Raw genomic sequence first — 72089 nt, forward strand, 5'->3', positions numbered from 1 at the left:
CACTGTAAGCGTACAGTGACATCCGCCATCGCGTTTGTGAAAGAAACATAACCAACCACTGCGCAAAATAAACATTTCTCTATAAAGAAAAACAAATTAGAGCAAACCATGCTAAGCCAAGCGAATTCCGTTACTCTTCTTGCAGTTGTTTCCGTAAATATTACGAAGTGATAAGAATTACCGTTGGCCTTCGTTTAATGGGGTTTATTCTTTCAGCTGCCGGCATCTTTTTATTAATCCCAACGAAAAAAATGGCATAGCGCTGGGGAATATAAGAAACTGCACCCCTCTAAGTCTCCTTCCTTGGCTTTTGTATTTTCAACGTTGTGTGTGCAACGTCAAGGTAGTTTGCTGAGAGCGACAAGGTCCTCATTCTCGGGGTGCCAAAAGTCGGTGGCTACTTAAGTGATGACTCACCATTCAGTTTCAGAACGAACCCCATGATAATGACTTAAACATTGCGTGTTTCACTAGAAAAAACGTATACAGGATTTTAGTGAATTCACGCCAGTTTTTGGTTTCGCAATGATGTGCAACACACCCTGCTTTCTTTCTCCTAAGCCTTAACTTGCTTTGCCGCACCAGAAATCGTTCACCTCTTTACTCTACACATTAAGCAATTTTATCGCTCCCGCCTTAGCCTTGCACGCGTTTCTAGCGAAGGAATATTGAATAAATAATGTATGCCACGTAAGATAGATATCCAATGCTTTCTTTTATGAGATAAAAAAAATTTAGGTAAACAAAAAAAGGCATCATGCCTAAATAAAGAAAAAAAAACCAACACGCAGCACCGAGAAAGAAAATAAAGAAATAAAATAGCGGGTGCATGACCTAAAAGAAAAACGGGACACTTTGCGATTCCGTTGCAGCGAATGGTGTGAAAAAACAAAGGGAACGAAGCAAATCATGTCTGCAAATGTGTAAATGTGGCCAGTGTGAAGTTGTTTCCATGTTATCGGGATCGGGTGTTTTTCTGGAGACCGGAGCGCTGGCGCAGCGTGCCGGATATGTTCGAGGGATGAGGCATTTTTAGTGGGTGCAAATAAAACCGTCTTGTTAAGGTCCGTGTTGTATTCCGTGCGCCAAACACACAATGTGCCGACAAACAAATACCTTGACGCGAATACTGTGCGCGGAAAACAGGTCAGTTTGTTTGAATGTACGGTGGTGTCAGCAAACCGCAAAGAAGAGAGGCCAGAGGAAGTGTTGAAACGATACAGAACATCTTTCAAGAAACGGTTAGAAAGGAAACGAAAATAACAATTACGGGACGAAAAAGAAGATAAAAGGTAGACAGTTAGAGGCACTATGGGAAACGTTTGTTCTAGGACGAACAACAAAAGCCAAGAAATGAAAGTTGAACATAAAATTATAAAACCTCCTGTTCTCTTTTTCTGCGGTGATTTGCATTGCGATGTCGTTTGTGAAACAGGCGCACCAAAAATGGCAAAGAAGCAAGCTCGAAAGTGGGCGCTTAAGTTCACCGTTCTCAGTCCCCGCACTTACGTGTGAGCAGTTTGGTACAACTTGCGTGTGTCTTTGAAACGCAGGAATATTTTTTAGCCTGTGGGCGGTAATCTTTTTTACAGCGCGGCTCGCCAGCATAAAGAGCCGAATTTTAGTTCCCTGCTTCTAATGAACGTTGACTTAAAAACACATAAATATGCGGTAAAGCCGACAGCTATATGCCACGGCTCCCTTTGGTATCTTTACCAAAGAGGTCTAATCGGTTGCAAATCACTTTGACATCATTCTGAGCAGTTTTTCTGCACAGAAAGTAATTTGTGCTTTAATCAAATATACAGGTGAAGGAATCGACTGTAAAAAGGGCCAAACACATGTCTAGAACGACCGAACTGTGTGTTCCGCAGCTCCTAAAACCGCTGGGAGAATGAATGCAAAAAACGACGATGAAATAGTGCGAGTTTAACGGCACATCCTTACATCTTGACCATTTTAAACCAAATGTCGCTAGATATCGCACATTAAGCTCGAAACACACCCAGAACGTGTTCTAGGCAAGCGTTTGCCCTCTATACATGACACGGGAAATATCGTGCATTGAAAAAAAATATGCTATAAAATTTCAAACTGGCCTAACGAAAAGTATTTTGCAACCTATTAACGCTAAGTCTGCAGGAGATGTTATCATTTTATTTGGAGATATTGCAGAGTTTAGCAGTTCCGTCAAACGTCAGAATCGTGGCATGGGTTTCAAATTTACTAACTCTACAATAAATAAAATACAGAGCAAAGAATATTGTTATCACCCGTCTGTGACTTACATCTCAAATGACTTTTGAGGGTCTTTTTCCATTTTTTCCGCTCTTGACCGTGGTTCGCGGCGAAGCTGTATAGAGTACATTATTCGAGGTTTAGTCCGAGTGAACGATCTGCGAAAAGAAAACAAAGACTGTAAAGTCGAACAGTCACTAATTAGTCCCGTATCCAGAGCATTGCATCCGGCGTAATTAAGTCGCTGCTATAACGTTGCATTGAGTGGACATCTGCAGCCCTGCGCCTCGGACCACGTCTGACGTGGCATCGCACTCACATGTCACCTCCGTCCTCTGCTTTGCAAGTGCCCGCGGGGTCTCTGCGCTCTCAGCTGAGTCCTATTTCAGTGTCATATTTTCGGGCTGTGCGCACTGAAAAAGGGGCTTCACGTTGCTGTAACATATCCAACTGTATCAACATGAAATGTCTCGTAATAGAATAAATATTGTTTTCTGAAAAAATTCTTGCCGACTTCATCCTCACATGTTATATCTTCCCTGCACACAGCAAGGGGAGCAAACTCTTGCTGCAGGGGCGTAGGTGCTTAGCCTTTTAAGTATTGTTTGGTTACGTCCAGAAAAGCTTTGCAGGAAGGCATGAGAGATGTGACGTCACGAGGGCCAAATAAAGACATAGCTGGGATCTTTGCACCGTCTAAACATCTTCTATGCACGTATGCAAATGTTGCACTGTTACCAACATTCTTTTTCGGCGCAACCATCCTTGCAACGCCAATGATTTGGGATCTTAGTAAAGCACCCATCTGTTTCTGGTTGAAATTCCAGCCGTCCTGTCGTGTAATGATATCAGTACAGACTGCTGGAGGTGAGTAGCAGTGAGAGTAGGCATGAAGCGGTTCAGATGAATATGATGCTACAGCGTGGCGAAAAAATATCTGTATACCACGTAGATAAGTCCATCATATACAAAATTTATATTGATACAGCTTAGAAGTGGACGAAGAAGAAGTGCTCCGCCATCTCGCTGGTGACGAAGAAGAAGAAGTGTTTCGCCTGCTTGCTGGTGACCGCTCGGCAGACTGAACAGTTCTTGTGTATCTAACGGTGTGCCGTGTAATATTCGTGACAAATCTGGTGGAGGTGCGGGGTACGCTTCCAGACCCGCGTAGGCTACCGACCAATACGGATCTCACCCCAGTTCACCAGCGCCGCGGCCACCGCCTCCGTGGAGCGTCCCCTGAATTTGGACTCCTTCCGGCTGCAACCAGGGCGACGCAACCCCGGCCTTCGGAGGCACCAGCTGCCATGGCAACTGAGACCACGGTCCCGGCGCACATCCTCTGTCATCAGCCACGAACACCCCCGTCGTTTCATGGCGACGTGTTCGAGGACGCCGAGGATTGGCTCGATATCTTCGAACGGGTTGCCCGTTACAACGGCTGGAGTGACAACCGTAAGCTCCACAATGTCTATTTTGCACTTGAAGAGTCGGCTCGGACATGGTTCGAAAACCATGAAGCTTCGTTTACGTCCTGGGAAGCTTTCTGCCGCAATCTTAAAGCCACTTTTCCGAATGCAGACCGTCGAGAGCGAGCAGAAGCTGCGTTACACTCGCGCAACCAGCGCCACAACGAGAGTGTACGCATGTACTGCGAGGACATGACTCGCCTTTTTAAGCGCGCGGATCCCAATATGACAGAATACAAGAAGCTTCGCCACCTCATGCGGGGTGTCAAGCAAGAGCTCTTCGCAGGACTCGTGCGCAGCCCACCAAGCACTGTGGCAGAGTTCCTCACCGAGGCGGCAACTATGGAGAAGACGCGGGAACAGCGAGCCCGCCAGTACAATCGCGACGTCAACACCTTCGGGCCTGATCCCATCTCCATGCCTCCCGGAATCGACGCGGCCTTTCTACGCGAGCTGGTCCGATCTGTCGTCAGAGAGGAACTGCAGGCCTTCCGTACGCCGTCCGAGACGCCATCTTTCACGCCACTGAGCGAAGTCATCCGGGACGATGTGCGCCTGGCAGCACAACAGCACCAGATTTCCGAGGTTCCTCGCCAGCCTGATGCAAGGCCCACGTATGCGTCCGTCCTGCGCCAGGCCCCTGGGTACGACGTCACTGCCGCGGCTACAGCAGTGCTCTCGTCGAGCTCCCCTCGTGGTGACGCTCCGCCAGCCTATCAGCGACCGCGAAAGAGTGAAGTGTGGCGTGCACCGGATCGTCGGCCCCTCTGCTATCACTGTGGCGAGGCGGGTCACCTCTACAGGGCGTGCCCGTACCGCCGCGTGGGCCTGCGTGGTTTCGCGCCGGATGACCCGTGCCCTCAGAACGGGGAACGACCGCAGGAGATAGCATTCCATCTGTCGTCGCGCCAGAACCACATCACGTCAGGCCACCAGGAGGCTCGATCACCGTCGCCGAGACGCTACCGTTCTCCAAGCCCCCGTCAAGCCGCAGGCTACTCCGGACGCCGTTCTCCTAGTCCACGCCGGGAAAACTGATTCCAGCGGCCTCTGGAGGCAAGGCCGCTGATGCCGGGACTTGTGAAGATCCTCCTGCGCCACTACCACGCGACGATGTTTCTCCGGGAGCGATTAGCGACAGCATCCGACGCGCTACCTCCGATTTGTGCGTCAAAATTGACGGAATCGACGTGACCGCTTTGCTGGATACTGGTGCCGACTATTCTGTCATGTGCCTGGCCCTTGCCTTACAACTGAAGAAAGTATTGACGGGGTGGTCGGGGCCTAGCATTCGCACTGCTGGGGGTCACCTGATTATCCCCGCCGGCAGGTGCACAGCTCGTGTCGATATCCGTGGTTTTGTGTACGTCGGCGAATTTGTAGTCCTCCGTGAGTGTTCGAGGGACTTGATCCTCGGTCTCGACTTTCTCCACATGAACGGTGCTGTCATTGACCTGCGCGAAGCACGGGTCACGTTCTCGACTAAACGGGCCGTGGCGCGCACTGACACAGACGACTCACGCTTCACTGCTCTGCGACTTGTTGACGACGACGTAATGGTGCCACCTAGGTCCTGTGTGCTAGTTCTCGTAAGGAACGATTTATTCCACGACTACGAAGGTGTCGCTGAAAGCCACGTACCCCTGCTGCTCGAGAAGGGAGTAGCCGTCGCTCGCGGGCTCGTCCAACTACAAGATGGTTGTGCTAGTGTGCTCCTTACAAATTTTGCCAACAAATCGCAGCACCTCGCCAAGGGCACGGCTGTCGCCTTCCTGCATGACTTCGCCGTGGTACCTCAAGTGTGCGCCCTGGAGACAAGCCCTCAAGACCAGGCTCCACCATGTCCTGTCCTTCCGTCCGTCAGAATCAATTCGGATTTGGCGCCTGAGCAGAAGGCTCTCCCTCGGCGCTTATAACCGACTTCGCGGATTGTTTTGCCTCAAGCTCCAGGGTCGGTCGTACGCCTGTCGCAAAGCATCGCATCATCACCGACGAGACTACACCACCCGTATGCCAGCGCCCATACCGCGTTTCTTCGACGGAACGCGAAGCCATTAAAAGGCAAGTGGACGAAATGCTCGCCGACGATGTCATTCAACCGTCGACAAGCCCATGGGCATCACCGCTGGTCCTCGTGAGAAAGAAAGACAACACCTTGAGATTTTGTGTTGATTACCGCAAACTGAACAACGTGACCAAAAAGGACGTTTACCCGCTCCCCAGGATTGATGATGCACTCGACAGACTACGTGATGCCAGGTTCTATTCCTCTTTAGATCTTAAAAGCGGCTACTGGCTGATAGAGGTGGACGAGCGAGACCGCGAGAAAACTGCTTTTGTGACGCCTGATGGTCTATACGAATTTAAGGTGCTCCCGTTTGGACTGTGCTCAGCGCCGGCGACTTTCCAGCGCATGATGGACACTGTCTTATCTGGGCTCAAGTGGCAGACGTGCCTCGTATACCTGGACGATGTCGTCATTTTCTCGCCCACCTTCGAGCAACACTTGGAGCGGCTGCGCACAGTGCTCCGGGCGCTCCAATGTGCGCAACTTACGATCAAGCCTGAGAAATGCTATTTCGGTTTTGAGGAGCTTTGTTTCCTCGGCCATGTTGTCAGCGCGCGCGGTGTTCTCCCAGATCCCGACAAGACCGCTGCTGTCTCCAGTTTCCCGCGTCCCACTGACAAAAAGACTCTTCGACGTTTTTTGGGACTGTGCTCTTACTATCGACGATTCGTCCAAGATTTTTCCAAAATAGGTGAACCCTTAACAGCGCTGACAAGAGACGACACACCCTTCTTGTGGGGAAGCGACCAAGAGGATGCTTTCGTGGAGCTCCGACAACGCCTGCAACGTCCACCGATACTCGCCCATTTCGATGACGCCGCAGCAACCGACATACACACTGATGCTAGCAACGTAGGCCTTGGGGCGGTCCTGGTACAGTGGCAGGATGACGCCGAACGAGTCATCGCTTACGCAAGCCGTACACTTTCGCGCTCGGAATGCAACTATTCAACGACTGAGAAAGAGTGTCTTGCGGTAGTCTGGGCCATCAGTGTGTTCCGCCCATACCTTTACGGAAGACCCTTTCGCGTTGTCAGCGATCACCACTCGTTATGCTGGCTGGCCAGCCTAAAAGATCCATCTGGGCGGTTGGCGAGGTGGAGCCTCCGTTTGCAGGAGTACGACGTAACGGTCGTGTACAAGTCGGGGCGGAAGCACCAAGATGCGGATTGTTTATCACGCGCGCCAGTGGACCTGGCTTCCCCGGAAATCACTGAAGACTTCTCTTTCCTTGGTGCTGTTAGCGCAACCGATATGGCGCAGCTTCAAAGGCAGGACCCAGAGTTAGCGCCGCTCATCGCGTACCTGGAAGGCTGCGATGGTCCCCGCGTTCCTCGTGTTTTTCTTCGTGGGCTCAAATCTTTCACTCTGCAGAACAGCGTCCTCTACAAGCGCAACATTGAGAGCAACACCGCAACATTTCTGCTCGTAGTCCCGTCCCAGTTGCGACCTGATATCTTGAGCGCTTGCCACGACGAACCGTCTGCCGGCCACCTGGGGGTCAGTCGTACCTTAGCGAGGATTCGGCAGAGGCACTACTGGCCCAGATTACTTCCATCAGTGCAGACATACGTGAAAACCTGTCGCGACTGCCAGCGCCGTAAGTCTCCTCCCTTAAAACCCGCAGGATTTCTTCATCCCATAGCGCCTCCGAAGACGCCTTTCCAACAAATGGGAATGGACCTACTCGGCCCTTTCCCGAAGTCATCCACTGGAAAACGTTGGATTGCTGTCGCGACGGATTATTTCACGCGGTACGCTGAGACAACGGCGCTTGCAAACGGAACTGCTGTCGAAGTAGCTACGTTTTTTGTACACAACATCGTGCTGCGTCATGGGGCTCCGCCGGTTATCATTACTGACCGTGGAGCTGCTTTCACGCCCCGCTTGACTCAGGCAGTCCTAGATCTGACCCACACCAGCCATAGGCGTACAACAGCCTACCACCCACAGACAAATGGTTTGGTGGAGCGCCTTAACAGAACCCTGGCCGACATTCTCTCCATGTATGTGGATGTGGAGAATAAAACGTGGGACCAAATTCTCCCATACGTAACGTTCGCTTACAATATGGCCCTGCAGGAGACAACGCGGCTCACGCCCTTCCAGCTTGTCTTTGGTCGTCCAGTTGTTACTTCTTTGGATGCCATGTTGCCCGTCGACCCTCAGTGTGACCTAGAGCCAGATCTTGACGTCGCCACTTTCGTTCAGCGGGCTGAAGAAGCACGTCAACTGGCCAGGCAGCGAATACACCGTGAACAGCACGTCGACGCTGACCGCTACAATCTCGGACGGCGATTTGTTACGTACGAACCAGGTGACCGTGTGTGGGTTTGGACACCAGTTCGTCGCCGTGGGTTGTCCGAAAAATTGCTGCGCCGATACTTCGGACCTTACCGAGTTCTTCGCCGCATTAGCGACGTGACGTAAGAAGTTTCACCGACAACCCCAGGCCGCCCATCGCGCAGACCACCGCATCCGGATGTTGTGCACGTCGTTCGTATGAAGCCGTACTACGACCGTCCTGCTGATTGTACTTTGAGTGCCACCGGTTCTGTGTCGTGATAGCTGTGTTTAACTTTCCGTGTCCAACCCATTTTCCCCTCTATGAAAGCGGCCCGCATCGAGGCGATGCTGGAGAGGAGGGAGCAATGATACAGCTTAGAAGTGGACGAAGAAGTGCTCCGCCATCTCGCTGGTGACGAGGAAGAAGAAGTGTTTCGCCTGCTTGCTGGTGACCGCTCGGCAGACTGGAACAGTTCTTGTGTATCTAACGGTGTGCCGTGTAATATTCGTGACAATATAAACTAGAAGCTCAAGGAATAGTGCAACAGTGAACTAGGATCATCAGAAGTTCTCAATGTAAAACTTAATGGGGTCGTGAAATGTTTTACGAAAATTTTGAACGACGTGTGTATTTGGAATTCTGACCCTTAATTCTATAGTACAACAATGTTGGGGACACTCAGTAGATGTTTGAAAACTGATTTATTAAGGTCGCTTAAAGAAAATTCAGAGGGATGTCCGTCCACGCTTTCAAAGGTGATCGCGCCTGTCCGAACTGAGCTGCACTCGCCGCGTCCACTCTGTGTCGACTCGCCTGCTTCCCTCAGGCGCTTGTCTCTTCGTGTCCCTCGGTCCGTTTATTCCCCCCGGTCGCGTGAGGTTTCTGCAATTCCCTTCGGAGTGCGGGAGGCGTCGCGAGGCCCCCACTTTTCTGTGACGAGCCGATGGCTCTGACATGTTTTCCTTTTATATAACATGCAACACGAACGCTTCTGATCGAGAACAAAGTCAGCAACTGGGTAAGAATGGCATTTTAGAAAAAATTTTCCCCATCAATGTGTACCTGCGCCTGGCCGCAGGGACCCTTTAAAAAGAAAGTACTTTTTATTTCGTAGGTTTTTAGTTCGTAGGTATTTCGTTTTCGTTCGGTAGGTTATGATCATTTGAGGACAGTGCAGTGGATCAAAACGTAGGGTGACGTGAAAATGTATGTTTAATTCGGTGAACTGAGCGTAAAATTAAAAGGAGTGCCATATTTCAAGGGCGACTCTCTTCGGCAATAAGTTCCACTTCCTGATACCTGCTATAGACACGTGATAACGCACAGTCTTTGTCAAACGTTTACAGCCCAGGGGGTTTGCTTTAAAGCCTTTTAGAGGGACTCCTGAATCGCTCGTGGCAGCCCTACGCATTGGAGGAGGCAGGACCAGAAATCATCTTACCTTCAGGAAATTTGGAGCGCTGGAGATGCATTACGAACCACACAGTGTGTCTCAGAAGCAAACCTGCTAGGCTGCATACTTTTGACACAGACTACATCAATCTTTTCAAGAATAAACAGACGCGGTATGTAAACAGCATGGGGGGAAAAAGGCCGATAGGAGGGAGATGTAGCGCTCAAAAAATTTCAGCGGCTGTGCTGACACCGAAGCCCTCCTCCCTGGCTAGGCCCCTGGAATGGACTATATCAGGTCGATTCGTGAGTGGCGGTATTGAAGGCTTTTGTGATGAAGGGCAGTATGGTATCCCAGTTCTTATGGTCAGAATCTACATATATGGCAAGCATGTTGCTGAGGGGTCTGTTTATGCCTGGTGAGACCTGAGGGTTCTGTTTATGCCTAGATGATATGGCGTTGACTGCCTGTAGGTAACCGTGCACAAGCTTAGTAGCTCTTCAGCGATGTCTGCCGTGAATTGGCGGCCCCGGTCACTGAGTACCACTCGCGGTGGTCCATGAATCAAGATAACAGACTTCAGAAGGAATACCGACATTGATTCGCGGCAGCGGATTGTAAAACAGCCGTTTCATAAACACGCGTGAAGTCCGGACATACCACGAAGCAGCGATTTGCTATTTCGAGATTTTGAATTTCGATGGAGGCGAAGTTCTAGACGCCTGTGTACTGTGCGATGTCAGTTCACGTTAAAAGAACCCCAGGTGGGCGAATTTTCTGGAGCCCTTCACTACGGCGTCTCTCACAGCCTTAGTCTCTTTGCGACGTTAAACCTCATAAAAAATGAAACCATAAGCCATTTCTATATTTTGGAACAGGTACGAGCAGGTCAAGTCGAACCAGCTCAAACGGACTGCTGGTAGGCGTCACAGGGTGAAATAGGTCAGGTGGAGCGGAGGTAAGGCGTTTGTGGCGCTGACCCTGCGTTTAACTGGCCACATATCGTTCTGGCATAGAGCGAGTTTTCGGACAGTAAAGCCGCAATTGTGCTCGATGGAGCGTCCGAGCCGCTCCCAGACGTCCGGAGGCGGGGTCGTCGTCCATGACAGGCTAAAGAGAAGAGCACGCAGCCGTTGGAACACACAGACCGTCGCGGACACAAAAACGGCCTGCAACTGCGTCGTTGCTCGTGGTAGCAAATACGAGCTGTAGAGCATTATCTTCATCCTGCTCAGCTTTAAACACCTCAACGACAGAAAACTCTGCAACGATGGCTGAGTTGTAAAAGTCCAAACTTTCATTCTCACACTCGGTTGAGGTGCGCGGTATTCGCAAAACGCAGTGTGCATCGGCCTGTCGCCGCCCGCTCTTGTAGACAACATTGAAGTTGAGACGAAATCAGATTGCTTACAGTGAAGAAATAGGATAAGCAGATTTCTCAGTAATTCTTTCAAGTTTAGACACTGAGGGGGCCTCTGATATGTACTCTTGCATTAGAAATATAACGACAAGAAACACAAGAAATATAACGACGAGAAGGCATGACGCACCCAGCTCACCTTGCGTTTGTCCACACCATCTAGAATCCGTAAGAAAAAAGAGAAGTTTTATAAAAATCAAAGCGACAACCCTTCAATAAGCGACTTTTGAATCTGCACAAGCTTCTTCCTGAATAACAAATCAGGCTCTTAAAACTGCAAAAGAAAGTTCTTTGAAACAAAGCTTACCGAATGCGGTAATAATGCAAAAACAAAATGGGAACTTACTGATCAATTCTTAAACGCGAACACCAGTCAAGAATCTGTTAATAACAAACAATCCTGAAATATGAGTTAGCTCTTCACAAACCCTTTCTTATGTCTACTGCATTTTGTGAATTTTTTTTTCCTTTTATCGAAACACTGGAAATCATTCAATTTCCTATTCTACCACGTTCTGTGCAAAACAAGCGCTCAGGATCATCACCTTCTCTGCTTTTACTGAACCTTCGGGAACCTTCCTTCCAGTCATTGCATATCCTGACCCTTGATCAACTGCATAAGATACAGTCCCTAGTTTTTCTTTTGAAATTCATCAATAAATATTCTTGTGCCAACTTTTTCCATGACAATTTGACACATTTTCTTTGCTAAACAATTTGTTATTTCAAAAAACACGGACTAATTATGACAAGCAAAATACACGTTTGTTTTCCACCTCCCCTTGGAACAACTTGCACCCTACCCTGAAATCGAAGAAGCCATTGGAGAAGTTAAAAAAAAAATGAATGCACCACACGCTCGAATCCTCAGAAATTTAATACGTTTTTGGCTTTACAAATTCTGCATCGCATTCATCTGCTGCATATTTGTTTATCTTTTGTTGTTTCTTTCTTTTTTTCGCCCCTCGGATTGCTGTGCATGCGCTGGTATACCGTACTCTGTTCCTGTTGCCATAGGAATCCCTACTTGCGGTTTCGACATGAGGGCCTCCTTCCTGCTGCATCTATGTCCTACAATGAAGTACTGTACCGCAAATCTGAAATAAAAAAAATGTTCCCATAGACGAAAGCCCAGTGCGCGAGATGACGGCAAGTATCTCGAAGATCGACGACAGATCAGAGGGAGTGATGATCAGTCACAGTGGTGAATGGACGGCCATACAGGCGTGATCTCAGCAGGGCGAAGATCAGAGCGAATCATTCTTGTTCGTTAACAGTGCAGTTGTGCCCTGGCTCGCTGAGGGAGCGTCTCGCCTATTCAATAACGGGCTCGCGATCACCGCAGCTTTGAACGAGATGAGCGCTGATGCAAAGACCTCAAGCATGAGTATGAACTTCTGTTGGTACGGAGGACTCGAAATGCCTCCGCCATTTCGAGCCCTTCAGCATGCGAAATGAGGCATCGCACTTGAGAGTCCATTCGAAGAAAACTCTTTCGTGAAAAAGGTAAAATCTCCGTTTCTTTCTCGTCTCGTTCCGCTCTGATGGTTCTAGAGACCGTTCATACCTTGTACTTGCAGAGAAGCCGGCAGCGGTATTCAACAGAAAATACGAGCTCACAACAAATGATTTGCTGAAGCAAACGCTGGCTTTGAACGCAAGCTGCAGTCCGAGTTGAACCTCCCTTCCGTCGTGAAAAGCGACAAGTTAACAAATTAGGAGTAATTTGCGAACCGTTTGGGTTGAAAAACAAAATTTCCCGTCGAGAACTGCTCTCAGGTAGGTGCATCAAGTTACCAGCAAAAAAGCGATAAAGCAATTGAAGATGTTTTAAATAAAGATAAATCGAAATTTTTGCACAATCCGCTGTCCCTCATATTCAGTATCTGATGAAGAGTAAAAATGACGTTGATATCATTTGGGCTGACTGTGCCCTCTATACGATGATACGTACGACGAGTAATATTATTGGGGGGAAGTTACATTATAGGATAAAATGCACATATCACTGGTATGAAAGCGCGTGTTGTTTCCAGCGTATTAAGGCGAAAGCCAATAATGCCACATACTGTCGTTACCAGACGCGTCGGCAGGCGTGTTGACAGACGCGTCGACAGACGCGTCAGAACCCGTGTCGACAGACGCGTCGGCACCAGTGTCGGCAGATTTGTCTGCGTTTCGGCGTCATTGCTTAAAAAGAAACAACGCCGAGGGTGAGGACCGAACCAGGGCCTTTGGCATTTGCAGCGGAGACGCTACCACTCCGCCACGAAGGCTCAAGGTTCGAGCAAGAATAAAGGCGCATCAAGTGAATGCATGGGTTTCATAAATAAAATAAAATGACAAAAGTCAAGAAAAGGAAAAGTAAGAAATAAAAATAAGAATATAAATAAAAATAAAAACAAAATAAAAACAAGGTATGAAAATAAAAACAATAAAGATAAGAAAAGGAGCAAAAATAAAAAATTAAAAAACCGAAATATGAAAAATAAAAAGTTAAATAGAAATAAAGAGTGCTCCAGGAAGCGCTTTCGCCTTGCAGCACTTTAGAGAGCCAAAGTGCCCCCTGAACTTTTAGGTTTCTTTTTTTTTTGAAAAGATACTTTTTTATTTATTTATTAGTACCTCAAAGGCCCACTAGGGGCATTACATGAGGGGTGGGCATACATATCATTGAAAAAAAAAAGAGTGATGAATGATTTGAAGTATTCCAGGCCAGGAAGGATGAAAGCTTCAGCGGGGAGGTTGTTCCAGTCTCTTGCGGTCTGGGCGAAGAATGATTTTAGGTGCGCAGAAGTAGATGCTCGAGGTGTATGAACGGCTTTCGGATGATTGATGCGAAGTGAAAGGCGGTATGCAGGGGTGATAACGGATTGGCTGAAATGCGAATGATAAAACTTGTGGAAAAGGCAGAGTCTGGCTATTTTTCGACGGGATTCAAGGCTGGGGAGGTTAGCTTTTGTTTTCAATGCTGTTACGCTCGTATGATATGAGTAATCAGAATATACGAATCTTATCGCGCGGCTCTGGACGCACTCAAGACGCACTCTGGACGTTTCGTTCCATGTCTAGAGATAAAATGTCCACTGCGTTAGAAGGGACAGCACACTGCATGCAAGTGGTGGGAGAGAGAATTCCAGTCTCTGCATGCCGACCGAATGCGAAACCTACCACTCGAAATGTAGTCTTCTCCTAACCAGCAATAGCTCACATGAACCTCCATATTCTGTCATGTTGCCTTGCAGACAAATTACAATCCCCTCATTAGTTCCAGTATTAGCAAAGCTACATTGAATAAAAGACAGAGCGAAACAATATTGTTATGACCTCTCCTTGATAAACCTTTGAATTCACTTTCGCTTCGATTTTTCCTTTTGGCTGCTGACCGTCGATCACGGCGAACTCTATCCGAAGTTTATTCTGGTTGAAAGCTCAGCGAACAAAAAAAAAAAACGAAGCTGACAAGTCGAACAGCCACTGTGCAGTCCAGCGTCGGGTCCTTTCGATTCGAAGTAATTAAGTCGCCGTTTTAGCGCTGCATCGTGTCTGCAGCGCTGCGCCTTAGCGCACGTCTGACGCGGCGTCGGAATCTCATGTCGCCTCCATCGTCTGCTTTCAAAGCGCCCACTGTGTATTGTCGCGCATCCTCGAGTCCTATCCTAGCGCCGCATGTTGAGGCGGAAGCCTTTAATGCCTCATCGTTGTAAGCAGGAGCTGTCGACAGAAATGTCACACTTTTCAATTGGTCGAAACGGTCGTGACGTCACCGTGCGCGAATTTCAAACGAGGCCAATTGTACTTTGCTAGTAACCATGCAGGCAATTAAAGGGATCGTATAGTGATGCTCCAAGTGGGACTGAATATAGTTAATTGCTAATTACCCAATTAGCCTAATTAACCCTTCTAGTCAGGCGAGATAAATAAATAAAACCGAGTAGGAAATTGGTCGAGATCGGGAATCGAACGCCGGTCTCTGGAGTGCGAGACGAGCGTGCTAACCACTCCTCCATGCCAGTTCGATGGTTTGGAATGAACAGAGGCGCGTCTAGTGAATACGGTGTCTTCGTTCACCCCCATCTTCCTCCTTTCCCGTTTCGGCGAGGTTTAGGTGTCCACCCAGATATGCGAGACAGATACATTTCCTTTCCTCAAAAATCCATTTGCCTAGGAGCAAGGCGTAGAACCGAACGGGCAATTGCGTTCTATGGGCTCCCTGGCAGCGTTGTAAGACGCTGTCGCGTTTCACTCAGAGGCAAAGCCTAACATCTTAACAACGCCTCAGTGTCACAAGCAGCAACACCACGCTAAGGCTTTCTCCTCACCGCACTTTAGGTCAACAAAGTGCCCCCCTGAGTTTTTCGACGGTAAGGTGGGCGGGGCTCAAAAAGGTCAGGAGGTTTTGAGGCTATGTGCTGTGGAAGCAGGGGTTCACCGTGCTGCAGAAAATCCCACATTATCAGCATCGAATGTCTGATATTAGAGTAAATATTGTTGTCTGAGATAAAAATACGTAGTTACTTCATCGTTACATGCCACCACCATCGTGACACACCTGCGCACCGTATGAGACACGCATGGAAAAAAAATTAATGACATCATCAATATATCAGGTGTTCGTCGTATACGTACCATGTCATTAATGTATAAAATGAATAAAACGGGACCAAGCATTGCTCCCTGTGGCACACCATACTGTATTAGCTCGGAAGTTGATGCAAAGTTGCGAATGTTTACAAACTTACCGAGGTTTTGCAAATAACTTTTAGCTAAGTAAAGCGGCAATATGCTAATCCGTGTAGTTATTAAGTTTATTCTAAAATTTGTCATGTTTAATCGAATCAAATACTTTCCTAAAACCTAAAAATATGCCTACCATGTAAAGCTGATTTTTGATATTCATTACTATTTATTCTTTAATACCCAGCAACGCTGTTTCCCCTGATTTTCTTTCTGAAAAACCATACTGCTGTTTCGCTATTTTGTCTTTCTTTGATACGAAGCTGTAAAGTTCCCTAATGATTATGCACTCAGCAATAGCTGAAAACACGGGCAACATAGAGATAGGTCTGTAGTTTGCGAGAACATTCTTAGATCCACCCTTATGCATTGAACAGACGCGAGTAATTTTAATCTTGTCTGGGAATACATCGGTTTAATGGCTGTCGCTCCGTGCCATAATGCCAGGCCTGATGGGATGTTTTTTTATAGCGACAGTCATGGGACGCAGGAGATGGCAATCCATTGGATCAAAACTGATCTGGTAGCTACGGTGGTTAGTCTGATGCTGACTGTGGCTTTCTTCTACGGACTGAAGAGCTGGAAAGAAAGCAGGGAACGAACAATTAGTTATGCGTGGAGCCGGCCGCTGCCTACCGCTGCCGCTCTGTCCAATCTTATCAATCTTGACCCTACTTCTCTTTCATATCTGCATACAGGACTCAGTGACGGTAAATGAAGTCCGCACTGTATTTACTACCTGTCAGATATTGAATGCCAGCGACACCAGCTGTCAGATGCCAGCAACACCAGATGAAACTGTACTACTAAGCCTAAGCACCTACGCCCATGCAGCAAGAGATGGCATCCTATGCGTTCCACAGGGAACTGTTGGCATGCCAGCCAGATGAACTCAGCAGGATTGTTTGTTTCCGACAGCAATTTTCATATCAGACATTTGAGGTGCATAAAGTAGGATTTGTTGGAGCCTCGAGAACCAAGGAGCGCTCCTTGGCCTCGAGGCCAAGGAGCGAGTGACAACCTATAAAGAAATCACTACGCACTTCAAGAAAGAAAGACAGATCTTCCCAGAACCACATAAATCTCTGAGTAAAACACAACGACTCAGTTGGCGGCAGCTCTAAGCAGACACTTTCTTTAATCGATACATGTACTCTATGTGGTTCCCGGAGCAGTACAGCCCCGTCTGTTCTCTCTGTGGGCACCAAAAGGCAGACACACCGCACATCCTATACTCATGTACTCAAGACAAGCAACCGCAGAGTCTGCAGCTCTCTACCCAATCTCAGTGGGAGGTCGCGCTGCTCAACTCGGACCCGGAGGTTCAACTTCGGGTCACAGAGCGAGCCGAAGAGGTCGCCGAACGGCATCGTCGGTCGGCCACCTGGCGTTCGGCCTAGAAGAGGAGCCCACCGCGGGGCGGGGAACAACACCCCAATCCGCGCCTAAGACCTCTTCTTTAATAAAGTTTACCTCCCCCTCCTACTAACCATGCAACCAATTAAAGGGATTGTATAGTGATGCTCCAAGTAAGTTTGACTGAGTTCAGTTAATTGCTTACTTAACCAATTAATCTAATTACCCTTCTAAGTCAGACCAGATAAATAAATAAAACCGAGTAAGAAATTGGCCGAGCTTGGGAATCGAATCCCGGTCTGCGGTGTGCGAGTCGAGCGCGCTACCACTCCGCCATGCCAGTTTTTTTTTTTCTTCAACATGGTATTTATTACATTGATTTAATGTTCTATGTACATGAACTATATACAAGCCATTATGAAAACAGTGGTAAACAATACATCATGAAGAGACCATGCACTAGAAAAGGGGCAATGCAGAGCACATCACTAATAGTGAGTGCCACTCCGGTTCGTACTCAGTCTGGGCATAAACGTCTCTTAGATGAACAACCATTCGACTGAAGTGATCCTTTGTAGACACAACAGGTTCACAGTGTCTGTCCATCATGCGGGTTTTCCAGAGGCTGTGCAGTCCAAACAGAAAGAACATGTCCAGGGGTTCATCAACAAATGGCAGCGCAGTGAGATAGCGAACAGAATGTGGAGTCAGATGAATTCTTTTTTTAAATGTGCGTTGCAGGATATCCCAGAAGAGTACTGCATCTTTGCAACTGATGACACAATGCTCAATTGTTCCTGGTTCATCACAAAGGCGGCAATTAACGGTAGACACAAAATGCCCTTTTTCTCTAACCATGTTCGAACGGGCAACGTACCGGTGTGCAACTTAAGGAAAAAGGTCTTTGTACACGGCGAGACTGGCATCTTACGTGCTCTTTTGAGTACGTTATGCCCCGGTAAACCAAAATACAGAGAGCGGTACATGGGCGGAGGGAAGAGCATACTAATCAAATCCTTATACAACTTTTTCCTCGACACGTAAAAAAGGAACTCAGGAGAAAAACGAACAAGTAGGAAACGGACAGCAAAATACACCTCTTGCATTATGCCCCACAAACACGGACGGTCACAAACATTGGAAGACACAATGAGTTTGGGTAAAACATGAAGTAAATTTGTTTGCAGGAATGAACGTACTATTGGGTGTTGTTGTGCCGGCAATTTCCTCGCTGGCGTCCCAGAACCCTCCTCGCAGCGCCGCCCCTCCTCCTCCTGTTTTTCTCCCTTCTCTTTTTTTTCTTTCACGGCTGTTGCGCTCTTCGGTCTATTCCTCCGGCGAGTCTGCCTCCGCGCACCGCCGCCGCGAATCTGCGCGTCTTCTGGACCGCGCCCTGGTCAGCGCGCCTCTCAATGTGCTGACGCATGAGCACGTAGGTGGTGGTGGAAACGTTTATTGCCAATGATGTAAATCGTAGGGGCGCCTGGTTTGCCGCAAAAGTTTGCATGATGACGAGAATTGGTCTGGGTATCGGGCATGCAGCAGTATAGGGTATTGAGCAGTCCGGGTTTGTAGTTGTCGCCAATGTGCAGCCTGCGCTATGGTGAGGGACGGAGCAGGGGGTGCGTATTTCCTTCATTTGTCTCGGTAATACGAGAGAATATCACGGAAGGAGACCAGGTAGTGCGCGGGCCGCGGGCGAACGGACCGTCGTGTGAATTGCCCTTTAACGCCATTTTAAGTACGTGCGCAGTCGCCTTCTTTGAGCGAGGAACGTGCCGGCCACACAAATGGCTCGAAGGGCAACGCGAAAATCGCGAGCCGGCCGTCCTAGAAGCTCGCCAGGAGCAGAACAGCTGTGAAAGAAAATACGAGCAGAATCGCTTTATTAAGGCGAAATCCTTTAATGCCTCATACTGTCGTGAGCAGGGAATGCTGGCAAGTGTGTTCGAGTTCCGGCGAAGAAAAAAAAAACTTTATTGAGACTGGGAATCGAACCAGGGCTTTTGGCACTTCAAGGGTAGTCGCTGCCATTCCGTCACGAACACGGTTTGAGCAAGAATAAAGGCAGATCTAGTGAAGGCACGGGTTTCGTGAGTGAAATAAAACAAATAAAAAAATGCAAATATGAAAAGAAACAAAATAATAAAGGAATTAAACTATAAAGCATGAAAAATATTAAAAAAACACAGACAGCGCGGTCCAGAAGACGCGCAGATTCGCGGTGCGCGGAGGCAGACTCGCCGGAGGAATAGACCGAAGAGCGCAACAGCTGTGAAAGAAAAAAAGAGGAGGAGGAGGATAGCGGAGGAGGAGGGGCGGCGCTGCGAGGAGGGTTCTCGGACGCCAGTGAGGAAATTGCCGTTGTGCCTTTGGGGCATCCCACCGCTGCCACCAATGTTGTGACTTTGGGCATCCCACCGCTGCCACCAATGTTATGCCATAGAGGTGGTCCTGTTGCGCTCGCCACCCGTTTCGTGACTGAGTGTTGCCAGCTCTCTTAGCGGTAGCGAAGACTCCGAGTCAGGCGTCGGTGAGACTAAGAAAATGCATTATACATTATGTACAGGGCATAATATAGTTCAACATCGGCACGGGGGCCGAGAGCTGTACAACGCGACTGTTCTCGCACAGCGACGATCAGCGAGACACCAGCACGTCACACCATCCGACTCCATTCGTGAGCAGCACTCGACTCACGGTGGGCCGGTCACTCGGTCACTCCGGTAGTTGTAGCTGCTATCCAAGCGGCAGCGGTGGGACTTATATAGCCTGAGGAACGGCGGCCCCTCAGAACTGGCCAATCCAAAGGCAGCACTCGACGGCAGTCCGAAAGGACCAACCAGCGACCGCGCCGGCCACCCGCTTCAAATTTTGCCGCGCGCGGTGACGCCCCGGGGAAAGGGAAACTGGCGCCTCGTAGTCTGGCACCCAGCGACGTGTCCAGGCACGCTGCTCGCCGATGCTTCTCCTTAAGACCCCGCTGACTTACGGCGCAGCATCGTGGCTTGTCAAGGGAGCGTTAGGGCGCGTTGCCTTGCGGCGCAGCACCAGGGCTTGTCAAAGGGACGTTCGCAGCAGAAAGTTTGCGGCCTGCAGATTTGGAATCCGGGCGGGTTTCCCGGCATAACAGCACCCCCGCCATCAGATAAGGCGCCGGGAAGACGAGCTGCTTCCACGTGGCTCGGATGCCTGGCGCTCATCTTCGTTAGGCTCTTCTTCCAAGTTCACGTCCAGGTAACTTCACGAGCACCAGGTCCCACTCGCAGGCCAGGAGCTCTGTTCACCTCGTTGTCGCCAAGGCACCTCGACCAGCTTCGCTGAGGTCGTTCCGATTCCCTTTGCTTCTCGCCACTGGTCATGGTTGGTCGTTCTGCAGACTACCAAACCGACCGGCAAAAGGCAACACCCAATAAGAGCAAGTGCCCTCCGTCTCCCGTCAAACACCAGACAAAGCCATAATCCAAATCAATGTAACTAAATTGCGGTCCCCATTTTTCTTTCCCGCTGCAACAAGAGGCATGCGTACGATCTGGTACACAAGGTTCAAACAACCATTTTGCAAAGTATCCACACACCAAAATAGCAGGAGAACTTAATAATCAGCAATAATAATGAAAATCATCTTGGTCCCCTTGAAATCATTTGGACCGAAAACACACTACTGAGGAAGCAAATGAGGTCATTCATTTTTGCCCCTTTCTTCCATTGAACATGATAGTTTGTCGCAAAGTAAGAGAAGGTAAGTAACGAGGAGGTCACTGAAATAAGCGAGGCCTAAAATGCACGACTTAGAGCATCGGCGTTCGCGTTCAACCTTCCCTTATAGCGGACAACGAGATTGTGCTGCTGGAGGGTCATGCTCCACCTCAGCAAACGACCGCTTTTAGACTAAATGTTAACCAGGCTAGAGGGAAATGGTCCGTTTCCACAACGAACTCAGAACCGGAGACACAACAAGCCAGCTTCTGAACTGCCCACACAAGGCAGGCGCACCATCTCTCCTCTGCCTCTTCCCTAAAACTTAGTTTGCAACTCAAATACAAAATTGGTCGTTCATGACCACTAGCATCTTCTTGGCATAGCACCGCTCCCATTCCGCGATCGCTCGCGTAACATTCAAAGATGAAACCTTTCGGAAAGTCTGGTGCCGTTAGAACCGGCTTATGGCTCAAGGCTTGTTTCATTTGGAACGCATTCTCTTCCTTCGAGTCCCACGTCACCTTAACGGGCTCCGATTTTCGAAGCGCGTCTGTTAGCGGGCTGGCACGGTCAGAGTAGTCTCTCACATAGTGTTGGTAATATCCAGCTAAACCTAAAAAAGCCCTTATATCCGTCTTAGTGGTTGGCCGGGGATAGTTTACAATAGCGGCTACCTTGATGTCGGAAGGTCGACGCCGGCCGCGCCCCACCACATGGCCCAAATAAGTCACTTCACCGCAACCTAGGTGACATTTAGCTGGTTTCACAGTGAGGCCTGCCTCTTTCAACCTGTATAATACGACTCGCAAGTGCTCGAGATGTTCTTCCCAAGTGTCCGAAAAGATGGCAACATCGTCGAGGTATGGCAATGCAAACTCGCCCAAACCATGAAGCACTCTGCCCATCAGGCTAGAGAAACAATACGGCCCGTTTCTAAGTCCGAAGCTCAAATTTTGGTTTGCCTCCATCTTTCCTTTTACATCTGAGTGAATGACCAAAAAAACAAACACTAAATACAGGAAAGATGTATTCTTAGAATCCACACACTTCAGCCGCGCCCTGCGCGGTCGCGGTCGGACGGCCGCTCGACCAGCCTCCCCTTCACAGAACCTGAGGGATTGATTAGTCACGCCTCTCCGCGACATGCATCCAAAGCCTAGGCAGCTCTTGGAAGGCCGAAAGCGAGAGGGGCGCTTCCTCCTTTCTCGGTCCCAGTCATGTCGTTTCCCTTTCTGACTAGCGCGTGCACTGTGGCGCTCTTTTGTGTGGCGACCGCGCACCCTTCTCTGGAGTCCATCACGCCCGTCCCGAATCCTAGGAATTCTACTGCGGTGCTTCCACAGCGGCGTAGTACGCTTTAGACCAGGCTGCGCCTGGTGAGCCGGCTTTCCGTTTACGCGACCCCTGCGAACTCTTGGGCTCCAAGGTGACAATTTCGGGCTCTTACGCACATTGCCGGCCCTCGATCGTACAAATTTCTTCCGCACTTTTCCCTTTTTAGCGCAACCATTCACATTGGTTTTTCTTCTACGCCGCCGCTTTTTGGGAACTGCCCTAGCGGATCTGTTGTGCGATTCTCCGGTTATTTCGGTGCCCTCATCCTTCAAGCTACCAGCCTTCGTCTGACCAGCAAAATCTGGTCTTGAAGAATTCATGCACTCGTCCCGAGCAAGACTTTCCTCGCGCAGCCACAGAACCTGCGCTTTTCTAGCAGTGTCAGGCGACGGTTCACCTGACGAACCGTTCGGTGCTGTTTCCTTTGAGCACAATAGCTCGTTTTCCGGCAGTCTATCACAAGACGCTGGAGTTTGACCTTCACTAAGCTGATCTTTGTCTCGATGCAGCGCTGAACAGCATTCCTCGCCTACAATCGAACTCTCAGTTGGCGCTATCGGTGCGCCACTGCCCGTCGCGAACTCAGAGCGACCTGTCTCAATTTCCGCAGAGAACAGCTGCTCGCTCTCCTGTGGTCTACATCTTGGCGCTACGCCTTCATCTTTCAGGATCGCAGCGGTAATCTCTGTAGCATCGCACTTTACAACGAACGCCGCGCTCTGGCTTGGCGCTTCAGCGTCACCGTCATGTGACTCACAGCCAGGCTCTGGGCCGCAGATTAGAGCCTCAATGCGATTACCCTCGCACACAAGCTCAAATTTCTCGAGGTATCTATCCATATCCTCGCCGACAACCATGGGCGGCAGTTGGTCGCTTATTCTTGGACCGTTAGAGGGAACTGTCGTAGAAGCAAGAATAGGCGCTGGCGGGGTTTCGAGGAGCTCCAGCTCCATCATTGTTACCTCGTGCTGTCTAAGCGCCTGGCGCTCCCGCCTCTCCTCTTCCTTTTTCTCCTCGCGACGTTCCTTTTCCCTCTTTTCCTCCCGCTCACGCCGTTCAATGACATCAGCCCAGGCCTCTTCGGCTTCCTCAGCCGTCACGTCCTCAGTTCTCATGACCTCAAGGATCGCATTCTTTCTTTTTGCTGGGCCCAAATCTATGCCCAACTCCTCACAAATTTGGAGAAGTTCTTTGACCTTGTAACCCTCCATCGTTCACAATGGCCTCTTGCTGTTTGCCCTTTTAGAAAATACTTGCCGTACACTACTATATCACTGCTAGTTAGACACGCGCAAGCATTTCTCACACTGCCTTGTTTACCCCTTCAGCATCCCTTGGTTTTCAAAACACTCTTCCTAGGCTTGAAACACACAAGGTTAACACAATGCTACACCAATTTTCTCTAAGCTACCATAACCTGTGTTAGAGAAAGTCTGGCGTTTCAGGAAAACTTCAGGCACTCACCGCGCCGAGGTAGCTGATGTCGGTCGATCCCATAGCTGCCATCCAATGTTGTGCCTTTGGGGCATCCCACCGCTGCCACCAATGTTGTGACTTTGGGCATCCCACCGCTGCCACCAATGTTGTGCCATAGAGGTGGTCCCGTTGCGCTCGCCACCAGTTTCGTGACTGAGCGTTGCCAGCTCTCTTAGCGGTAGCGAAGACTCCGAGTCAGGCGTCGGTGAGACTAAGAAAATGCTTTATACATTATGTACAGGGCATAATATACACTCTTAGAACTAAAGGAGCGGACCTGGCCCATTGCCTCTTCTATTGCCCGGCTGCTCAGCAGTCGGGTTCCTTCCCCCCACCCTCTCTATCCATCACCACCTGGCTCGACTGGCTTGGCGCTGAAGGGGAAGAAGAACAGCGGCTTCTGGTCGCCCAGGCGGTCGAAATGCTCGGCCTATAAATTTTGGTCGAATAAAAGTCTTTTACTACTACTACTACTACTACTACTACAACTAAAGGAGTGCAGAGGAGTGCCCAGAACACACTTTGAAGGAGTATTCGCTTGTCCCATATTCCACTCCTTTTTCCAGAATAAAATTACTCCCTCTGGACAAAGAGTGATCCAACACCTACTCAAGGAGTACTGTACTACTCCTGCAATAGAGTACAGGCACTCCTCCGAGGGAGTAAAGCTACCACATTGAAACAGCATCCTACTACACTTTCAGGTAGAGTTCCAGGACTCCGTTTGTTAGAGTGACTATACTCCTTCAAGGAGTATCAGCCCAGATCTTATTTTACTCCTTCAAAAGGAGTTTCACGTGTTTTCAATGTATCCTACTAATTTTCTTATTTCACATATTCTTCAGAGCAAGTTGGTCATATGTTTTGCAGGATCCACCTGCGCTACATCTACAAAAGAGTAATGAGCAAAAGGGATTATAATCTTTGAGTAGAATAATTTTTGCTCATACAACTACTTTATGGCTACACTACAGTTTGCACATTAGTATGGTGCTCTGTCTGCGTTGGGAATAACAATGGTTCAAGAAATAATGACACAAATGTACAACACTGATAACTTTTATTTCTCAAGTCATTGCTGTGATTGCTGTGGCTGCCCAAAACACGCTCGGGAGGCGCTCGCTAGGATCAAGCCCCATTAGTGTCTCAAGAAGCAGAAAAGCGCGCTTTGTTTTTGGGGTGTACTTGACATTAAATGCCAAGAACACTGCCAAAAGCAAAGTAAACCCATCTACCAAATCCACCGCAGTGAGCTGTAAGCGCTCAAAAGAAACTAAGATGCTGGATGATGCCGTAGCTTGCTCGGCTGAGTGAAGGAGCTTTGGCTATGCGTGCATTTCTCCGGGTGCCTGCAAACATGAATGAAAATAATGCAAGTAAGAGTCAATTCCAATGCCCTTTTCATACTATCCTGCATATAACCCCATGGAAAAAAGAAAGAATACAACTAGAATGTACTGATCGTGTGTGTCATGTCGCCACTAGTGTGTACCTATATGTGACCAAGTGCAGACACCTTTCATTGCAAACCTTCATTCAGAGCTACAATTTTATGAAGCCCGATACAATTATCACTATGCTAGTCCTTTCAAAAGCTGTGTGCATGTAAAACAAGCACATATTTACCAAATGAAAATTTTAACATGAGCAAGCTCTTCTGCAAGTATCATGATCAGCCTGACTACACCCACTGCAAGGCAAAGGCCTCTCCCATGTTCTCCAATTAACCCTGTCCTTCGCCAGCTATGTCCGCCGTGTTCCTGCAAACCTCCGCCTATGGAACTTTTTGCTGCTTCCTGCTACGCTTGCCTTCTCTTGGAATCCACTCCGTTACCCTTAAGGACCAGCGATTATCTTGCCTTCGTCTTACATGCCCTACCCAAGCACCCTTTTTTCTCCTGATTTCGACTAGGATGTCTTCAACCCGCGTTTGTTCCCTCACCCACTCCGCCCGCTTCCGATCTCTTAACGTTACGCCTATCATTTTTATTTCCATAGCTCGTTGCGTTGTCCTTAACTTAAGCTGCACCCTCTTCGTTAGCCTCCACGTTTCTGCCCCATAGGTGAATACCGGTAGGATACAGCTGTTGTATACTTTTCACTTGAGGGGTATTGAAAAACTGCCATTCATGATCTGAGAGAACCTGCCATATGCACTCCACCCCAATCATATTCCTCTAGTTATTACCCTTCATGATCCGGATCAGCGGTCACTACCTGCTCTGGCAGAAAGTACTTATTGACCTGCTCTAAGTAAATGTATTCCCTTATCACTTCCGGTCATTTCTAAAACCACACCTATTGTGCTTGACGGTTTCTTGTCACATAATACATTGTGCAGTTTAAAATATAAGGTAACCTTGAATCGGGAAAACACTTAAACCAATGACAGTTTTCTTGCTGAAGAGAAATGGCTGTTGCAATTCCTGTTTCTCAGATACCATTAACTGAATTTCATGCTCTAAAATAGTGAAGGAAAAATTCAAAATTTTTCATCTCAAAGAGGCAGAAAACAAATTTCAGTTTGGTTTGGGTTGGTTTATGGGGTTTAACGTCCCAAAGCGACCCAGGCTATGAGAGACGCCGTAGTGAAGGGCTCCGGAAATTTCGACCACCTGGGGTTCTTTAACGTGCACTGACATCGCACAGTACACGGGCCTCTAGAATTTCTCCTCCAAAGAAATTCCAGCCGCCGCGGCCGGGATCGAACCCGCGTCTTTTGGGTCAGCAGCCGAGTAAATTTCAGTTGCACATTTTTTTTTGTTTTAATGATGCATAAGGCATTACTATGCACGGATAACCACACAGTATTCGCCTATGACTGCTAAATAATTTGTAATTAAATATCTTCTCTCTCCTGCTTCACTTTTAAAAACTGAGCAATGGCAATGGCATCAAAGGTCAGCATAAGCCAGGGGAGGCATGAGGAAAACTGCAATATAATTGCGGCTTCGTCATTCATTGTGATTCCGACTCTTAAGGCAGGCTGGCTTTAGCATTGTAACTAATTAAAATGATGAAGTAGCGATATCGTAGCTTTTTTGTGCCTTCCATAACCTATACTGAACATTGATGTCATAGCAGTTGCTATGCTATTGAAACAGGGAAGAAAAGAAATCTGGTTGTAATTATTTAGCGATTGGAGACGAATACTATGCAACAATTCTATGTATACGAATGCCCAGCACGTCGATACAAAGAACACACATAACCAAACATTTGGTGTTTATACTCATTTAAGGTAATACTACTTCCCACGCAAGAACACGACAGCCATGTGTAAACTTTTTGCTTTCATAGTAATAAAATCTATCCAACGACAAGTTAGGCGCAGCATGTCTGCTCTTTATAAATATGCAATACTGACAATGTTTGACACTAGCATTTGGCATGAACGAGATAACTGTGATTACTTCGTACATTACGTGCCAGTCCATACTATTATGCACAATTTAGATTTGCAAATGTAATGTGTAATTCTCTATGACTGCCACGTTAGTGCACTGCAAACCAATGAAGTTGTCTTGCATTTGCAATGTTCTCACTACTTTTATGCAACACTGATCACTTCAGTATATCTGCATCGTTCTGTTAGACGGCCACGGGATAACTAGAATTAAGGCTATTTTATGTGATGGAAACCATTGACTGGACAACAAAGAAGAAAAGCCTCAACTACTGTCCTGGTGCTGGGACGTCTAATAAGAGCTCAGAAAGACTCGGTTTCAATACGCCAGACCCTCCGCATAACATTACCCTGTGCGAAAGTACCCCACCCCACCCTAGCTTAATTTCTGTCCACATGCACCAAGGCTCACTGCACCTGTTATAAATATTGCCCTAAATATTGCAATCAAGCTGCCCGTGTATGCATAGGCTAGCTGTGCATGGAGAAAGAAAGAAGTGGTGAGAAATGTTTGACACCAAAAACAGAAAAAAAGGCAGCCTGTTTCTCAGAAACAGCTAAGAGCATGAAATGGTGTGTCCAAAAAGATTAGGCTGCTTTGTACTTATTTATGACAACGAGAACTGTCAGAGCAGCGCTTTCAAAAATTCAGGAGCTTTGTGCACAAACGTAGCTTCCGTATGCACGTCTTGCAGCACCAACGCTTCCGAATTGAAACGACCGATGAATATGCACAGGAAAAAGCAAATAGAGAGCGCTTGAATTTAAAAGAAAAGCTACCTTGCACAATCAGAAATTTCGCGACAGAACCTTCCAAACAGTGACGTGTACTGGTTGCGGTATACCGAATATATACCTAGAAAATAAGTGTGCGCTTTGTTAACGAGCGGGATTCTGTGGCGGCAATGCTACAGCTCCAATTCCGAAAACCTAACGCTGCAAAAATTGAGTTTTCAAAATACGTGCGAATGCACGATACACTTTTGCACGCATTTAGAACTTTCAGTTGTGAAACACAGACAACGAATCTTGTGTATGCGTCTTCCTTGGCTGGTAAAAAAATTCTTCTATAAGTCTCCAGTTTGCCTGTGTACTCCACAAATTCTAGGATCCCTGTCCGCTACATGTCAAATTTCACTGAAGCGAAAGTAATACAACCGACAGCTGATGATCTGCTAGGGCAACAGGATTTCAAAAGTTTGAGAAGGGCAGTGGGAGTCCAATCTAGGTGGAGTAGTGAAATTTGACTAGTAACAGACAGGGATCCTCCAATCTGTGGAGGAAACCGGCAAATTGGAGACTTACGGAGGAATTTTTTTACCCGCCAAGGAACACGCATACACAAGAGAGAACCACAGAGGACTACGGCTTTTACCAGCCCTTGTCCTGTGCGGTTCTCTCTTGTGTATGTGTCTTTTTTGGCTGGTAAAAAAATTCTTCCATAAGTCTCCAATTTGCCTGTGTCCTCAACAAACTGCAGGATCCCTGTCCACTACTAGTCAAATATTTCAACTCCACCTGGCTTGGACTCCCACCGCCCTTCTCTGTGGAGAAAGGGTGACAGCAGCTGGCAAAGGACAACGTTAACTGCAGATCAACTGGGGAAGCATTATCCTGCACTGATTTTGACGGCAGGTTCACAAGACAAACAAAACCAACTCGAGGAGCGGGGTGCACATCATGCGACTGAATGTCAATGGCCAGTGAAAATGGCACCAGCACTGTGGAATGCACATGCAGAAAACCAGATGCATTTTTTTGTCAACTTTGAGTAGCAGTCTACTGCACTTTTAAAGAGCAAAGCTCTCAAGTATGGCAACACTGGCACTTTTTGTTTTACTGGGGTGAGGGTCGTCGTGAGGGTTGAAGTCCATATTTCTTTTCGATCCACTGTGTTAATTGCGAGCTATGTTTACCTAATAGGGGCTGGGCATCTAACATCACCGTTATTTCTTTGCAGCAGTTAAAACAATACAGCATACAGCATGCTTAACGAATTTTTGGGAGCAGCATGCTTTTACCCTTCTACTATTTGTTGCTACTGCATCAGTTTGGCGTTGACAAAAGATCTGTAATAAGGAGTAATTACTCATTGACATCCACTCGAGCACAGCCAAATGGCTACAAAGGAAAGCTATACAGCTTTCACAGAAACTTCGTAGTTAAAGAAAGATTCGTCCTGGTCCGGTGTTCGAACTCAGAACTACCACTTCACTGGAGCAGTCGCTCTACCAATTTGTCCAACCTGGACGGCAAGCTTATGGTAGGGCGAGAGCGAAGTGATCAATAATTCGAGTGGGAACTGTGTTGGTCCAATGTTTTAGGACCCCTAAAACATTGGACAAACTCAGTTCCCGCTTCATGTTACCTCTAAAACATTGGACAAACTGAGTTCCCGCTTCATGTTACAATACTGAGTCACATTTTGGTCTATACACCAGAAATACCGGTAAAGCATCATGATAGAACACAATGTTTTTTTAAAGGGATAAAGGAATATGTTCGCCCTTTCAGAGGGCACATATGCATAAGAGGCAACATGTGTGAAATAGTCACTGCACCTGAAGCAGTGTAAACTCCATTATGTTAACAGCAGCAGTCAAAAGCTTCATGAGCGACTATTTCATACAGATCATGCAATTACATTCATGTAATTCAGGATCAGATTCATGTAATTATACAGGGAGGTACTGCTGCTAAGTGCACGTAGAGCTCTGCATGCATTTCTAAACCCGGCTGTGAGCCTATGTCTACGAAATTTTTCTAAATAGGCAGGTAAGGTATGCATCACTGGAAAACAATACCTACCACAAACAGCTGAGGAGAGATAGCACAGCCAAAAGCTGGAAGCACGAATGGCCCAGTAGATACTGGCAGCTGGCAACTGCAAATAAATATGTCAGAGCAACTGTTGTCAGTGGCCGTAACAATGTCATGCATGACAAGAGAAGAAATTGTCTACTGCTTCATAAATTAGAATAAGGTATTAACATAGGAACACAAAAAGCAATGAGATGGCCCATGACAAAAGAAATGAACAGATTGTATGTGATGCACCGATATACATTTTTTCAGTATATTTACATGACTGTCACAACCGCATAGAAAGATGAGCATTCTGGAATACCACTATTTTTATGCATGATGAAAAGAGCGTAACTATTCGAATATAGCATGCACAGGATTTAATTATTACTACTAGGGTGCTTTGGAGCAGCACCGAAGGTATTTTTAAATTGAACGTAGCGATCAGTAGACCCGTCTGCTTTGCACAAATGACGAGAGGATGGAAAAGGCATGCATTCATTAGCAAGAAGCACGATATCTCACATCACAGCATGAAACGAAAATTGGTATTGCATTTAACAAATCTGCACAGAAATAAAAACTGCCTAGTGGCAATGCAAGTAAGAGCAAGGGAAAAAAATACCGAAGAAAACTGGTGAGTGTGGTGCAGAGAGGTCTGTGGGTAGGGTCTCGTGCCTGGGAATAGTTCCGAGCGCGGAGAACCGCCGGCAGCACAGCTGGTGGCAGTCAACCAAGAATAAATAAGAGAAAGTGAAAATCAATAACAAACCATCACCGATATAGCGAGCGACTTGAAAGCGGGCCGCACAAACGAGGGATATAGCAAAAAGCTTGAAATCCTAAATAAGTGCGCAGTTGCATCCCAAACAGTTCTCAAAATCTGAAGGCGAGGAAGCATCGACACCTACACCTCAGGGCAGACGCAAGAACGATCTAACTTTGACATAATACTGTGTCAAATTCTGTTCCATGGGGAAGCACAGATAAAAATTTACAAATGACTAGGCAAGGGATATGCCCCAGCCTTTTACATGCGATCATTGTCCCCGAAAAAATTGTATGACAAATATTAAGGCGTAAGCACTAATCCGACGAGTACACACACTGAGCACTGTCTGTTGGCAGCTGGCCTAGCGCGAGTGCTCTGTCACGCGGCACTGCCGCTCATCGTCATCTTCTAAGTAGCACAAATCAATCCGACGGGCACCAGCCGCGAGGCAACTCGACCGTTGTCAGTTCCCTTGTCTGTCCGCAGCTGGCCTAGCAAGAGCGCTCTCTAACGTGGCACTGCACGCTCATCATCCTCTCCTACGTAGCACAAATCTATGCTATTGGAATGTAGTAAACATTGTCTGTTGTTTTTCGCAGCGCTAGCAAGCGACCGCATAACTCTGTTGTGATAACTGGTGGCCGCGGCCGACAGCGCGCCTGAATACGTAGTGCGCGGGCCGCGGGCGAACGGACCGTCGTGTGAATCGGCCTTAACGCATTATAGCTGAGGCAACCGCACGCAGACTGCCTGCACTGCCATCCCTATATAGGCGCACACTAATAACGCGTGCGAATAGAGATCAGAAGTAAAGAAACGTACACGGGACTCGCCGTTCAGACGGCCCATCAAGGCTTAGCAAAACCGCACATTCTTCTTCGCTGCCTCTCCAGATGACAAGAAGTCGTAGCGCTACCTTTCTTCACGGCTTTACCCGTTCAAAATCACCAGTGTTGACAGGGCGTAATTCTCGTCGTTGGTTTCCAAAACACACTTGTGTTCTTGATACACGTCCACCGCACGAGCACTCAAACAATGCTACGAAAACCCAAATAGCACAAAACGTGACGACGGCTGCAGTTTTGCTTCGTTGAAAAAACCTACAAATGCGCTTTTTTTATTACTAATATTTGAATTGTGTTCGAAACAAAAACAAATTATATTTTTTCATTTTATTTCTTTATTAAATGCGAATACCAAAGCGCTTTTAGATACTTTTGCTGACGTGTCGTTTGTAGAAGCTGCGATCCTGTGATCCCATCCCCGGGTGTCCTAGCAGACGACGGCGCAGACGACGCTGTTGACGGAATGCAATTTCGATTGACGGCAGCGAAAATCCCTTAAATGCGACAAAAAAGGCAAAGAAACGCACCGTATCGCAAACTGGTCCATATCAAGGATATGTTCGACGCGAGCGGTAGGACAAAGAGCAGCTGCGATGCATTACTCAACGCGACACTGGCATGCTCGACGGAGATCTACATGAAACAGAGCTTAAATGTGACCCGTACAAGCGGATTACTGTGATATCAACTGCGTTACGGAACTACGACGATACTTGCTTCACACTTTAGCTTATATGCAACAGCGGCCCGCACTCGCCGCATCCTGTTCGAGTGTACTTTCACTAGCAAGAGCCCACATGCATGGAAGCCGACAGAAGCAACTGTCTTTTCGAGTTCAGATTGTTCCGAGAAATACGAGCAGCTTACTTTAGCACGTACTCGAATTCAAGTTCTCAGCCTGTGTGTCACGTACGGTGACGATGGCGTCGAGGACGAGCTTAAGAATCGCCTTAACGTGGCCGCAACGCAGCCGGTATCCCAAGCATTCGTGCGCTAATTGTTGTTCACCTGTACTGCGAACGTGCGCTCAGTCGCAGGCCAGCCGCTAGCTGCTCGATTTGCCAGCCTTGCGAGTACAATTCGCAAGTTTCTGAGCCAATCTGTGAGCGAGCCGAGCTTTCAGCAATGACGCTGCTCGCGAGCGCGCCGCGCGACGAGCTTCGGCCTGCTCCCTGGCTGCCGTATTCGTAGCTAAGCCTAGGAGGTTTCACTTCGATGCCAGAGCTGAGAGCGCTTTGAAACTGGCTAGCGCTGAGGTGCTACTCTTTGCATTGTAAGTACGTTTTATTGTGAACTATGTCTCGTAGTGAAATAAAGATATGCTCGGGTCGACCCGAACGGTGATGATGGCGTCGAGGACGAGCTTAAGAATCGCCGCAACGCAGCCGATATTCCATGCATACATGTGTGCTAAATTTGTTCACCTGTGCTGCAAACGTGGGCATAAAGGCTCGCTCAATCGCAGGCCAGTCGCTGCTCGATTTTCCAGCCTTGCGTGCGCGATTCGCAAGCTACGGAGCGAATCATTGAGCGAGCCGAGCTTTCGGCAACGACGCCGCGCGCGGTCGCGCCGGGCGATGAACTGTGCGCTGCTCGCTGGCTGGCCTTGTCGTCGCTAAACCTAGCCGATTTCACATATATGCTGTAGCTGAATGCGCTTCGAAACTGGCCAGCACTTAGGTGCTACCCTCGGCACCGTTTTACTCTGAACCTCGCGTCATAGGGAAATAAATATATGCTCGGTTTCCGCGACCCGTTCAGGAGCGGAGCTATAGCAGAGGCCAGGCGAACTCCAGAGCAGCAGCAAAGCGGCTATGGGAGGAAATTTGTATGGCTGTTATTGCTTCTACCAACAACTCGACATTGGCTAATGATACTCTATCCCAGAGCTTTGGTCGTGAACAAACAATACCAGTGCATTTTTCTGACGCCGGCAGCCGGCATCCAGGCTGGCAGGCCGGCCCCGAGAAGCTAGAGCGCCCTTACGATTGTATGGCCGTGGCGCACATCAAAACCGCCACGATATTCTCCTCTTCGCTCAGGTTGTAGCAGCACACTGCTAATAACGAGGAACCAGATCACTTTAAAAGACCGAGCGCGAGGGCGCAGGAGCCTGGGCCAAAGCGCGTGACTGACGTCATTCCCGAGACCTCATTTCACGTGAGAATCAAACGAGCAGGCGACCCGCAGGTCACCCTTGTAGGTGTGAGGAACGGTGTCGTGGAGCTGCTGCCTGGTCGCAAGCGACTGCTGGTCGCATGCCCTTTGCTACTTGCAAGTGTGAATGGGCATTCAATGCCCGTTTGCAGTAGCGAGTCCCTTAGTTCACGTAGTTCACGTATACGTATGTATACGTAGTTCACGTATACGTATATAGTAAGTGCTTCCGCGAAAATACAGTTAAACGCAAGTTTGAAGGAATGCATGGCGAGCGCTCTTAGCAAAATGAACAACGCGTCCTCGCTGTAGATTATTCTTTGCGGCATAAGAAAATAATACGAGTTGCTTGCTACGATGAGCAATATAATATCTATTGTGCAGCCTGTGGAGCCGCATGAACGTTATCATTTGCTTGTTAATTCCTTTGGCGGAGGAGTAAAACAAGCACTGAACTCCCTTGGGGTATGCAGGAGTGGAAATGCCATTTTACTCTTTTGTCAAGAGGAGTGAACAGGACCTTTTACTCTTTCTCGTTTGTAGAGAGAGTAGATTGAGACCTGCAGGAGTAGCGAGGCTCTTTTACTCTTAATGGAGGAGTAGCAGTTCTTAGAGTGTAGTTCAACATCGGCACGGGGGCCGAGAGCTATACAACGCGACTGTTCTCGCACAGCGACGATCAGCGAGACACCAGCACGTCACACCATCCGACTCCACTCGTGAGCAGCACTCGACTCACGGTGGGCCGGTCACTCGGTCACTGCGGTAGTTGTAGCTGCTATCCAAGCGGCAGCGGTGGGCCTTATATAGCCTGAGGAACGGCGGCCCCTCAGAACTGGCCAATCCAAAGGCAGCACTCGACGGCAGTCCGAAAGGACCAACCAGCGACCGCGCCGGCCACCCGCTTCAAATTTTACCGCGCGCGGTGACGCCCCGGGGAAAGGGAAACTGGCGCCTCGTAGTCTGGCACCCAGCGACGTGTCCAGGCACGCTGCTCGCCGATGCTTCTCCTTAAGACCCCGCTGACTTACGGCGCAGCATCGTGGCTTGTCAAGGGAGCGTTAGGGCGCGTTGCCTTGCGGCGCAGCACCAGGGCTTGTCAAAGGGACGTTCGCAGCAGAAAGTTTGCGGCCTGCAGATTTGGAATCCGGGCGGGTTTCCCGGCATAACAGTGTGTAGTGTCACGGAAAAACATGAAACGTTATACTATCTGTCGGACATACAGGTAAACTAGACCAAGGCCGCCAGCGCTTACAGGCGCTGGCGCTCATGGATTCAAAAGACGAATCCCACACAAAAGTAGCGAAAACTCTGTGAAAACGCTGCATTGGAAGTCTTGCGCAATGAATAATTTGCAGTAAATAATATATTTTAGTGGCGAGAAAGAGATTACAGGCAGCCGCCCTGCCAAAAATTGAGAGGCCATGGGGGACAAACGTTTGAGCATAGCGCTGAAGAGTTGACACGCGGTCTCGATGGTTTGGAATGAACAAAGGTGCATCTAGTGAATGCGGTGTCTTCGTTCACTCCCATCTTCCTCCCTTCCCGTTACGGCGAGGTTTAGGTGTCCACCGAGATATGAGAGACAGATACATTTCCTTTCCTCAAAAACCAATTTACCGACGAGCAAATCGTATTTTTCCGCGTTTCAGATTGATCCAAATTGTCGTGACGTCACCGCGCACGAATTTTGACGGGTGTCCACCGAAAAATGTGTGTCAGTTAACGCGTAATTTCCTTTCCTCAAATACAATTTTCATTTTCTTCATTACGGCTCCTCTTCTTTCACTCACACTTCCTCCCTTCGTGTACGGTGCGGCTCAGCCTACCGGCCCAGCTGGACGCTGTCGCCGGTGTGCAGCATGCGCTGTATGCTGATGACATCACCCTGTGGGCCACGCAGGGTTGCCTTGCAGACATTGAGGCTAACCTGCAGGAGGCGGCGACCATAGTGGACCCTTATGCTCGCCGCTGCGGCCTCCAATGCTCCACCCAAAAGTCTGAATTTGTGCACATACGCCCCTCACCAAAGTGCACAGCCAAAATTTCATTGTCTCTCGAGAGAGGTCCAATGCCTGAAAATATCGAAGTTCGGGTACTGGGGCTCTTTATACATCAAGACAGACGGTCAGAAACAACATTGGTCAAACTCCGTCAGGTGGGGGACCAGGTGGGCCGCTTGGTCCGCCGGGTTTCTAACAAGCGCGGGGGGTTACGATGTAAGGACACCTTGCGGCTGGCGCATGCGTTTGTAAACAGTCGAATTCTATATTCGACTCCATACCTCCACCTGCGGAAGCAAGACGAGGATTCACTCGAAGTCATCCTCCGCAATATTATTAAGCGGGCTCTAGGCCTCCCCGTGACCACCTCCAACAAGCGCCTCCTGGGGCTAGGCATGGTGAACACATTTCGGGAGCTCCGGGAAGCCCACTTGACTAACCAATACACACGTCTCTCGAAGACATCGTCGGGTCGCCGCCTCCTTGCCCGACTACACATCAAACATACCACTCTCATGGAAGAGCGCGTACGTATTCCATCCCAGTGGAGATGCGCCCTCCACGTGCGCCCTCTTCCCGCGAACATGAACCGTGAGGACCATAATGGCCGGCGCCTGGCGCGGGCGGAAGCCTTGGCCCGCCACTATGGATCGAAACCCGGCGTATTCTACGTGGTGACCCCGAGCACCGGCGTATCGTTTGGGCTCCCGCTCATATAGGCCTTGAGGGAAATGAGGCAGCTGACGCCGCCGCCCGCGCGCTCTCTCACCGGACATTCCCCTCCGACCCTGACGATCAGGCACTCGAATTTATTCCAGCTTACACCTTCAAAGACATCGTTTTACTCTATCAATCTGGCCATGGTCTTTATCCCCGCCCGTGTAAAGGTCTGTCAAAGGCGGAGGAGCGGCTTCTGCTCCGCCTGTATACTAATACTTTGCTGTGCCCGGCAACTCTGAAACACTTCGACCCTTCTTTCTCGGGCAGCTGTCCGCACCCTTCGCTTCTTCCCTCCACATCCTTTCCCTCTGCCCGGCGGACCCTCCCCCGCGGGACCTAGAGAACCTCAAGACCTGGGAGGAGTGGGAGACCCTGCTGCATTCGGAGGACCCGGCCGTGCAGACCATCGCCACCGGCCGTGCTGCCAGTGTTATGGACCTCAGGAACATAAACACTTGAGTGCAGTGGGGTCGTGCGGGGACCCTGGGGCGTGCCCCGAATTCCTTTGTAAATAAAGTTTTCTCTCTCTCTCTCTCTCTCTCTCTCTTCGGACATCTACCACATGGTGTGGGCCTGCCCCTCCAACCCTGCTATCCCCCCTCACCCCAACCCAACCCGGGAGGACTGGGAGGCGACCCTGCTCGGTTGCTCTGACCTGCAGGCCCAACGGCCCTTGGTCGGGCGAGCCTGGGCGGCGGCCGATGCCACTGGGGTCCCGAACTAGGGACCTCCACCTAGTATTTGTAAGGGCTGGCCCCCTCTGGGTCAGCTCATGCATAACCTCCTGTATTATACCTGTACATAAATGTTTTCCACCACCACCACAGGTGTCCACCGAGATGACAGAGATTTACAGTCCCATTTCCTTTCCTCAAAAAGCGTTGCGTTCGAAGGGCAACGCATCGCACCGAACGGGTGGTGGCGTTCCTTGGACTCCGTGGCAGCGCTACAACACGCTGTCGCGTTCCACTCCTTAAGGCGAAGGAAGGTAGGTAGGAAAGACTTTTATTGCTCTAGGGAGGAAGAAGAAGAGCGCTGCGAACGGCAGCTTCTCTTGATCGAGCTCCTGCTTTTTCAAAATAATTTGTGCTTCTGTGGCCTTCAAGGCAACCACGCCGACCCAGGCGATGGCGGATGACCCGCCGCCTCTGCTGCCTTCTGTGGTTAGCAGTGTGAACCGCACAGATCAACCTGGATGCAGTATGGATCTCCCCTCAGAGCTCCCGGGTTCGTCTAGTTTCTCGTACTCGGATGACATGGAGTTCGGCGGTGGCTACACCGAGATTGTGAGTCGGCGCCTGAAGAGGAAGCTTTCCAAAACCCCGACTGAGTGTGGGCCCAGTGTGCGTACGAAGCGGGCTAACAAGTCCATTGTGACCACGAAGATGCCTAACCAACACAGTGTGAGCAAGAAAACTGCTAACGAGGCCAATGTAAGTGAGCAATCTCTCACTTACACAATTTCATACATGCCTGTTGAGGATTTAGAGAATCTCAACTCCATCAACAGGCAGACTTTGACTCTTCTTGAACGACTGGTTCCGGGCCAAGTCAAAGAAGTGCGTATTAATGCAAGAAGGAATATCCTCTCTGTTGATGTCTCTAGCCAGGCCACCCTGGAGAAGTTGAAGACCGTGTCTTTCCTTGGCAACATACGAGTCCGCTCGTTCTTCGCTCATGGACTTAACACTACTGCTGGTGTGATTTCTGACGTGGACATAGAGATCAAGGATATGGACTTGGTGCAACTGCTATCAAGTTCTGTTCGCATAACTGACATCCACCGTTTCGGCCAATCACGGTGTGTCAAACTAGTGTTTGAGGGTACTACTTTACCATCCCATGTGAAAGTGGGTTTTGTGAGGCACCCAGTGCGTCTTTATGTGCCCCGACCGGTGCAGTGCCGAAAATGCCAGAAGATTGGACATGTAAGTGCTGCGTGTACGAGCACTAAAGCATGTCCGCGTTGTGGTGGCGTGCACGAGGGACCTACATGTGCGATTGAGCCTCGAGTTTGTGCCAACTGCAAAGGTCCTCATGAGGCAACGTCTAGGGAATGTCCGAAGGTGAAAGCAGAGATGAAGATCTTGAAGAAAATGGTGAGAGACCATTCTACTCACCGAGAAGCAGCAATCGCGGTACGTCGCTCCAGGAGGAGGACACGAAACCGGCAGAAGAAATTGAGCTCAGTAGATGAAGTCTCAATACATCAGGAGGACCGAGACCGCTCTGCCGCGCAGAAGCCACCGCCTCCAGCTCCGCAAGAGCCAAGACTGTCAACCACCCAGGAGGACTCTGCAGAGTGGCCACCTCTACCGTCGCGTACTGTAAGCTCTGTGACACGTCCGCCTGTGCGTCCGCCGGATGTGTCTACAACAGATGATCAAATCAGGGCGATGCTGAAACAGCTGATAGGCACCTTACGGCTGATAATTGCTGGAGTGGACACGCCAATTGCTAAGGCTGCTGTCCAAATTTTAGACGCTATTGAACCGGTGCTTGCCACCCTTTAATAGCAGTCCAAAATTATGGCTCTACCGTCATCAGCGCCCTCACTACAGGAGAGAATCTCTCGATCGGCAGTATTACAATGGAATGCTCGAGGTCTGCGAGGCCGCCTAGCAGATTTCAGGCAGAGGATTTTCAAGTACCGATTCCCAGTGCTTGTAATATGTGAGCCTAATATCACATCTCCTTTTCGACTGTCCGGTTATGAAAGTTTCCTCTCTGAAGCGGCTGGGCATTTGAGCAAGGTACTACTATGCGTTCGTCGTGACCTCACCTACATTCGCATCAAATTCCTAGGGGCAGTAGCAACGAGTATGTAGCAAACACTGTGACTTTGAATGGGCGCACAATCTCTATTATAGGTGGCTACATACCACCAAGGGGTCGATTTGATGCCCTACGACTACAATCGCTACTCGACAGCGTTTCGGAGCCCCATATAATAGTAGGAGATTTCAATGCGCATCACCACGGCTGGGGAAGCGCCATTACGAACGCTCGAGGGCGGGATATCGCCACGTTCATGGACAATGCAGGTCTTGTTTTGCTCAATGATGGCGCGCCGACATTTCTACGAGGGACTACCTACAGCAGCTGCCTGGACCTTGCATTTGTATCCAGGCGCCTCTCATCGTTCGCAACGTGGTGTGCTGATATTGAAACTTATGGAAGTGACCACATACCAACGTATGTGCAGCTACGGTGGTTTCACCGTCTTCCAAATGCCAAAATACGTTGCACCGACTGGAGTGCTTTCCGCATTGCTCTAGAAGAAACCTGTGGGAACCTCGCTGATCCAACAGATGTGGAACAGCGTATTATTTCGGCCATGCAAGATACAACGCGCAACATCTCAGCGCCCAATTCCACAGCTCCAGTGGATGTGATCTACGCGCAGCTTCGGGCGATTCGTCGGCGCGCAGAAAGAAAATACCGGAGGACAAAGGATGTCTCGGATCTCCGGGTCTCTCGACGTGCCCAGAAGCAAATACAGCGCTATTTGGAGAACCTAGGCAAACAACGGTGGCGGTCATTTTGCAGCAGATTGGATCCCCGCAAACCACTCTCCAAAATCTGGCACGTCGTTCGAGCACTGCCGACATTTCCCCAGCAGAAGCACCCTTTCCGTGCATTGGCACTTTATGAACTAGAGGTGGCAGAACTAGAGGTGGCAGAGGATTTCTGTCCGAGAATTGCCGGAAGCGCTTCTTCACCTCAGCAGCATCGATGTGCTCCCCCCACGATGGACGATCGACTGGACATCCCCTTCACAATTCAAGAACTGAAAGCAGCTCTTTCTGCTTCTACGCATCCTTCGTTCCCAGGACCTGATGGAATAACATACAATGCGCTTCGTCATCTAGGCCCACAGGTAATGGAAGCCCTCTTAACATTGTTCAACCACTCTTGGGCCTCTGCCACTGTTCCACAGCAGTGGAAAAGAAGCCGCATTGTGGCCTTGCTCAAACCAGGGAAATCGCCGCTCGACTTAGCATCCTACAGACCAGTAGCTCTGGCAAGTTGTATTGGCAAGACGATGGAGCGTATGGTGCTAACCCGTCTGAAATGGTTCCTTGAAAAACGTGGACTATACCCTTCCACAATGACTGGGGTTTCCGCAAAGGCCGGTCTGCCATAGACAGTGTAATTGATCTCGTGTCAACGGTAGAACATGAAAAATGCCGTCACAGGCTGACTGCTGCTCTTTTCCTCGACATCAAGGGCGCATTCGATAATGTTCAGCATGATGCAGTACTAAATGCACTCGATGAATGTGGTATAGGCGGACGTCTACAAAATTGGATTGGAAGCTATTTGACAAACCGGACAGTCTACATGGAGACTCTTGAAGGAGACACAGCAGATCATCATGTTGCTTGTGGTGTTCCTCAGGGAGGAGTGCTTAGTCCAACGTTGTTCAATCTCGTGCTCATTGGCCTTTTCAAACAACTACCGAAGACTGTTTCGATATCCGCCTACGCAGACGATATTTGCATATGGACATCAAGTGTCACGCGTCCCCAAGTGCAAGCAAGATTGCAGCGTTCGGTTTCCATTACGTCTGCGTACTTGCGCCGTCAGGGGCTTGAACTAAAAGCGTAACATTGGCTTTCACGCGCAAGTTAATGGCGTGGTATCCGGTCACAATCGACGGGCAAATTGTTCCATACGTAACACATCACAAATTCTTAGGTGTTACGATAGACCGTGACCTGTCCTGGACGAAGCACATTTCTGTGCTCAAGAAAAAGCTCGACAGCTTTGCAAGCATTGTGCGGTGTATGGCAGGAAAATTTTGGGGTCCCTCTGAGCGATCTTTAAGGCCGATTCACACGACGGACCGTTCGCCCGCGGCCCGCGCACTACGTGTGCATACGTCAGCACTTCGAGAGGCGCGCTGGATGCGTGGATGGATGGCGGCCGACAGCGCGCCCCTCAAAGTGCTGACGTATGCACACGTAGTGCGCGGGCCGCGGGCGAACGGTCCGTCGTGTGAATCGGCCTTTACTACACGTGTACCAGGCGCTGGTAGTTGGTCTTCTCAGATACAGTGCACCCGTTCTCTCAGGAGTCAGACTATCAGGCCTGCATGTGCTTGAAAGCACGCAGGCTCGTGCTTGAAAGCGCGCAGGCTCGTGCTTTAAGAGTATGCTTGGGTTTGCCATGTAAAACTTCTACAAGGGGCACATTTTATGAGGCCCGCGCCTGCCCAGCACGAATTTATTTTCAACAGGAGCCACTTCGTGTGCATTTGCGGCATCTGACCAGGCATCGTCATCACCCCCTGACCAACATTAGTGCGGCGCGTCCAGATGCAGCCTTTTCCAGAGCCCTTTGGATGCAGCGCAATGCGGTGCCTTCGAACTACGCGCCACACCAGATTGCGGAGGTGCCACTTTGGGCAGTACCAAAACCATCTATACGGACAACAATCCCAGGGATAACAAAGAAGACGCACATTCCAACAGTCGGACTGAAACAGCTGGCGCTGTCATACATTACATCTATGTATACTAACACCCAGCATGTTTTCGTGGACGTATCCGTGACGACCACTTCTACAGCTGCAGCGGTGATAGTGCCAGGAAATGCCTCATGTCACCGTTTCAGGCTCATGCACAAAACGTCCTCTACGGCAACCGAATTGGCAGCCATACGAGAAGCCGTCCTTCATATTGGTCACCAGCCAGCGCAGCAATGGACTATATTCTCCGACTCGAGATCGGCATTGCAGGTCGTACAAACTTATCTAAAACCAAGGGCATGCGAGCAGCTGGTTCAACAAATTGTGATTTTGTTAGCCGAAGCTTTCCACCGCGGCCATATCATAAAGTTTCAATGGATACGGAGCCATTGCGGCATAGCGGGAAACGAGCGTGCTGACGCCGAGGCTCGGATGGCACATAGTGATGGTGCTTTCATTGAGATAGCCTTTTCTAGATCAGACATTGGAGCCTTGTTGGCGCATTTAATGCAAGCGGCAATGCAGTCGCACTGGCATGATTCGAGTCATCAACAGGACCGCGTCTGTAAGCTTGACGCTGGCTCACGATTACATTTGCCATCTATGGTGGTGCGACGTCATGGGACTTTACTCCACCGGCTACGGCTTGGCGTTGCCTACACCAAACACTATCTTCACAAGATCGGCATCGAAAGTAACCCAAATTGCGCACAGTGCGACACTCCAGAGACTATTGGACACCTTCTTTGCGAGTGCCCGAACTATACTGCTGAAAGAAGAACATTGGAGGCGACCGTGAAACAACTTGACTCTCGCCCTCTCTCTGAGGAAGCTCTTCTGGGCGCCAGGACGAGACGTTCTGATTGGTGCCGTGTGACAAAGGCCCTGCTCAACTTTTTGTGTGAAACAGGCCTGGATACTCGTCTGTGACCGCCTGTGCTCAACCTACATGGTTAATGACATGTGTCGGTGTTTGTGTTGCAGACACCAGTTTTATGAGTTTTATGTGCGTCTACTAACCGCGATGCGAGTGCCAGCCAGTGTGGTGTGTGTGGTGTGTGTGTGTGTGTAGACATCACCCGTGAAACTCATTGTATTATGCCATCATCAGCCTTCATTCGCACTTTCCTTTTCCTCCTCTTCCCTTTCCCCTGTGTGGAGTAGCAGGCCAGGGCCATGTTACCACCGGCCGACCTCTCCACCTTTCCCTCATTAAAATTCCTTTCTCTCTCTCTCTATTGCTCTAGAAAGGTGCTAGTAACAGACGAGAAAGAAGAGGTCCATCTTCCTTCTTCTCACAGGGTCGGCGCCCCTATTCCAGGGCGCCGCTGAGCTTCGCTGCTCGCTGGGCGTGCTGGATCAGACCTTGTATACGAGCCGAGCTTCCTCCCAATCGGACGATCTACCCGACCGAGTCAGCCCTACGTACTCAGACATTCTCAACTACTATAAGGGGGTACGGATCCGCTATCCGCCGCCTCATCCTGATCTAAATCAACTAGAGGCAGTGTATTGGCGAAGATTGCAGACAGGAACATTCCCAAACCTGCATATCCTTAGCAAGATTTACCCGACGCAATATCGGGACACTTGCCCGTGCTGTGGCAGCAAACCATCGTTGTACCACATCACGTGCGAATGCAGTAAAAACGACAGCTTTCGCAAAGACCCGAGTGCAGAACAGTGGGAGAGCCGGCTCTCCAGCGGCGATCCTTAAGGCGAAGCTTAAGCGTCATTAATTGGTAGTAAATTAATGCATCAACAAAATGTTCAGTGAACAATCGCGTAGCAGAATGCAGCACTCAGGCTTTCGCCTTTCACCACTTTACCTGCTGAAGTTCCTCGTAATTTTTTTGAATACCGTTGCCGGCTTCTATATAAGTACAAGGTATGAATGGTCTCTAAACTCTTTGGAGCGCAACGATCCGGGAAAAATCTGGAGAGGGAAACGAAGATTTGCGTCTGCATGCGAACATGCGTGAAAAATGTGCAAACGGTATTAGTTCAGTTTTCATAACTGTTGTGCGCCGACATGTGTCCGCCGAAATAGTAGCTGGAGATGGTTGACTGTCAAGGGACGATTTGCACACCAGCTTGTCGAAATGCAAGCGATCGGCGTCAATCACCATATCTCTACAGCGAAACTTTCCAATTGATAAAACGCGAAGCGCGTTGTGTAGCATTGCTTTCGTCATGGATTAGATGCGCATGAAGACTGGATATGCTTTTTTTCTTCAACTCATAACCGCCTCTGTTCGATCCGGCACTTCACATACAGTGTTTCGCCTAACACTTCCAAGAAATTTAAAAATAGGAGTTCTGAGCTAGAAGGGGGCTTTTTCGGCATTGCAATGTCAGTAATGTAGTATACCAGAATATACCTAAGACGTCCCAACTAGCAGGATTGTTAACTAGAATGTTGAATAGATAACATTTAAGCCATTACTGTAAGGCTCCTTAGTTATTGTGACAAGTCGAGCCCACCGTTAGTAATATGCATATCAATTTTTAGAATCGCGGAAACTCGATTACACCCGGTGCTGTCGGGACTTGTTTTGGCTATTTCAACGAGTTACGTGCACTGGATATGTTGCATTGCCTGCGCATGTATATTTGCGCAATGCGACCAAAGAGCCACGGCGCAGAGGGTAACTTCCCTTTCGACATACTAAAACTATAACCTATATTACTTACGGTTGACTGCAGGCCGCTCAAGTGTTAAGGAGCCTAACAGTAACTGGTAAAATGCTAAATATTCTGTATTATACTTAAGCACCCTGCTAGTTTTCGCGTATTAGCTGTATTCTGGTGTACAGCACTGCTGACAATTCTATGCCGAAAAATGCGCAATTATAACCCAAAAAGCTTATCTTTAATTAATGTGGAAGGACTTTGGTGAAAAGCCGTTTGTATAACACCAATAAAAATACTTCCGGCGTGCCTCGTTTTGGCGTCGCTGTCGAACTGGCCGCATCAAACTGCGTTGTCCCAAGTGCAATCCCCACATGTGATGAACTTAACATGTAATGCCGCAGCTTTAATTAAATCGTGTAGTTAAAATTGTATCCATACACAGTACTGCTTATCTTCTGTGGTTCGTGGGATCGCAATAAAGTGTTTTTTTTCTTTGATAAGAAATCTGTTCGAGGGCTGCATACACGCTGTGCTGCTGGGCGCACACTAAGTATAAAAATTTCGATGTTTTCTACCCAACCAAAATTCCAAGCTCAATTGGAAGGCCGCATTCAGCTTCCGATCATATAGAAGCTGTGAAATTCTAAGAAAAAATGGCCGCTTACGCTACGGGGAGCGCACACGATGTGCTTGGGAGCGACGGAAATTTGTCCCTGAATATTGTGTGGACAACAAGCGGTAGATGGACAGGAAAGCCTCCGTTACAAGCGGCCTTCGCCGTTGTACTGCACCTGATCGCCACTTCCCTGTCACTTTGAAGTGGTCCTGGGCTAACATATCCGCATGGTGCATATGATCACTGGCACACTTCGCAGAATAACAGCAATCCCATGATGCCCAATGTCAGTGCTTGATCTCTAGCTCCTAATTCCGAGCAGTCCGACTCAGCAGGGACACTTAAGCTTCGGAACGAAAGACTAAAGCACCCTTAGCCTGCCCTTCAGTGCTGGACTATCAATGCCCTCCTCAGGCTTTCACGCGATAGCGTTGGAACGAGCGTTGGAAGGAAAAGCCGTGCCCTTGTCACGTTCACACAGGATTGGTTGAGGGAGTGGTGAGTTGAGACTTGAACTGCGCAATGAAAATAAGCAAACCTAGAGCTCAATTATGACTACGAGGTCGCAGCATCACTGGAATGTCATTACGACTTATTACAATAGAATGTAAATTAGTTACGCAAATCAAAACTTCCGTAATCAGTTGGTAATTGAACCCATATCCTTTGAAATGTGAGCTGGATGCGTTCCCTTTAGGCAACCTAGGCATGCTCGTTCGATTTGGTTCGAAAGGATCAGTTGTACATCTGTTTATTGGTGTATCATTGTGCCTAGCATGCCTACAGGACATGGCTTCCGTCTGCTCTGGAAGCAGACCCACGGGTAGCGTTTGCCCGATTCAGGCGTATGGCTGCAGGCACTCGGAAATCGAGCGGTTATAGCCAAGCGAATACGAGTCGAGAAATATAGATAAGTTTAAACGGATTTATTCATATCAAAACATGAGAGAAAAGGGAACTTATGCGAACTCATCTAAAACTAGTATGGCTTGAAGAGACACTGGATAGGCCTCTTTTCAGACCTCAGAGCGTCCATTCCCACTGAGCAATGTCCTTGAAACATCCGTTGTCCAGCCCTTCCGTCAAACTGGTGGCCAATCCAAAATAGCGCAGGTTACTCCAAGATAAACAGCGAATCAAATTAGCACAGTATTCTAGCAGGCGGAATTGCTGGTTACCGATAGAAGCAGTGAAAACGGGCAAGACAAATCACAAATGCGCTTTTATTTGCTCAAGGGCGGCAGCGGTGGAGCACGTGGCTCTGTCTCCTTCAAAACACTAGTTGTCCATGCAGCGCTATTGAGATCAACTGAAACCGACGGCGACATGTCCACGATGGGGTCTGCCAGTAATGTATACGCGTCATTGCCTCATGGCGCTCCCCTTCATTCCCCTGTAAAGCACCCTTTCTCCCGTCCGGCGTCCTTCCCCCTGGAGTCCTTCTCCGGGAAGGCAATCCTCACACAGAGGAGGGTTGGAAAATCCCCCAGGTTCTTTCTCGGTGTGGCATCGTACTTGAGACTTCGGCTGGTGAGACTATACGCGTTTCGCAAGCTGTAGTACTCTCAAACATTAGGCCGTTATCTACATGCTGAGTAATTGAAACTTAGCAGCTTCTCCGGCGGCGGGCATATATTTCATTTCATTTATTTCATTTATTTGTCCCTTAAAGGCCCAGAGGCATTACATAACGGGGCGGGCGTACATATAGGTTGGAGGGCAGTGGCAAAGAACAAAAAAGAGAGGGAGAAAAATACACGGGGTAGAAAACGAGTACAATAATATACAAACTAAAAGCAAGAAATAAACAATGAAAAGAAAACAGGGAACAGCTGGCACTTCATTGTCACAGTGTGAATGATGTTTATGAGAAGGGATTAGCCAGTTTCTCGCGGAAAAGGTGACGATCGAAGCATGTTATCATGTTGTCGGGAAGGCCATTCCAGAGCACTATGGCGTCGGGAAAAAATGAACTGCTCATTGCGGAGGTGCTGGTTTTAATGCGTGCGATTGGGTTACTTTGGTTTAGGCGGGATGACGTTCGGGGAGGGGGGGGGGGGGGTCAGGAACACTGCTCAGCAGCCATTGCCAGCCAAAAGGCCAGCCATTACCAGCCATTACCAGCCATAGCCATTAGCAGCCATTACCAGCCATTACCAGCCATTGTCAGCCATTGCCAGTCATCGCCTGTCATTGCCAGCCATTGCCTGCAGCGGATTTAGTACACTATGCGGTTCTCTGTTGTTGGTACTTTGTTGTGTCCGGCACTTTTAAGAGCTCCGTGCTGCTTCTCATTAAGACGGTGGAGGGCTCCTTTCTCTCTGCAGGATAGCTTATTCTCAAGGCAGACATCATCAGTTTAAGCTCGGCAAGCGCCACGCCAAGATACAGAAAGAGCCACGACTCTCTTCCCGAGGTTCGCTAGGCAGCTTGTTCAACCAAAATGGTTGTAATCCTTACATAGTTGAACAGGCAATAGATGGAACCTGAACATTCATTGTACACACTGAAAGGGAGTTTCTGCACAAATAGAACAGGGGATAGAGTTCCCGGCGGACGACACAAAACGACGAGCAGAACGGCGGGCTGCGGCGGCTGACGTGGACGGTTTCTCGGACGCGATGGAGCCAGTCCGAATAGGGGTTGAGCGGCTCCACGATGTAATTGACCGGCAACGTTTGCTGGACGACGCGATAAGGCCCGTTATATGCTGTGCGAAATTTTGACGACAATCCTGGTGGTGTACCTCGAATCCAGAGCCAAACTAAGGATCCAACCCAAAAATCGTGTTACCTCTTATCATTAGCGTGGCGACGCTTTTGGTGGCCTTGGGGTTCCGAGGTAGAGCGCGCCAACTGGCGGCATTCCTCTGCCTCCTTTGCGACTTCGGAAAGGGGCGTCCAATCACAGGCGTCAGGAGTATAAGGTATGATGGTGTCCATCGTGGGCGATGGCTCACACCTATACAGAATGTAGAAGGGGGTAAAGCTGGTGGTTGACTGCGTTTCGGTGTTGTACGCTGTCGTCACGAAAGAAAGGACAGCGTCCAAGTTGGTCTGGTCTGCTGGGACGTACGTCGTGATCATGTCTCCGAGAGTACGATTGAAGCGTTAGTTGAAGCCCTTTAGTTGAAGCCTGTTAAATTGAGGATGGTATGCAGTGGTTGTTCGATGTACGATGCGGCATTCGGTAAGCAGAACTTCAACCAGGTGGGAAACAAAAGCGCGGCCTCTGTCACTTAGCAGCTAGCGCGGCGCGCCGTGGCGCAGAACAAAATGACGCAACAGGAACATAGCAACTTGGCGGCTAGTAGCAGCAAGAAGGGCGGCTATCTCGGGATTCTGGGTGAGGTTGTCGACGCCGACGATAATCCAACGGTTCCAAGAGACCGTACAGGGAACCGTGCCGTAAAGGTCAACGCGAACGCGATCGAAAGGACGTGCCTGGGAAGGGAGTGGATGCAAGTGGCCGGTCACATCGGGAGCGGACATCTTCCGCCGCCGACAGGCGATGCATGATCGGACGTATTTCCGAACATCGGCGTGCATGCCGCACTAATAGTAACGCTGAGAAATTCTTTTGTATGTTTTCAGCACGCCAGTGTGCGCACACTGCGGATCGGCGTGGTAAGAAGCGCACATTTCAGATCGTAAATTCCGGGGAATCACGAAAAGCCGCCGCCGACCGTCACGCATGTAGTTGCGGCAGTATAGAAGGGCGTCTCGGAGGGCAAAGTGCGGATCTTGATGACGTCAAGTTCGAGAGGGCGCTTCGTTTCGTGACGAAGACATGGCGTCTATGAGGGACGCAAGCCATGGGACTTTCCGCTGCTCCGCAGGCACATCAGCGATGGTAACAGACGAAAGTAGGGGATCTGTTGCTTAGGAGTAGGCAGCGTCGCTGGGAAGAGGAGATCGAGACAAAGCATCGGCGTCTATGTGCTTCCGGCCATAACGGAAGATGACGCGGACGTCAAACTCTTGAAGGCGAAGAGCTCATCAAGCGAGGCGACCGGATATATATTTAATAGATGATAACCATCAGAAGGCATGGTGGTCCGCGACGACCTCAAACCGGTGGTCGTACAGATAGGGCCGGAATTTCGTTAGCACTCATACAATAGCTAAACATTCCTTCTCCGTAAAGAAATAGTTGGATTCAACTTTCGTGAACGCGCGGCCCGCATACGCAACTACGTAATCTTAAAAACCATCGTTTCTCTCGGCCAAGACAGCTCCGAGGCCAACGCCACTCACATCCGTATGGACCTCGGTTGGTGCTGTGGGGTCATAGTGTCGGAGTATTGGCAGCGAAGTCAAAATACGGCACAAAGTAGTGAACGCTTCGTCGCACTCGGCCGGCCAGCCAGGCATGTCATTGTTTCCACCAAGTAGCTTCGTCAGCGGCGCAATGATGGACGCAAAATTGCGTACGAAGCGCCGGAAATAGGAACACAAATCTATGAAGCTTCCAAATTGCTTGAGCGAAACCGATTTAGGAAATTGCGACACGGCACGGAGCTTGCCCGGGTCAGGGAGGACGCCTTCCTTGGAGAGGATGTGCCTCAAGATGGTCAACTTCAGAGCTCCAAACAGGCACTTCTTGAAATTCACCTGCTGTCCGGCGTCAGTCAGGCGAGTCAAAACCTGCAGTGAGCGTGCGAGGTGCATGGTGAAATAGGCGGAAAAGACAACAATGCCTTCCAGGTAGCAGAGACAGGTCTGCCACTAGAGCTTCCGCAGGATGTTATCCATTATCCTTTCGAAAGTGGTTGGTGCTTTGTACAGGCCGAACGGCATCACGTTGAACTCGTAGAGGCCGTCGGGTGTAACAAATGCTGTCTTTCCTGTCAGGTGCAGCCATCAGTACTTCCCAATAGCCGGAACGTAGGCCAAGGGACGAAAAGTACTCAGCGCCTTAGAGGATATCAAGAGTGTCGTCGATACGGGGAAGAGGGTAATTGTCTTTTGGGTGATTTTGTTGAGGCGGCGCTAATCTACACAAAATCGGATTGAACGATCATTCTTCTTTAAAAGTACCACTGGCAAAGACCAAGGGCTGTGAGACGGACGGATGACAGCCCGGTGCCGCATGTCCTCAACTTGTTCTCTAATCACGCGGTGCTCTGCCGCCGACCCACGATGTTACCGCTGTCGAAAAGGCGGCTGAAAATTGGTCTCATTGCGAATAACGACGGTGGAAGTCTGGCCTAGTGGAGTGTGGGCGAGGTCGAAACTGGAGCGAAACGTGTTTAGAAGGGCAGACAGCTACGTCCGGAGGACGGAAGGAAGAGCGTCGTCGATGGCGGCTTGAAAAAGGTGTCGCGCCACGGATCAGGTGCCGAGTTGGGATGAAGGGCATTGATGCAGGAATTGCGGGAGGCCACGGGGGCATCCATCTCAGAGAGAACGTGGGAAGGTTGAATTGAACCTGGAGACTCGCCACGCCGCAGGGTAAGCGGGTCAGGAAACGGATTGCAGATAAGCATCTCTGTGAGACCTCCCTGAACATAAACAGCAGACGTCAGCGGCAGGTATTTGCGGTGAACAAAGGAAGAAGACGGTAAATAAAACGGTGACGGCGGACATGGCAGGACACGAGAGGGATACAAGCGCTGAAGCCTCAGCAGCGACGTCGACGTCTTCGGTGACGGTGAGCTTCTGCGGACACAGGAAATGGATGTCGTTGGCCAGTTCGTCACAAAGTGGACAAAATTCTACCCCAGCGCGGGCGCAATCTATCACGGCGTTATTTTTCAGATCAAGTCCCACCCGACAAAAACGTCATGGGAACAAGACAGCAGGACTAAGACCTCGACACTAGAAAATATCTGCAATGATGACCCACGCTGCGCATGCGGACAAAGGTGCGATCTTCACTTCGGTAACATTTCGAAACAAGCCAGAAAATGACGTCGTCACTTTCCGTAACCAGCGGCACAGTCTCTCATGAAGCACTGAAACTGCAGCATCCGTGTCGACAAGCGCGTACAAAGACAGACCGCCGACGGAAACCACTAGAATATTCCCGGGAGAATGATGAGGCCTTGAATTGTTCGAAGAGCACGCAGTTCTTGACTCTGGAACTGCGGAATTTAGTTTGCCTCGTCAGCAGATGTAGGGCGACGGTGCATAGGTGACAGGGAACGGCGGCGTGGGAACGGGGATCGACGGGTCGTATACGGACGCCGGTCGGTGGCGGAGGCTTCCGGAGGTGGAACAGAGCGAAGCAGCTGACGCGAGCAGGCAGAAGGTGCAACCGCTGGAGGGGCGACCATGCGGCGAAGACAGAGGCGGGCGCATGTTCGTGGAAACCACACGAAAAGCATATAGGCGATTGACCAGTATGCGCCAAGGGTTGTAATGTGGCAAAGAGGGAGGATGAAACGGAGCCGCTCGTGGGACGACTGCCGGTCGTAGGATAGGCTGACTGGGTGGTAACGCCACAGGCGGAGGACGTGCACCCACGGCGGCGTACGTCAAGGACACCGCCATAGGAGTGGATTGGCTGTAATGTGCCGCCGCGCCGGCGTACGTCAAAGGAGGGACGGAAGGAACTTCAAGTAGTCTAGGAAGAGTTTCGGCGACTTGCTGTTGGTGCGACCACGCGACGAGCCGTACTGGCTGGCATGGTCTCGCTTTCGCAACAAAATTTCTGTTTACAGCTACACTATCACTGGTTACACCCTGGTTACAGTTACACTATCCGCTCCGCCACTTGAAGGTCGTTCTTCAGAGCGACGTGACCTTGCGATTTTCCACGAAAGGAGTTGCGCTTCTGCTTTAAAATAGAAAAGGCATTCAGACCCATGGAAATGTCCTAACGAGTTAACTTGTCCTACAGGCACCCGAGTACTCGAAGCCATTCGTTGTAAAGTGCGATGCCAGTAACCGCGGCACAGGAGCAGTATTATGCCATAGAAACGATGTGGAGAACGCGCACCCGGTGATTTATGATGGCTTTTAGATGATCTTATTGGAATAAGCGCTTAAAGCTTCTGAGATAGATTGCGCTTCTCCCGGCGGGCAGTGCAAGAACTCGCATGCTGCCTATCCAACTCAAGGTTCATCATTCAGACGAATTATTGCCCTCTCCTGTGGTTGCAGACTATGTCCCCTAAGAATTGCCATCTGCTCCGCCAGACCATCGCACTGCATCAGTAATATTTTAAAGTCGCATACAGAAAAGGTAAATTAAACGGCAATGCCGACGGCTTAAGTCACTGCTTTAAGGTAATTTTTTTCTCTTTCACCCGCTGCGTGCGCTAATGTCATGACTGGAGGGATATGCCTTCTTATAGCGACAGCACAGTCCTTCAATGTTTTTTCTGGTCACGAAACTCCGGCCAAAGTTTCATATAGGGACAGCGCGCGCCGCTAGTGGCGCGGCTGTCGGCGAGGGGGCACGAATCGCTGCGCGCGCCCTGCTCGCAGCGGCTGTTTTCCGGCCAACAGGCTCATATTCGCTTGGTAGTTGTGCTTTCCAGGGATCAGTACTTGGGCTTAGGATGGACGCTACTTTACTGGTTATCACCCTAAAACTTCGCTGCAACATCGAGACAGTAAAAACCCTGTGCGATCGACGACGGCCGCTAGTAAACCTTGTTAGCGGCTGTTTTCTGGCAAACAATTAACGCGCTTACTTTCCTTCGTTGCTTTTTTTGCGATGTACAGAAGCGATTTTTGTACATTGATCCAGCCTTCGCATTCATTTTTACCGGAACTTGCCTACAACGTCATTCTGGAAGATCTAGCGTAGCGATCAGCAACATATCTGTATGTGTCTGGGTTGCGCCTGTCTCGGCCGAGTCCTCGCTTTCATGTAAGTGCACAAGGCTGCTTAAGGCTGGCGCTTACCTTGTGAGAAGTACTGCAGTCTCAATACTGCTGAAAACGAGACGTTATGGCGGCATTTTAAGGACTGGAGTGCGCGCTGCAAAACCGATCACATGGCGAATGCACCGGTAGTTTGATGGTGCTATCTCAATTTTTTTTTTGCTGACACTTTCGGAGGCGGCAAAGCCAGCTGCTGAAGACTCTTGCTACATAAGACATTTATTTACACTTTGTCACAATGTGACTACGGAGGCGCTGACGAGTGCAAGGAAATTGTGAATTTTTGTTGTTTATTGCTCATGTGCTGGCTTCGCGCTACCAAAATAAGAGACAAGCTGTGAGCGGCCACGCAATAAACTACAAATGCGCAATGATATAAATCACAGAGACACATGTACAAAAAATAAAAAGCGCTAGGGGTTCAACGTGGTTAAACCGATCTGACGTGCGAACGCAAGTGTTTAGCCTGTTTGACTCGTGGTTTTGCTTTGCTGGGTCGTTTTGCACGTCTGGCGACGATATTAGACTGAAGTTAAGCTCTGATCGAGGTTAAGCTGGTCTGATGTGTTCGTTCCGAATGCGGACATTGATGAAGACGACAGTGTACAATGCGCGCAGCACGAGAGTGTGTTGCAGTTTAGTTTTTTCCTCTTTGGGTCTGCACGAAACCCTGCCCAATCTCCCACTGTGGGTATGTGCCATCGTTTTTGAGGCAACAATAACAACACGAGGCGTGATCGGCTGCTGCGATCGGCTGCTGCTCTCGTGCTGTGGCCAGCGAAGCTGATCCGTTCGCGCCTCCGGGGGTTCGAAGTTTCCAGTCGCGGCAGTATTTATTTTATTTCTGCACCCTTAAATTCAAGGACGGCACAAGATTCTTGGTTGGTTTAGTTTATTGGGGTTTAATGTCCCAAACCGACTCAGGCTACAAGGGACGCCGTAGTGGAGGGCTTCAGAAATTTCGACCACCTGGGGTTCTTTAACGTGCACTGACAGCGCACAGTACACGGGCCTGCAGGATCTCGCCTTCATCGTAATTCAGCCGCCGCGGCCGGGATAGAACCCGCGTCCTTGGTTGGGTTTGACCCCATGAAATAGTGCTTTCGCACCAAAAGCTGTCAGCACATTGAAGAGTACAGCTGTCTGAAATATAACATCGTCACAGATTTGTGCCCAAGTACGCTGGTAGGCCTTCGAATATCCGTGAGACGGCGCCGGGCGTGATTTTCCGTTTCTCGCATTGCAGCGACACTGGTTCTCCGTTGATCACAGACTCGTGAGACCGAATCCGTGGGGCAAAATGCCTCCCACAGACACGGACATGCTTGGAGACGAATTTAAATCCACCGCTTTCCTGTCGGGGTAACTCGCGCTCCATATTTTACGCTGCTCGGGGTCGCTCGGCAGATAGAACACAGAGGCCTTTTCCTGCATACCTACGTAGCCGGAGCGGCAACTCATCACGCAGCAAGTATTCGGCATCGCAGGCTTGCACGTCACGTGCACTGTACTTATTTTTCAAACGAAGGCAAAGTGAAACGAGAAAATAGTTTCTGCCGCACCGCCGGCGTCCCATTCCGCACGTAGACTCGCGGCCGTGAGACGCTCGCCTCCTCGCGTCGTTGCCCCCACACGACTCTTAGCGCCGCCTCGTGGAAGGCGCGGTCAACATATGAAGCTCTCCCATAGCGTTACGGAGAAGTTTCATGACCATAAAAGCATTGAAGGACTATGGCGACAGTCATGTGACGCATTGGATGGCAATCCAGTTGATCAACAGTGAACTGGTAGATGCGATGGTCTGTCTTCCGCGTGATGGTGACTCTGGCTCTCTTCTCCAGACTGAGAAGCCAGTCAGCGCCAAGCAAGCTGAGGGCTTTATGTGCAGGCAGAAGAAACCCCAGTGCGAGAAGAGGCACGCCGAACCATTTGTGGTTTGTGCGGTTGGTGTTATCTATGAAGTACCACTGACATGTGGAGCGGTCTACATCGGCCAAATGGGCCGTTGAATGAGTGATAGAGCATTGCAGCACTATAATTCATTCGAAAATGGAAACGGCTCTAATTTGGCCCTCACTGCAAAAAGTGCAAATGTGATCAGGTGCTGGTGGTATCAGGATTCTAGGCAGGAGTGGCGATAAGGGGCCGCGTGAGGTACTCTAAGCCTCCCATATTGAAAAGAAAGGCGATGCTTGCTGCAGTGACTCTTCTGTTGCACTGCGAAGGTAAAAACTTGCCTTCATAGAATCCTTCCTTTAATCAGCACTCGATAGGTAGCAGCTACAGTGAAATTGAAGTTAAGTGCCGCCTGTTCTTTTCTGTTAGTTGTTGTTTAGGGACTGGAAGGTTATTTGTTGTTTATCGTTTTATGCTGCTGTTTTTATGGTTTTATTACTTTTTATTGTTTTTCGACTCTGCTTTTGCTATGATGCTTGTGGCACTGCTTTTGCTAATATTTTTTCGCTGGGATCGGGCACCGTGCGCTGTGACAATCTTTGATGAAAGCAGGCGCATACGGGCTTTGTAATTTCAGGCTTTTCTTTGCCTTGAATGTTGATTGATAAGATGGCGATTGAGTGATGATAATGTGACCGAGTGCCCTGTATATATTGAGCCCCTTTCCGTCGAATAAACAGTTGGTAGTACAGCCTCTTTCATAACTCCTCGTTCTCCTGTGTTCGTCTGTTTTTTTTTTTGGCTGGTGTTTTTTTATCAAGACAATGACCCGTCTAAAATGATGAACCCCTAATCACCTAAGTAGCATGAGAGTTCTTGCACTGCCTGTCGTGACGAGTGCATTCTTTCTCAGAAGATTTAGCGCTTCTTCCCGTAACGTCAAAATACGGCTACCATACTTCATTGGAGCCTCGCCCCGGTGGCTCAGTGGTTACGGCGCTCGCCGCTGACCCGCATGACGCGGTTTCGAACCCGGCCGCGGCGGCCGAATTTCAATGGAGGCGAAATTCAAGAGGCCCGTGTACTGTGCGTGTCAGTGCACGTTAAAGAACCCCAGATGGTTGAAATTGTGGAGTCCTTCAGCACGGCGTCCCTCATAGCCTGAGTCGCTTTGGGACGTTAAACCCTAATAAAGCAAACCATACATTACCGGGTGCTTGTCTTCCGCACCGTTTCTACGGCGTAATACTGCACCCGTGCCGCGGTGACTGGCATCGCGAGCGCCTAATAAAGCGGCAAATGGAACTCTTGCACCACCTGAGCATTGTGTAAGTTCGTCTCAATGGTGATCGAAGTGAAGGAGCGCAACGTCACGCGGCCTAAGCTCTCTTCTTAAGGCCAGTGCCGTTGCGCTGCTTCATGTCCATCATGCAATACCAACTCGCACAACAATTCGTGCTTTCAAGTCTCACCAGTGCTTTCAAGTCTCAAACATCAGTAAATTATTTTTCCCCCTAACCGTTATTCCGATGCCAAAAATTAATGCATATTTTAGAGCATCCATGACATTTGCGTTAAAATTCCAATAATTTCTTTACTTGAATCGTCTGAATCGAAACGGCTCTAAGCAAGTGGCAGTGTCAGTAACCGGTTTTTGTGCCTGATGGAAGTGGGATCATAACGCAACGAGCAAGAGTATAGCACATAGTCTAGTTAGTACTGAGGTAGTGAAAATTGATAGGGCGAGCAAGTTAAAACTAGAACAAGTCTGTTATCGAAGGTTATCAAAGTATGGCTTAAGGCATATTTGTGACCCATTTTCACATTAACTACTGGGCGTATCTCGTTTTGGTCTTCACCTTCTTTCTAGAAATGTAAAATTGTGTTGGGGAAGTATTCAGTTTTTTTCATTTATTTTAAAAGCGCAACTGTTTGCAAGTCCTTTTATTTTTTAACGGAACGCTTCCAGGATGAAACCGCTCAGCAGATGTGTACCAATACATTTCAGCAATTAGGTTTCTTTGTAAATAAAACGACCGAAATTCTGCAATTCACGATTTCTTATTTTCTAAGAATGTGTCCAATGTACGTGAAACGTTTTTCGTGGTATTTAAGGTCAAATGCAAACGGCCTGTTTACATCAATTCCCTCCGAAGAGATAACATTGACAGAAGCAGCACTTTGTCACCTGTGTATGTCCGCCGTTCCTGCGTTAATTGTACGCTTGTGTCGTTATGGCTTTGTATGTATCGATTGCCTTGTGAATCAGCCTCCTTATTTAGAAATATTTCTAAATAGTTTACTTAAACTCTAAACAAGAATATTCTTATATGGGAGTAAAAAAATATAGCAAAAAATTGCCCCGTGAACTGTGTCACCGAGGCATATGTTCATTTGTACCTGAGGGAACCGAAGTCTCTTGGTTTGATAAGGCGGTATTTCCTTGGACCGCTTGCGCGGTGTTGTTGATGAATGAAAGAGGCGTGGCTTCGATAAGCAGCGAGAAAGTGCGCAGTGGTCTCGTCTATTTCTATCCAGAGACTTGCCCGTTATGGTTTTTGTGGTTAGGATCTGAAAGAGCTTGGTGGAAAAGTTATCCGCGTCACTCTCAACGAGTGGAGAGGGCAGAGCTGCCTAAAATATGCAAACATACCTGTTGCTTACTGACTGGAAACTGCGTGCAAATGTGCACCGATTTTCATTCCTATGCTGTTTGGCAGGAAAAGATAGGAACACCTTCATCTAAAGTTGTGTAGCTAGGCCCTCCGAACCTCAAATAACAAAACAAACAAAATGTTGGAACACAGAACTAAGGATTGAAGAAAACATCGCCAGTCTTCACTTCAGATGTCTTGAAGCAATGCATTTTATTCTCTAATCACATGTTGGCAAGAAAAGTCGTGTCTTTGGTAAAAAATCACGAAATTCTTGAACATCGGCGAACCCTTCTTTAATCGTCCACCGTGGAAGCCTGTAAGTAATATTGAGTGCGTCACTGGGGAATGTGAAGAAAATGGAAATTGCCCAGAAAGAGCGCATAGAAAATCGCTGCTTTTCGTTAGAAACAACTCCACGAGGGCCAAGTTCCAGTCAAGAGTTAGGACATTATTTCTGCATGTGTTTTAATCGAGCACTACTCAGCAGTCATACACAGTGGTTAAATTTCGCGTTAGCAATATCAGTAATGAACACCATGTGCACAGAACGCAAAAGGTAATCTATCGGCGTAAAAGTGACTTTTATTTAGCTCAGAGCGAATACTGGAGCGAGACGAGAGAGCAGGGCATTCGCCGAGTTCTATAAAATAATATTGTAAGTTAATATCAGCCAACACACCAAGCAATATGTTTCAATACAATAGTCATGCTGCACTATACCGATCAATCGAAAGTTTTAGAAAATTCTTTTTCCTTTTTACCTTATCGTTTCGAAGATAACAGTATGTGCACGCGAAAAGAGGTCATAATCAGATGATAACTTTGCGCCCATGCATCACTTACCTGAATGGATTCGCTATGACTGCACAGGCTTGTCGATGCCGGGTTTTTAATATGTCCTACCTGCAGAGAAACGTCGCTCACAAGTCACAAAACAACTGAAACGTGCACCGTACACTAGCTCGCAATCAAACTTATGACACTAGGAATTATTTCCCATAATATCTTGACCCTTCGTTCTCTCGAAAAGAGCACAGTGATCTTCAATTAACACTTCCAGAATTCTCACACTCTACTCTAGCGTCAGCCTCCACGCATCTCTGATGTCTTCTGATTTCTAAACCCAGGCCAAACGTTATGCGTTAAATAGCAAAGGTGGCGGCGCGACACAGTGTTTTTTTATAAAAAGAGCACCCCTGAATGACTGTATCGGCTCGCTAAGTAGCTGGCCTACCAAAAAATGAATACGAAAGTGGCGCAAAGACGAAAAGCAGTAAGAAGCGGCATGTGCAGCCTTCGCCACCTGCGGCAAGAGATGGTTCAGCCACTTCTGCGGCTCCCACAGAAAGATATCACTCACTTTATTGACAGGTGTCCCATGAACAGACACAGCATGAAGAGTGGCCCTATAGGTATTCCCAAAAGGCGAGGTTCTGGATAACGCTCATCATCCAAAGTTTTTGTTTGCATCCTATTTGAAGACTACCGAATGAATTTACTTACTAGTAGCTCTTGGTCATTCAAAAAGATTGCTGTTTTCATAACAGCCATGTCTTGGAAATATATTGTAAACGAAGCGAAGCCACCCCTCGTCAGGGTCGAATTTCTTGAATAAAGATTACCTGAGAAGTATCGTGACTATGCTGTCATCTCGATAATTTTGACCAGCCAGCAAGACGAATAATGTCTTATCAAATTGGTAAGCGAGAGTTATTTACCGAAACCACCGAGAGATAGTTTAGTCATGTAAACATAGCAATACATGGTGAAACATAGCGTCACGGCATTCGACGAAGAATATCAAGTCTCTAAGCATGATTACGAGTGTTTCTCTAACGTAGTGTTGCGAAATATTCTTGAATACACCCAAAATTAATTTTAATGAAAAGCCTTGATTTAGCGGATGTTTAGAGCAGAAACATCAGTAGCCAATACGTGCTGTATTAACAGGCAATGAACACCACCAGCAAACCATCGAATCCTAGCTATAATTTTCGAGTTATTTCCTCAAACTGATGTTAGAAATATTGTTCTAAGCAATCGCTACTTGCCGGAACCAACAAGAGATATATATACATATTTTTTTCGCGAGGTCGAGCGTGTGGCGTGGCTACTGCTGTGAAATGTGAATAATTACTGTTCTCATTCACTGCAACGAAAGAGCCCGATAAAAGCGTATCATTAGAGCAGAAACATGTATATACATCTGGTATTAACAGCTAATAATTATCTCTCTAGGAGAGTGTATAATTTTTATTATACATGTTATGGTTATACCACCGGAACCCCGATATCACCAAATCGCGGGAAGCGGGATCGGGGTACCTAGTTATGGCATTGCTTCGTGAATATTGCTGACTGTACAAGACACTGAGCCGTATTTTAATCGGCGAGAAAAAATCTGCGTTTTAACCTAGCGCCTCTCATCAAGATTCCCGGCAACTCCAAGACATCGTTCAGATATGTCTGTGGCTCCTGCGGAAAGATATCATTTACATTTGTGACCCAGGTATTGCAGTGAGTAGTCATAGCGCGGACCATAACGCCGCAGATACCCCTGAAACAGACTGCAGAATTAACTAGTATGATTTCGATATTTTTTCTTTGTGGTCCAAACAAAATATGTCGGGAATAGCGCATTTATTACTAGCAATAAGTGATTTTTTATGTACATTTTTTAACAAGGCTGTCATGGGAATATTTCGTGTTTTAAAATAAGGCGCCTCTCGGCTAGGAATGCGAAATCATTTTCACGAGCTTGAGTGCTTATCTGGTGTACTCTTGCGACAAGGTGTTATTACTGAACGATTTATAACAACGAAAGCGCCGTATATTGGCGGGTGTTTAACAGAGACAAAGCAGTCAACAATAACTGCTAGAGCTAACACAAGCGACATCTCCAGCAGACTGTCGAATCCTCTTTATAAATTGTCGATTAACTGGAACATAGTAACTGCAAAATGCGAGAAGGTGAATCTGCTGCTGATGCGTTCCACATTCCTTTTTCAGAATCAAGTTTGGGTGTATGAGAGGCGGAGGCGTCCCTTAATCCAATCAGCATCAGCGTTCTAAGCCGTCGCCACTCACCGTCATTGCCGCCAGCGTCAAGAGATCTTTCGTTCTCAGCTCCTCCTGCGGAAATATATAGTTGATATTAGTGACGCAGGTATGCCGCGACTATATGCAGTGCGGTCCATGATTTCGCAGATATCAATAGAACTAGAACAAGTGGCGATGTTAAGTTTCTCGAGTTCGAATATTTCTTTTGCGCTCAAGTTAAAAGGATATTGGAATGGCGTACTAACTACTAGCATTTAGTCTTTCGTTTATGTGCATTTTTGCAGCAGGGTTGTTCTGGGAAGAAGTTGTGTTTGTAGCTGATTCCCCTCTCGACCTGACGTGAAATGTTTCTTGCTGTAATTACCTCAGTAATACCTTTCCTACATGCTCATTTTTACCTAATCTTGCCATTCATAACCGCCAAATGTCGACAAAACATATTTTATGATGCCTGAATGGGAATCGTTGTTTAATTAAAGCGTGCGTGACTCACCGAAACCACCTTGTGATCGTCCGCCTCCTGCGTAGAGACAGCACTGATATTAGTCACCACATTATGCCACCAGTAGGCACACCGTGGCAGACACAGCAAAACAAGTATTTTTTTTATCGAGGTCCAGCGTTTGGCTTGTCTACTAAACTGAAATATGGATGCTTATTGTTCATATCCAGTACATCGAAAGAGCCTCAAATCAGCGTGTGAATAGAGGGGAAGCATATTTCAATACAGCCTGCTTTAACGGCTCATCATTATGTCTAGCAGACTAGAATTTTTGTTATGCAGGTTATATTACCTCAAGCACAACATCAGCAAAGCGCGGGAAGCGGGATGTGGTGTACCAATTTTCGTATTGGTTTTTGAATAATGCTGACTATGCAAGACACTCAGGCGTAGTTGAATCACTAAGAAAAAATCTGCGTTTTAAAGGGACACTGAGGAGAACTTGAAGTTGACTTGCATCGACAGCATACCAGCTCCTGATTACAAAAACGCCATTCATACTGAAAACAAAGCTCTTGTAACGTAGAAAAGAGCACGAACCAAAATACAGGTATCGCCGCCACAGGCCAAACTCGCAAGTACAAGCTTCATGACGTCATAAGACAAAATAGTGTTGCTAGAACCAATAGTTCTAGCAACACTAGGACACGAGAAGCCACAAATTACTGAGGCGCAGCAAATGCATGCGCAAATCTTCTTGACGTCGCCAGATGACGCCACGTACACGACAGCTACGCGCGCTCCTGCAGCGCCGGGACCAATCAGCGCCTGCTCACAGCGGTATGCGGGCTCCCGGTATTCCGCTAACGGTAACAAGGTACACACTATGCTAAAGGTGTCTATTTCCGAGAACTTCTTTGACGACTTCGAGAACGGTCCATTGTAACGCTGGCAAAACGCCGGTGCAATTGTAAACGAAGCGACTGCCGCAATAGCCGGTAGATGCCTTCAACGTGCGGCCGGCAGTAGCTTTCTTTTCGGCTGCTTCTGGGCCGCAATGCTCGCTGCCAGACAGCACGGAGTGTGCGTTACGTCGTGTGCACGTCATGTTTCACGTCACTTAGTCCTGCGTCGTCATAGGAGAATCCCAAGTTGTAATCAGAGCGGCGGGAAAAACTTTTTCAACTTCGAATCCCAATTTCTTAGAAATAAGGCATCTTTCGCTGCCGGCCGAGTGGCAACAAAGCCAAGAAATGCCGAACTATCGGATTTTGCTATTAAAAAAGTTTAATACAGCTCTCCTCTGTGTCCCTTTAAACTAACGCCTCTCATCAGCATTTCCGCTAACTCTAACAGATCGTTCAGTAGCGTCTGCGGTTCCTGCTAAAAGATATCATTTATATTAGCGTGTAGATACAGCGCTGACCGTGACACCACCGATAGCCCTAAAACAGGCTGCATAGTTAACTTGTACAATTTCGATATTTTCTCTTTCGGTTCATGTAAAAGATTTCACGAATGGAGCACTTATTACGAGCAAAAAGTCCATTACATAAGTGCTGTTTTTTAACAAGGCTGCCCTGGGAAAATCTCGTGTTTGAAGGGGAAGCACCTCACAGCACTACGTCGGTGTTTTTTACACTTTATGTGGGTTTAATGAATAACTCCGATGTTGAAAATTTGACAAAAAAATATATTTCCATTTTCACAAGTTGGAACGTCTGTCTCGTGTTATGTGGGGTATCTAAGTGTAATGCTACACATTATTGCACTGAAAAGTCTTTACTTTAACGCATGCTTGCAGCCGAAACAACAATCACCGGTATCTGATTGTATTCTTAGCCAGAGAATGTATCCAACAGACAATCGAATCCTGGTTAGTTCAGATTACACTACCTCCAGGCAAATATCAGTTAAGGTTGGGAAACTGTATATAGAGTAGATGCTATCGGGATTGTTTGTTCAATATTTCTAGCATACAGCGTGATGAGCCGACGCCTAAGCGCGTTCCTCAGAAACTTGGCATTCTTAAGTAGCGCGGAACATCAATATCCGAAACAAATTGTTGAAGCATCTCTGCTTCTCTCTCGGAAAGACATGATTGCTATGAGTGAAAATTGGTAAGGGAAATGATTGTTTTCAACAAGCGTTACTTACCGAAACCACCTATACCGCGCCCTTCTCCTGCGTAGAGATAGCGTTCGGATTAGTCATGTAAATATGCTCACGGTTGACACACGGTGCAACACTGGCTCGTGGCATTTGACGAGGAACGCGAAATCATTTTCACGAGCTTGAGTGCTTTTCTGGTGTACTCTTGCGACAAGGTGTTATTACTGAACGATTTATAACAACGAAAGCGCCGTATAATGGCGGGTGTTTAAAAGAGACAAAGCAGTCAACAATAACTGCTAGAGCTAACACAAGCGATATCTCCAGCATACTGTCGAATCCTCTTTATAAAGTGTCGATTAACTGGAACATAGTAACTGCAAAATGCGGCAAGATGAATCTGCAGCTGATGCGTTCCACATTCCTTTTTCAGAATTAAGTTTGGGTGTATGAGAGGCGGAGGCGTCCCTTAATCAAATCAGCATCAGCGTTCTAAGCCGTCGCCACTCACCGTCATTCCCGCCTGCGTCAAGAGATCTTTCGTTCTCAGCTCCTCATCCGGAAATATATAGTTGATATTAGTGACGCAGGTATGCCGCGACTATTTGCAGTGCGGACCATGATTTCGCAGATATCAACAGAACTAGAACAAGTGGCGATATTAAGTTTCTCGAGTTCGAATATTTCTTGTGCGCTCAAGTTAAAAGAATATTGGAATGGCGTACTAACTACTAGCATTTAGTCTTTCATTTAGGTGCATTTTTGCAGCAGGGTTGTTCTGGGAAGTAGTTGTGTTTGTATCTAATTCCCTTCTCGACCTGACGTGAAATGTTTCTTACTGTAATTACCTCACTAATATCTCTCCTACATGCTAATTCTTACCTAATCTTGCCATCCAGAACCGCCAAATGTCGACAAAACATCTTTTATTATGCCTGCATGGGAATCATTGTTTAATTAAAGCGTGCGTGACTTACCGAAACCATCTTGCGATCGTCCGCCTCCTGCGTAAAGACAGCACTGATATTAGTCACCACATTATGCCACCAGTAGGCACACCGTGGCAGACAAAGCAAAACAAGTATAATTTTTTTTATCGAGATCGAGCGTTTCCGTTGTCTACTAAACTGAAATATGGATGATTGTTCTTCATATTCAGTACACCGAAAGAGCCTTAAATCAACGTTTCAATAGAGGGGAAGCATATGTCAATACAGCCTGCTTTAACGGCTCATAGTTATGTCTAGCAGACTGTGGAATGTTTGTTATGGAGGTTATATTACCTGAAGCACATCAGCAAAGCGCAGGAAGAGGGATCTGGTGTACCAAGTTTTCGTATTGGTTTTTGAATAATGCTGACTGTACAAGACACTCAGGCGTAGTTTAACCACCAAGAAAAAATCTGCGTTTTAAACTAACGCCTCTCATCAGCATTTCCGCCAACTCTAAGAGGTCGTTCAGTAGCGTCTGTGGTTCCTGCTGAAAGATATAATTTATATTAGCGTGTAGATATCAGCGCGGACCGTGACACCACAGATAGCCCTAAAACAGGCTGCATAGTTAACTTGTACAATTTTGATATTTTCTCTTTCGGTTCATGTAAAAGATTTTACGAATGGAGCTCTTATTACGTGCAAAAAGTCATTTACACAAGTGCTGTTTTGTAACAAGGCTGCCCTGGGATGATCTCGTGTTTGAAGGGGAAGCACATCTCGGCACTACGTCGGTTTCTTTTACACTTTATGTGGGTTTAAGCAATAACTCCGATGTTGAAAATTTGACAAAAAATATATTTCTATTTTCACAAGTTGGAACGTCTGTCTCGTGTGATGTGGGGTATTTAAGTGTAATGCTACACATTATTGCACTGAAAAGTCTTTACTTTAACGCATGCTTACAGCCGAAACAACAATCACCGGTACCTGGTTGTATTCATATCCAGAGAATTTATCCAATAGACAATCGAATCCTGGTTAGTTCAGGTTACACTACCTCCAGGCGAATATCAGTTAAGTTTGGGAAACTGTATATAGAGTAGATGCTATCGGGATTGTTTGTTGAATATTTCTAGCGTACAGCGTGATGAGCCGACGCCTAAGCGCGTTCCTCAGAAACTTGGCATTCTTAAGTAGCGCGGAATATCAATATCGGAAAGAAATTGTTGAAGCATCTCTGCTTCTCTCTCGGAAAGACATGATTGCTATGAGTGAAAATTGGTAAGGGAAATGATTGTTTTCAACAAGCGTTACTTACCGAAACCACCTATACCGCGCCCTTCTCCTGCGTAGAGATAGTGTTCGGATTAGTCATGTAAATATGCTCACGGTTGACACACGGTGCAACACTGGCTCGTGGCATTTGACGAGGAATGCGAAATCATTTTCACGAGCTTGAGTGCTTTTCTAGTGTACTCTTGCGACAAGGTGTTATTACTGAACGATTTATAACAACGAAAGCGCCGTATAATGGCGGGTGTTTAAAAGAGACAAAGCAGTCAACAATAACTGCTAGAGCTAACACAAGCGATATCTCCAGCATACTGTCGAATCCTCTTTATAAAGTGTCGATTAACTGCAACATAGTAACTGCAAAATGCGGCAAGATGAATCTGCAGCTGATGCGTTCCACATTCCTTTTTCAGAATTAAGTTTGGGTGTATGAGAGGCGGAGGCGTCGCTTAATCACATCAGCGTCAGCGTTCTTAGCCGTCGCCACTCACAGTCATTGCCGCCAGCGTCAAGAGATCTTTCGTTCTCAGCTCCTACTGCGGAAATATATAGTTGATATTAGTGACGCAGGTATGCCGCGACTATATCCAGTGGGGAGCATGATTTCGCAGATATCAACAGAACTAGAACAAGTGGCGATATTAAGTTTCTCGAGTTCGAATATTTCTTGTGCGCTCAAGTTAAAAGGATATTGGAACGGCGTACTAACTACTAGCATTTAGTCTTTCGTTTAGGTGCATTTTTGCAGCAGGGTTGTTCTGGGAAGTAGTTGTGTTTGTATCTAATTCCCTTCTCGACCTGACGTGAAATGTTTCTTACTGTAATTACCTCACTAATATCTCTCCTACATGCTAATTCGTACCTAATCTTGCCATCCAGAACCGCCAAATGTCGACAAAACATCTTTTATTATGCCTGCATGGGAATCATTGTTTAATTAAAGCGTGCGTGACTTACCGAAACCATCTTGCGATCGTCCGCCTCCTGCGTAAAGACAGCACTGATATTAGTCACCACATTATGTCACCAGTAGGCACACCGTGGCAGACAAAGCAAAAGAAGTATAATTTTTTTATCGAGATCGAGCGTTTCCGTTGTCTACTAAACTGAAATATGGATGATTGTTCTTCATATTCAGTACACCGCAAGAGCCTTAAATCAACGTTTCAATAGAGGGGAAGCATATGTCAATACAGCCTGCTTTAACGGCTCATAGTTATGTCTAGCAGACTGTGGAATGTTTGTTATGGAGGTTATATTACCTGAAGCAAAACATCAGCAAAGCGCAGGAAGAGGGATCTGGTGTACCAAGTTTTCGTATTGGTTTTTGAATAATGCTGACTGTACAAGACACTCAGGCGTAGTTTAACCACCAAGAAAAAGTCTGCGTTTTAAACTAACGCCTCTCATCAGCATTTCCGCCAACTCTAAGAGGTCGTTCAGTAGCGTCTGTGGTTCCTGCTGAAAGATATAATTTATATTAGCATGTAGATACAGCGCGAACCGTGACACCACAGATAGCCCTAAAACAGGCTGCATAGTTAACTTGTACAATTTTGATATTTTCTCTTTCGGTTCATGTAAAAGATTTCACGAATGGAGCACTTATTACGAGCAAAAAGTCATTTACACAAGTGCTGTTTTGTAACAAGGCTGCCCTGGGATGATCTCGTGTTTGAAGGAGAAGCACATCTCGGCACTACGTCGGTTTCTTTAACACTTTATGTGGGTTTAATCAATAACTCCGATGTTGGAAATTTGACAAAAAAATATATTTCCATTTTCACAAGTTGGAACGTCTGTCTCGTGTGATGTGGGGTATTTAAGTGTAATGCTACACATTATTGCACTGGAAAGTCTTTACTTTAACGCATGCTTACAGCCGAAACAACAATCACAGGTACCTGATTGTATTCATATCCAGAGAATTTATCCAATAGACAATCGAATCCTGGTTAGTTCAGGTTACACTACCTGCAGGCAAATATCAGTTAAGGTTGGGAAACTGTATATAGAGTACATGCTATCGGGATTGCTTGTTGAATATTTCTAGCGTACAGCGCGATAAGCCGACGCCTAAGCGCGTTCCTCAGAAACTTGGCATTCTTAAGTAGCGCGGAACATCAATATCGGAAAGAAATTGTTGAAGCATCTCTGCTTCTCTCTCGGAAAGACATGATTGCTATGAGTGAAAATTGGTAAGGGAAATGATTGTTTTCAACAAGCGTTACTTACCGAAACCACCTATACCGCGCCCTTCTCCTGCGTAGAGATAGCGTTCGGATTAGTCATGTAAATATGCTCACGGTTGACACAAGGTGCAACACTGGCTCGTGGCATTTGACGAGGAATGCGAAATCATTTTCACGAGCTTGAGTGCTTTTCTGGTGTACTCTTGCGACAAGGTGTTATTACTGAACGATTTATAACAACGAAAGTGCCGTATAATGGCGGGTGTTTAAAAGAGACAAAGCAGTCAACAATAACTGCTAGAGCTAACACAAGCGATATCTCCAGCATACTGTCGAATCCTCTTTATAAAGTGTCGATTAACTGGAACATAGTAACTGCAAAATGCGGCAAGATGAATCTGCAGCTGATGCGTTCCACATTCCTTTTTCAGAATTAAGTTTGGGTGTATGAGAGGCGGAGGCTTCGCTTAATCACATCAGCGTCAGCGTTCTTAGCCGTCGCCACTCACAGTCATTGCCGCCAGCGTCAAGAGATCTTTCGTTCTCAGCTCCTACTGCGGAAATATTTAGTTGATATTAGTGACGCAGGTATGCCGCGACTATATCCAGTGCGGAGCATGATTTCGCAGATATCAACAGAACTAGAACAAGTGGCGATATTAAGTTTCTCGAGTTCGAATATTTCTTGTGCGCTCAAGTTAAAAGGATATTGGAATGGCGTACTAACTACTAGCATTTAGTCTTTCGTTTAGGTGCATTTTTTCAGCAGGGTTGTTCTGGGAAGTAGTTGTGTTTGTATCTAATTCCCTTCTCGACCTGACGTGAAATGTTTCTTACTGTAATTACCTCACTAATATCTCTCCTACATGCTAATTCGTACCTAATCTTGCCATCCAGAACCGCCAAATGTCGACAAAACATCTTTTATTATGCCTGCATGGGAATCATTGTTTATTTAAAGCGTGCGTGACTTACCGAATCCATCTTGCGATCGTCCGCCTCCTGCGTAAAGACAGCACTGATATTAGTCACCACATTATGTCACCAGTAGGCACACCGTGGCAGACAAAGCAAAAGAAGTATAATTTTTTTATCGAGATCGAGCGTTTCCGTTGTCTACTAAACTGAAATATGGATGATTGTTCTTCATATTCAGTACACCGCGAGAGCCTTAAATCAACGTTTCAATAGAGGGGAAGCATATGTCAATACAGCCTGCTTTAACGGCTCATAGTTATGTCTAGCAGACTGTGGAATGTTTGTTATGGAGGTTATATTACCTGAAGCACAACATCAGCAAAGCGCAGGAAGAGGGATCTGGTGTACCAAGTTTTCGTATTGGTTTTTGAATAATGCTGACTGTACAAGACACTCAGGCGTAGTTTAACCACCAAGAAAAAGTCTGCGTTTTAAACTAACGCCTCTCATCGGCATTTCCGCCAACTCTAAGAGGTCGTTCAGTAGCGTCTGTGGTTCCTGCTGAAAGATATAATTTATATTAGCATGTAGATACAGCGCGAACCGTGACACCACAGATAGCCCTAAAACAGGCTGCATAGTTAACTTGTACAATTTTGATATTTTCTCTTTCGGTTCATGTAAAAGATTTCACGAATGGAGCACTTATTACGAGCAAAAAGTCATTTACACAAGTGCTGTTTTGTAACAAGGCTGCCCTGGGATGATCTCGTGTTTGAAGGAGAAGCACATCTCGGCACTACGTCGGTTTCTTTAACACTTTATGTGGGTTTAATCAATAACTCCGATGTTGGAAATTTGACAAAAAAATATATTTCCATTTTCACAAGTTGGAACGTCTGTCTCGTGTGATGTGGGGTATTTAAGTGTAATGCTACACATTATTGCACTGAAAAGTCTTTACTTTAACGCATGCTTACAGCCGAAACAACAATCACAGGTACCTGATTGTATTCATATCCAGAGAATTTATCCAATAGACAATCGAATCCTGGTTAGTTCAGGTTACACTACCTGCAGGCAAATATCAGTTAAGGTTGGGAAACTGTATATAGAGTACATGCTATCGGGATTGCTTGTTGAATATTTCTAGCGTACAGCGCGATAAGCCGACGCCTAAGCGCGTTCCTCAGAAACTTGGCATTCTTAAGTAGCGCGGAACATCAATATCGGAAAGAAATTGTTGAAGCATCTCTGCTTCTCTCTCGGAAAGACATGATTGCTATGAGTGAAAATTGGTAAGGGGAATGATTGTTTTCAACAAGCGTTACTTACCGAAACCACCTATACCGCGCCCTTCTCCTGCGTAGAGATAGCGTTCGGATTAGTCATGTAAATATGCTCACGGTTGACACACGGTGCAACACTGGCTCGTGGCATTTGACGAGGAATGCGAAATCATTTTCACGAGCTTGAGTGCTTTTCTGGTGTACTCTTGCGACAAGGTGTTATTACTGAACGATTTATAACAACGAAAGTGCCGTATAATGGCGGGTGTTTAAAAGAGACAAATCAGTCAACAATAACTGCTAGAGCTAACGCAAGCGATATCTCCAGCATACTGTCGAATCCTCTTTATAAAGTGTCGATTAACTGGAACATAGTAACTGCAAAATGCGGCAAGATGAATCTGCAGCTGATGCGTTCCACATTCCTTTTTCAGAATTAAGTTTGGGTGTATGAGAGGCGGAGGCGTCGCTTAATCACATCAGCGTCAGCGTTCTTAGCCGTCGCCACTCACAGTCATTGCCGCCAGCGTCAAGAGATCTTTATTTCTCAGCTCCTACTGCGGAAATATATAGTTGATATTAGTGACGCAGGTATGCCGCGACTATATCCAGTGCGGAGCATGATTTCGCAGATATCAACAGAACTAGAACAAGTGGCGATATTAAGTTTCTCGAGTTCGAATATTTCTTGTGCGCTCAAGTTAAAAGGATATTGGAACGGCGTACTAACTACTAGCATTTAGTCTTTCGTTTAGGTGCATTTTTGCAGCAGGGTTGTTCTGGGAAGTAGTTGTGTTTGTATCTAATTCCCTTCTCGACCTGACGTGAAATTTTTCTTACTGTAATTACCTCACTAATATCTCTCCTACATGCTAATTCGTACCTAATCTTGCCATCCAGAACCGCCAAATCTCGACAAAACATATTTTATTATGCCTGCATGGGAATCATTGTTTAATTAAAGCGTGCGTGACTTACCGAAACCATCTTGCGATCGTCCGCCTCCTGCGTAAAGACAGCACTGATATTAGTCACCACATTATGCCACCAGTAGGCACACCGTGGCAGACAAAGCAAAACAAGTATAATTTTTTTATCGAGATCGAGCGTTTCCGTTGTCTACTAAACTGAAATATGGATGATTGTTCTTCATATTCAGTACACCGCAAGAGCCTTAAATCAACGTTTCAATAGAGGGGAAGCATATGTCAATACAGCCTGCTTTAACGGCTCATAGTTATGTCTAGCAGACTGTGGAATGTTTGTTATGGAGGTTATATTACCTGAAGCACAACATCAGCAAAGCGCAGGAAGAGGGATCTGGTGTACCAAGTTTTCGTATTGGTTTTTGAATAATGCTGACTGTACAAGACACTCAGGCGTAGTTTAACCACCAAGAAAAAATCTGCGTTTTAAACTAACGCCTCTCATCAGCATTTCCGCCAACTCTAAGAGGTCGTTCAGTAGCGTCTGTGGTTCCTGCTGAAAGATATAATTTATATTAGCATGTAGATACAGCGCGGACCGTGACACCAGATAGCCCTAAAACAGGCTGCATAGTTAACTTGTACAATTTTGATATTTTCTCTTTCGGTTCATGTAAAAGATTTCACGAATGGAGCACTTATTACGTGTAAAAAGTCATTTACACAAGTGCTGTTTTGTAACAAGGCTGCCCTGGGATGATCTCGTGTTTGAAGGGGAAGCACATCTCGGCACTACGTCGGTTTCTTTTACACTTTATGTGGGTTTAAGCAATAACTCCGATGTTGAAAATTTGACAAAAAAATATATTTCCATTTTCACAAGTTGGAACGTCTGTCTCGTGTGATGTGGGGTATTTAAGTGTAATGCTACACATTATTGCACTGAAAAGTCTTTACTTTAACGCATGCTTACAGCCGAAACAACAATCACCGGTACCTGATTGTATTCATATCCAGAGAATTTATCCAATAGACAATCGAATCCTGGTTAGTTCAGGTTGCACTACCTCCAGGCAAATATCAGTTAAGGTTGGGAAACTGTATATAGAGTAGATGCTATCGGGATTGTTTGTTGAATATTTCTAGCGTACAGCGTGATGAGCCGACGCCTAAGCGCGTTCCTCAGAAACTTGGCATTCTTAAGTAGCGCGGAACATCAATATCGGAAAGAAATTGTTGAAGCATCTCTGCTTCTCTCTCGGAAAGACATGATTGCTATGAGTGAAAATTGGTAAGGGAAATGATTGTTTTCAACAAGCGTTACTTACCGAAACCACCTATACCGCGCCCTTCTCCTGCGTAGAGATAGCGTTCGGATTAGTCATGTAAATATGCTCACGGTTGACACACGGTGCAACACTGGCTCGTGGCATTTGACGAGGAATGCGAAATCATTTTCACGAGCTTGAGTGCTTTTCTGGTGTACTCTTGCGACAAGGTGTTATTACTGAACGATTTATAACAACGAAAGCGCCGTATAATGGCGGGTGTTTAAAAGAGACAAAGCAGTCAACAATAACTGCTAGAGCTAACGCAAGCGATATCTCCAGCATACTGTCGAA

At 47.7% G+C, this 72089-nt stretch overlaps 1 protein-coding gene and 1 long non-coding RNA gene across 2 annotated transcripts; one reads left to right on the top strand and one right to left on the bottom strand.

Moving 5' to 3' along the window:
• Window positions 1-23986: 23986 nt before the first annotated feature.
• On the bottom strand, window positions 23987-30460 carry LOC149339005 (uncharacterized). Its single transcript, XR_016283774.1, has 3 exons — window positions 30318-30460; window positions 29696-29771; window positions 23987-24830 (listed from the first exon to the last, which is right to left on the bottom strand). It is a non-coding gene; the product is annotated as an uncharacterized LOC149339005 (long non-coding RNA).
• Window positions 30461-37316: 6856 nt separating this feature from the next.
• On the top strand, window positions 37317-40037 carry LOC149339006 (uncharacterized). The gene is made up of 3 exons (XM_089550849.1): window positions 37317-37562; window positions 37632-38516; window positions 40023-40037. Exons 1-3 carry the CDS (start codon window positions 37317-37319, stop codon window positions 40035-40037), a joined length of 1146 nt encoding a protein of 381 aa, XP_089406975.1.
• Window positions 40038-72089: the final 32052 nt, after the last annotated feature.

This window comes from Amblyomma mixtum, chromosome 6, assembly GCF_055824585.1.
Source record: "Amblyomma mixtum isolate Tamu chromosome 6, ASM5582458v1, whole genome shotgun sequence".
Taxonomy (NCBI): Eukaryota; Metazoa; Arthropoda; class Arachnida; order Ixodida; family Ixodidae; genus Amblyomma; species Amblyomma mixtum.

Excerpts from the sequence above, each read along its gene's own strand:
- LOC149339006 (XM_089550849.1), top strand. The coding sequence starts at position 37,317 with ATGGCGGATGACCCGCCGCCTCTGCTGCCTTCTGTGGTTAGCAGTGTG. Across the intron at positions 37,563-37,631 it reads AGCGGGCTAACAAGTCCATT|CAATCTCTCACTTACACAAT; the intron begins GTGACCACGAAG and ends AATGTAAGTGAG.